This window comes from Martes martes (assembly GCF_963455335.1).
Source record: "Martes martes genome assembly, chromosome: 1".
Taxonomy (NCBI): Eukaryota; Metazoa; Chordata; class Mammalia; order Carnivora; family Mustelidae; genus Martes; species Martes martes.
Window position 1 is genome coordinate 214,355,465 of NC_137888.1, and position 65,936 is coordinate 214,421,400.

The 65,936-nt window shown below is 59.8% G+C and overlaps 5 protein-coding genes across 11 annotated transcripts in view; 3 read left to right on the forward strand and 2 right to left on the reverse strand.

Annotated features, from left to right (window-relative positions):
* Positions 1-278: 278 nt before the first annotated feature.
* SH3GL1 (SH3 domain containing GRB2 like 1, endophilin A2) lies at positions 279-30,648 on the forward strand. Its single transcript, XM_080810120.1, has 10 exons — positions 279-488; positions 24,915-24,983; positions 25,218-25,290; positions 26,214-26,357; positions 26,791-26,924; positions 27,079-27,237; positions 27,544-27,647; positions 28,290-28,414; positions 28,553-28,609; positions 29,107-30,648. Exons 1-10 carry the CDS (start codon positions 444-446, stop codon positions 29,301-29,303), a joined length of 1,107 nt encoding a protein of 368 aa, XP_080666246.1. The 5' UTR covers positions 279-443; the 3' UTR covers positions 29,304-30,648.
* Positions 30,649-30,980: 332 nt separating this feature from the next.
* Positions 30,981-39,021, reverse strand: MPND (MPN domain containing). The gene is made up of 13 exons (XM_080828458.1): positions 38,938-39,021; positions 38,525-38,844; positions 37,566-37,802; positions 35,746-35,878; positions 35,255-35,339; positions 34,858-34,954; positions 34,517-34,589; positions 34,360-34,436; positions 33,396-33,564; positions 33,194-33,264; positions 32,711-32,800; positions 32,029-32,121; positions 30,981-31,172 (listed from the first exon to the last, which is right to left on the reverse strand). The coding sequence occupies exons 1-13, from the start codon at positions 38,942-38,944 to the stop codon at positions 31,086-31,088; spliced, it is 1,539 nt and encodes a 512-aa protein (XP_080684584.1). The 5' UTR covers positions 38,945-39,021; the 3' UTR covers positions 30,981-31,085.
* A 5,605-nt stretch (positions 39,022-44,626) lies between these two features.
* On the forward strand, positions 44,627-51,920 carry STAP2 (signal transducing adaptor family member 2). Of its 2 annotated transcripts, XM_080821081.1 has the most exons (13): positions 44,627-44,809; positions 47,001-47,072; positions 47,222-47,344; positions 47,987-48,043; positions 48,477-48,577; positions 48,756-48,890; positions 49,664-49,733; positions 49,824-49,926; positions 50,054-50,128; positions 50,968-51,135; positions 51,223-51,312; positions 51,410-51,484; positions 51,754-51,920. In XM_080821081.1, exons 1-13 carry the CDS (start codon positions 44,708-44,710, stop codon positions 51,822-51,824), a joined length of 1,242 nt encoding a protein of 413 aa, XP_080677207.1. In that variant the 5' UTR covers positions 44,627-44,707; the 3' UTR covers positions 51,825-51,920. The 2 variants fall into 2 exon arrangements, with proteins under 2 accessions (XP_080677207.1, XP_080677208.1); XM_080821082.1 differs by lacking the exon at positions 50,054-50,128 and having other exon boundaries at positions 44,675-44,809.
* Positions 51,921-52,321: 401 nt separating this feature from the next.
* The window catches only part of FSD1 (fibronectin type III and SPRY domain containing 1), a gene marked incomplete at both ends in the record, with an annotated part of 516,986 nt that continues 503,371 nt past the window's right edge, over positions 52,322-65,936 (reverse strand). Inside the window, 13 exons of one of the 4 annotated variants that reach the window (XM_080823697.1) lie at positions 52,322-52,432; positions 52,539-52,627; positions 52,721-52,972; positions 53,901-53,980; positions 54,303-54,462; positions 55,279-55,377; positions 58,435-58,644; positions 58,924-59,045; positions 59,241-59,263; positions 60,213-60,314; positions 61,125-61,256; positions 61,483-61,578; positions 62,578-62,592. In XM_080823697.1, coding sequence (XP_080679823.1) covers positions 52,322-52,432; positions 52,539-52,627; positions 52,721-52,972; positions 53,901-53,980; positions 54,303-54,462; positions 55,279-55,377; positions 58,435-58,644; positions 58,924-59,045; positions 59,241-59,263; positions 60,213-60,314; positions 61,125-61,256; positions 61,483-61,578; positions 62,578-62,592 — 1,491 coding nt within the window. Of the gene's footprint in view, positions 52,433-52,538; positions 52,628-52,720; positions 52,973-53,900; positions 53,981-54,302; positions 54,463-55,278; positions 55,378-58,434; positions 58,645-58,923; positions 59,046-59,240; positions 59,264-60,180; positions 60,315-61,124; positions 61,257-61,482; positions 61,579-62,577; positions 62,593-65,936 lie in introns of those variants that run through there. The other 3 variants (XM_080823695.1, XM_080823698.1, XM_080823696.1) reach the window with 3 other exon arrangements.
* TMIGD2 (transmembrane and immunoglobulin domain containing 2) overlaps positions 64,535-65,936 on the forward strand; it is a 5,648-nt gene continuing 4,246 nt past the window's right edge. For 2 of the 3 annotated variants that reach the window (XM_080822183.1, XM_080822184.1), the window contains exon 1: positions 64,575-64,672. In XM_080822183.1, the coding sequence (XP_080678309.1) occupies positions 64,627-64,672 (46 nt within the window). In that variant the 5' untranslated portion in view covers positions 64,575-64,626. Of the gene's footprint in view, positions 64,673-65,936 lie in introns of all 3 variants that reach the window. The other variant, XM_080822185.1, reaches the window with a different exon arrangement.

Genomic DNA, 65,936 nt, shown 5'->3' on the forward strand with positions numbered 1-65,936 from the left:
GGCCTCCCAACCTCTCCAGGATTTAAGCGCCTTTCCTAAAACGTTAGGACTACCTCCGGGGCCTCCAGGGGTCGCTGTAATCTCCATGGTCTCTCTAGGCTCTCTCCTGTCGGCTCGCTGGCGGAGGCTGCCGCCGCAGGAACGACGACATGCGCGTGCGCTCGCTGGCCGGCAGGGGGCGCGCGTGCGCAGTCGGGGCCGTGGGGGCGCGCGCAGGCCGGCACCGGAAGTGTGCGGTTGCCATGTAATATCCTGGCCGCGCGGGCGCGCGAGGGGCTGAGGCGGCGCCGGGACGGGCGCGGAGCTGGCGAGAGGGCGGTGGAGGCGGCGCCGACGGGGCCCGCTGAGGCGCGCGGGGTATCGGCGGCGCCCGGGAGCCTGTCGCTTGCTCGGTCCCTCCGGTTCGCTGGGTCCGGGCGGCAGCCCCCACGGCGGGAGGCAGTATGTCGGTGGCGGGGCTGAAGAAGCAGTTCTACAAGGCGAGCCAGGTGAGCGGAGACCGAAGCGGGGGGAACGAGCCCCGGGCCCCAGGCCCCAGGCTGCCCGGAGTCGGGGACCCGGCCAGGCCCGACCCTGGCTCGGGAGGGGGCCGCGGGCACCGAGGGGGCGGCGTTGGCGCGTGTCCCCCGCTGGGTGGGGAGAACGCAGGAGGGACGGGGGTGCCCACGAAGTGGCCCAGGCCCTGCCCGCCATGTGGGCTCCGGTCTCCCCAAGATGGGTGGGCAGACCCCTGGGAGCGGCAGAGATGCGCCCGGAGGTTGACCCGGGGCAGGGCCCCCTCCCCTCCCTCCCTCCCCTGTAAAAGGGCGGGGAGTGGGGAAAGAGCAGGGGAAGAAACACTCCTGAGGCTGTCGACACGGGACTCTTGTCAGAGAGCCCAGGGGCAGGGAGATTTGGCGTCTGGAGTAGTTCTTTAAAACAAACAAACGAAAACCCCTTTTGATGGACCCGGTACAGAGTTGGGACAGGGTAGAGTGAAAAGTCCGTTTCCGCCTCCAGTGCCTCGGGCCTCCGGCCCCTCTCCCCAGCGGCAAGGACTGTCACCCACGATTCGCATCCCTTTCCAAAGATAGGTTACACTTTTTCCTTTACAAAACACACACGCGCGGTGGTAGCATAGGCTACACAGCCCTCTGTGCTTCGGGTTTTCCTTAAATGGTTTTGGAGATAACGCTAGAGCTGGAATTCTCCATCTCAGATCGCAGTTGGGGGGGGGTGGTCCTGGGCACTGTGGGGTGGTGAGCGGCATCCCTGGCCCCACCTCCTCCATCCCAGGAGCACCCCCCACCATCCCCACACCACCTATATCTCCCTGCACTACCAAGTGTCCTTGGGGTAACTCCCCTCCTCACCTTACCCCAGAGCTACTGCGCTGGAGCATACCCCCAGAGTTTCTTTGATCTTTGTAGTGGGTTGGGGTACTCCTGTCATCTCTGGGACTGGCTGAATTTTAACCAGCTTCCTGGTGGTGGATGTGTAGATTGTTTCCAACCGGTTTTTGCTACAAATGACACCGCAGTGATTAGCCACTGACCATCTTTGCTCACAGGTGGGATTGGACTTACAGGGTAAATGCCCAGAAAGGGGATGCTGAATCCAAGAGAACAGGGTTTTAGTTGTGACAGAGAAGTACAGGTTTTTTGGAATGCCCGTGTCCCATTGCTCGTGAGTCTGGTGCGAGCTGTGCGTCCGCTCTTCAGAAAACTGGGCGATGGGGGCAGTTCAGCTTAGAGTTTCAGATCCACGTCAAGTCCCAGATTCCTTGACTCCTACTGGTTCCCGCATCTTAATTAATCCCAGATTTGGAAGCTTAGGTGTGGAGTGTATGTGGATAGACTCCACGGAGGAATGAGCGGCCATCCCAGGGATGGTGTGGGCCCTGCCGGCAGACTGGGCTTTTCCCACAATTTGGAGAAGTTCAGGGGGAGGGAAGAGAAATGAGTCCACAGTAACGCAGCTGATACCTTTTGCCCTTGATGGAAAAAGTCCTGACCCCACCCTAGTGTTTTATCTAGGGCAAAGCCCAGACAGTGGCCAACCCCTGGAGGAAGAGAAACTTAATCCAGAGGGGTTCTAGGATTATTGCTGAGAGGACAGCCCTCTGCCCCAGCAGGATAGAATTAAAGGGACCTGGCGCTGGGTTAGACCTCTCTCAACAGACACCAGATCCCCAGGGCTTGACCAGAGAATCTGGGGATGGTGCTTACTGTCTTGGACCTTGATGGACCTTGATGTAGCCTCTCCTGCAGGAGAAGCCCTCTCTTCCCAACCCGCAGCTCTCAAGGCCCATGCTGGAGGCCCATGCTGTCCCAAGCAGGCACACACTGCTAGAGGCACTAGATAGGCCACTCTGGCCGGCCACCAGAGCTTTATGTCTCAGGGGGAAGCAGGGTGCCCTACATTCAGATCTGAGAAATACCTTGAAACCTGGAAAGCACCGTGCAGCGTACACTGCTGGTTCACATCGATTTGTGATCTCGCCATTCTGAGGCCCATCCCCAAACAAGGGCCGCAGTGGCCACATCCTACTCTGGGAGCAGCTGTCTTGGCCCCCTGATGGATTCTCTGCTGAGCTGTGCTCTCAGGAATCATGCTGGCCGTGCTCCGCTCTCTTCCGGGATAGTTCCCACAGGGCCCCAGCATCTCTGGTTTGTCCGAACGTGTCCATCTCCTTGTGTGTCTCTTTTCTTGTGCTCACTGCGCCTCTCTTCATCCTCTTGTCCTCAGAGTAGGGTCGGCTGTTGAGGAGGACGAGGCCGTGGTTAATGTCTGTTGAATCCTCCCTGTATGAACCGGCAGTCTGCTTTCAGCCTCTGGTCTCATTTACCTGGCATAAGAACAAATGCGCTCCCCTTTTTTACACAAAACGATGCGGGGCTGTTTATATCTTCCTGTAGGACGCTGGTTCTCAACCAGGGCCAGTTCTACTCTCTAGGAGACATTGGCAATATCTGGAGACATTTTTGGTTGTCACAAACCTAGTTCCTATTAGTGTCTAGTGGCTGGAGGCTAGGCATGCCCAGCACCCTGTAGTGCGCTGGGCAGCCCCCACAACCAAGAATTCTCTGGGCCCAGATGGCCGTAGTGCTGAGGAAGAGAAACCCTGCCCTAAGGTTTGTGAGAAGTGAGAATAAGTACAGCAAAACAAAAACAAAAACAGAAAACCAATACAACAACAACAACAACTCTCTCCTGGGCCATTCTTTGACAGCTGCCTGCATAGACGGACGTGAACATACAGTTCAGCACCCAGATCGCAGGTGGTTAGAACCCCAGGGTATCTTTTGGCCTCTGGTATTTTTAAGAAGACATAAGCATGCGCTGGGGTGACTAACCCTTCCCTTCTTCCTCCACCCTGTGCGCACTTTCAGGGACGTTTGGCAATGTCTGAGACGGTTTTTGGTTGTCACTGCTTGGGGAGAGGGCGCTACTGGTGTTGAGTGGGTAGAGACTAGGGATGATTGCTAAACATCCTATGGTACACAGGACAGCCTTCCCCACAGCAAAGAATTATCCGGCTCCACATGTCCGTGGCACCGAGGTTGAGAAACAGTGCTTTGAAACAGGTTCTTGATTTCAGAGGCTTGTAGCAGTGCTGTTTCTAAATTGAGAAAAAAAAAAGTCGGGTGGATGTGGGAGAGAGTGGGGCATGGAGAGGCTTGGTTTCCAGAAGCTGAGGCTGTGACATTAATTGAAAGTTTCTGATCTCACTGATGATACTGGTCACAAACCAGTTGTTAGTATCTGGCAGTATCCTGGCAAATCCCACCCACCCCAGCTCATCTCCGGTGCAAACGTTCAGGTCTTGTATAAGGTCAGTTCGCCGCGTGAGAAGTCTGTGAGCTTTTACTTGTGCAGAACCGGCAGCTGCCAAGGCTTGCTAAAGAGTCTGTAGAGGAAAGGGCTGGAAAGAAGAGGCGTCTGTCTGGGGCCCCAGTCCTGCTGCCCACCTGGTACTCGTGCATATCTAGAACTGGGGGAGATGCTTTAATCTGAGTATTTCTGGGGGAATAAGGAGGGTCGGGACCCAGCTAGTGAGATCCAAACTAGGAAGTTCACTTCTTGTTGTGGTTTGATGTTAATTGCCAGGCCTAAGCTGCTCGCTGGTTTCTGATCATTCTTGTGGCCAGGCCAGATTTGAGAGTGTAACTAGGGATAGATGTGGCAGCTGCCTGGAATGCTGGCTTGACTTTCTCTCTCTCTTTCTCTCTCTCTCTCTGCCTGCCCGAAAGGAGGGAGAGAGTTTGAACTGAAAGATTGTTCCGTCAGAGCTAGGAGGGAAGTTCACAACTGCCATGTCCCATAGCTTTGAAATTCATTGGATGCTTTCTAGGCTCTGGGTTTGTGCCTGGAAGGAAAGATCAGACTTCCTCTGAGAGGCCTGTGGTGGGCTGGGGCACCCAGTACCCCAGCCTGTTAGAGTAAGTAACATCTGGGGGATGTGGCTGGTGTTTGGAATGTCCCCAGTTATTACCTGTTCTGACCTTTTTTAAAACCTTATTGTGTGGAATCAGGCTTTTGATTCCCCAGCAAAGGGTTTGGCCTCTTAATTAACAAACATGGGATGGTCTTAGATGCAAAAGTCTGGAACTCGCACCTCCTTCACCTGTGCGGAATAAAAGCATGGGACCTGTGTGCTGAGAACAACAGGTGACAGGCTGAATTGGGTCCCTGCCCCAAGCCCTTGAGCTCAGCAGCGGTGGCTGACTTCCTGGAGACTCAGCAGCCCTGGGAATGGCTTTGGCTGCTGGCAACATCCATGTGTGACGCGAGCTGGGTTAAGTCCAACTTTGCCGGAAGCGACTCTCCTGACTCCGTCCGTCAGAAGACCCTTGAGCTGGCCGTGTTCCTGTGGGACCCTGGACAGAGATGCCCCCGTCCTGCTCCATTGGTGGCCAGGCCCGGCTGCTCTTCCCACTCGGCTTCAGTCACCAGCCTGGTGTTCTAGGCCGAACCGTGGAGCCGCAGAACAAGTGTGAGGCCGCTCTCCCCCAGAGGGCCCCGGGACCTCCTTGAACCCCACCACTTCCCAGGCCTGTCGGTAAAACTGGGTTCGCCCGACCGCCTTCCCAGGACCCGCCATTCACAGTCCTGGAGGCGCTCTGTAGCCAAGCAGAATCCTGCGTATTCTTGTTAACGAAGCAGGACCGGAGGGCGCCCTGCTCTGATTCGGCTTCCCGTGTCTGCCAAACGTGAGGTGGCAAGTTCCCCTCTGACTCAGAACCCTGTGTTTATTAAAGACCTGTTAGCGCGCCTGGGTGCGCTTCTCCCTGCTTATCTGGCTCAGCGTGAGGGCAGAGCCCACAGGGTGCTTAATTATAGTCCGCGTGCCGCTGAATGATGGCCTGCGAGGTTAGGGATTTCGTAGTGTCTCCCTGTTCGGTTTCAGACATTGGGGGCTGCCCCATTCCTGAGACCCCAGAACTTAGCAAGTGAACCGGGCATGTAGTGCTGTTCCTCCCTGCACCCCCCCCCCCAGCCTTCCCTTGGCGAAGCCCCCTGGACCTTAGTATGTGTGCGGGCCCGAGCTCACCGGTTGGCCCCTCAGGTGTCAATACGCGCATCTGCTCGCTTTTTTCCTCAGAGGAAACACTTGGCGCTGTATCCCGGCCTACTCAGGCCTGCCCTTTGCCTCTGGCGTGTGCGTCCCAGGGCCTTTGACCCAAGGACGTAGGCCAGTTCTGCCCTGGCCCATCTCAGCCCTTCTCCTCCTCTTCCGTTGTTGCCAGTATTTTGAAACTGATGCAGTCTGGGAAACTTCGTTTTTAATACGGGCCCTGTGGCCGGCTTCCTCCGTGGGGTTTTGGAGGCAAGCGTGCTGCACGTTTTGGCACCGTGGCAAGTTGCGGGGGGCAGGGGGCGGGGGCTGGAGGAAAGTCAAGTAGTCTTCTGTTCCTGATTTCCAAGGCAGGGTGGCGGGGGAGGGGGGTGAGAAGTGTAAGCTGTAGGACGGTTTGATGCTGAAGCTTTCCAGCAACAGACCTTCTCTACCCCGGGGGTCAGGAGCTCTGCAGGCCCATCGAGGCGTCTTTACCTTTGTACTCAAACCCCGATGGCTTTTCCTGCCTGGTGAAGTGTCAGGGGTGGCTTTTTCGGGTTCTTTTTCAAAGCTGTCCCTGGCAAGCTGGTCGGAGGAGTGTGTCAGATGAGCAGCAGCTGGTTTCTGTCTTCGCTCCTCTTTGCTCTCTCCTTTCTCCCCTCCCCGCTTCCCCCCTCCTCCCCCTTCCCCCTCTCCTTCCTCCCTGCCTTGTCCCTGTCCACCACCGCAGCCCCCCTCTGCAACCCCCCTCTCCCCAGCCGCTCACTGGACTGAATTTGGCGGCTGCTTCGACTGAGCACTGCAGTTGGGGTACATTTCCGCTCATTTCCTGTTAGGCAGTAACCAGGGTTCCACGAACCCGGATCCCAGAGGACAGCTCCATCTTCCTTTTCCGCTCAGCTCCTAGAAAAAAACCTGCTGACTGGGCCCAGAGAGCGGGTCATGTAGAGACTCCCAACCGCAGCAGGAAAACCGAAGTGCGATTTCCTCCAAAGGACCTGACTCAGCATTGGTCACTGCGCAGCTGCCCAGAGTCCACACCTGGGAATCAGGCGCCGCCGGTGGTGCCCACCAGTGGCCTCTCACCCGGTGCCCGAGGCCATCCACCCAGTGGCCCCTGTCCTAGCAGGGCTCGCAGTCGTGGGGAGTGTCGTCTTAGCCCAGCCATGCAAGGGGTCCACCGAGTGTCACGGAGGGCGCGGGCTCTTCTCCCGGGCTTGGCAGGTGAACCTCAGTTCACCTTCCACATGTCCCTTCAGCCTCTGCACGGCGTCTCCGCAGCCCCCGGGCACTCAGAGCCCCTGTCTTCCCATCTCTCCGACTCCTACATGGCCGCCTTCCCATTCGAGGACCAAGATTGGCGTCTTTGTCAGTGGATCCTAAGTTTTTTGCGGGCAAGGCCCTTGTGGTTCTGCCACTGGTGTGTGCCCTGTTGAGCCCAGTCCCTGGCCGGTCCTGGGCACTCGGTAAGTATTGGATGGGTAGATGGACAGACGGATGTTTGCACACTAGTGAGCAAATGCTTGCGTCATGGGCCGCGGGTACAGATGCCCCAGGTGTAGTGTCAGCATGCCCGGAGGAAGCAGAGCCTGGGACAGGCGGGAAGTGTGAACATCCCCAGCTGACCTGGCGGTCAGGACCTCCTGGAGCCCCGCCTGGTCCCAGTTTTAAATCCCACCTCTTCCCTTCACTGGTGGTGTACTCCGGTCTGACCGGTCCGCCTGCCGGCCGGGCCACCTTGCACTGCCTTGTTCCTCGAGCCTCACCTTCCGCATCCCAACCGGGTCTCTCTGTCCACTTCCTGTGTGCCCTGTAAAGCCCTGTTTGTGTCTCCTTTATCCTTGCCCTCGCCCGGGGCCGCCCACTGGAAAGGCTTCTCCGTGTTCTGAGCAGCTGACTACTGTCCCGCCCACATGCCGTGTGCCAGATACTTCCGTACACCAGAGTGTGCTTTTCTGCTCATCAGACCTGAGCTCCTGATGGAGCACGGCTGCCTGGTGACTTGTGACAGGCCCAGGGCCCCCTGGGCCATCGCTTGCTGACCAAGTTGTCAGAAATGGTGGGAGTGGGGCAGTCCAGTGACGTGGCCTCCCGCCACGTCCCTGGGGGTGGCTCCTGCTCAGGCCTAGGCCGAACCCCAGGGAAGCAGAGTGGCTAACAGCCCTCTATCAGGAACAGGTCTAGCTGGTTTAAAAATAAGAAATCAAAACTCAGAGATTGTACCCGTGGCTTTGGATTGGCATGAGAGTAAGTGTCTGATTCCGTCGGTACTCTTGGGGGAGTCCCCAGCCTTCACCGGGGCCCATAATTCACATCTTTTTCACCAGCGCCCCTCTACCCAGCCCTCCTTTTTCTAAAGTGCAGTAGCCGGATGATGAACTTTCTGTCATTCAGGGTCTCAGCCCCAGGATTGAGCAGCAGTCCACATTCTTAGGAAGTCCCGTGGGAAGGAAACTGGAAACTTCCTGCTCCTTTTCGCCCCCAAGTCTCCCTCTGGCCCCTGCCACTCACCTTCCCAGGACGAGGCCCCACGGCTGTCTGGGGGCCGAGGGGCAGATGGGCAGGCATCCGTCAGCCCGAAGGCCTTGGCCCATCAGAGCTGTGACTGTCCAGAAGCGGACAGCCAGCGCCGGCCCGTCAAGGCCAGCGTGTGTGGTTCACAGGAGGGCAGCTGAGGGAGCGGGGATGGGATCTCTCCATCTCTGAATCTAACCCGGCTGGTGTAGGGTTGACCTTTAGCTCCTGAGAGTGAGAACCCTCGCTGTGGGCTAGTCTCCCGCTACTTCCTGGCCTGCACAACGCAGCATTTCCCCCATCTTTGTGGAACGTAGGAGCCGCTGCAGCTCCCCACTGACTGCCAAGTGGGTGCCTGGGTCAGGGCCCTGAAACGCGTGCAAGGGATACCCCACGCTGAGCTGGGCTGTGAGGAGGTCCTGGACCCCGGAATCCAGATGGCTTTGTCCCCCAGCTTCGGCGTGGGACATCTTCACGGCAGAGGATTCTGAGCCGTTTGTCTTGGGGCCCCTGAGTGCCCTCTGTCCCGGCCTGCGCTTCCTACAGCGGGTCCCCTACTCTGCCCCCAGCACGGCTTCAGCTCGGGGGGCGGGGGGGCCCTGCTGTTGAGCGGAGCCTGTCTACCACCTCGGGACGAGTGGGCTCGGGAATCTCAGGCGGCAGACGCAGGAGGGAAGTGTGCTCGCTCAGGAGGGCCCTTGTGCCCAGTTGCCTCCGTCGTGCTTCTGGAGTCCAGGCGTCCGCTAGGCTCTCCAGCAGAGCCGCAGGGTCGACCTTGCAGAGGTCACTGGAGTAGCTTCCAGCGCGCTCAGCAGGCCCTGAGGCAGTCAGCGCCGGGGTGCCTGGGGTGCCGTCAAGGGTACATGGCTTCTCAGGCACCTTGGTAAGGCGGCGGCTGCTGGTATTAGCATTCCTTATCGTTAACCACATCCTTACGTCATAACCATTAACCTGGGTACATTGACCCCTCGGTGTGTTGTAATCGTTTGCTGATACCTGTTACCAGCTGATGTCACATGTGTCCGCATACGGTCGCGCTGCATCCCTGCTGCTGCTGTTGTGTCACGAAGTGGTTCAGACACAGAAAAAGATACAGAGAAGGGCCACCACAGTAGCCACGCGTCCATAAGAGCATCACTAAAACCCGGGCACCGAGTCCCAGGCAAAGCCCCTCCCTCATTTACGCCTTTACCACCCGGGAATTAGCACCAGCAGGTGCGCGTGCGGTCTTCGGTCCGCCCTCCTCCAGAGGGGGTCGTGTGGCCCTTCGGCGTGAGCTGCTCGCCGCACGGACACGGGTAGCTCCGGCTTCCGTGCTCGGCTGGATGGCCTTCCCTGGCCTGACCGCACCGTCCCCTGCCGGTGGACATTTATGAAGTTCCCGTGTCTTTGCTCTTTCAAACCGTGTGGCCGTGAGCGCTCTCACCGGTGTCCCCTCGGGCATGTGTCTGAGAGGTTTTCCAGACGTAGACCTCGTTTAATGTAACTGTGTAGGTTTTCTATGGTAGCAGCTTGGAAAAAATCGTATTCAGTTTGCATGACCTGAAGTCCTGGGCCCAAAGCTGATGGGAGTCACGTGTCTGAACACTCATAAGGGTGATATTTCCAGTGTGCTCTGCGGGACCGCTCAGGGGCCCCGGCCAGGACACCGAGTGGGCGGGGCGGAGGCTCCCCGGCCTGGGGTTCGCTGGGGGGGGCCTGGGGGGGCCACGAACCTCGGATAAAGCAGGGAAGCCTGCAGCCGCAGCCGGCACCCAGAGCCCTCTCTCTGTCCCGTGTCCTCCTTCCAGGATTCATTTGTTCATCAGCCTGTCAGCTCCTCAGTAGCTTAGTTTTCAGTTCTGCTCTCCGCGGGGAGGCCGAGTGTGAAGAAAGCACCTGGCATCCGGCCTTGTCGCGGAGGGCCACTCGCGCCGACATATACAGTTGAGGCTCCGTGGTGGGAGATGCTACGTCTGCACGCTCCCTGGCCACTGGGATTTCTTCGTAGCCCCCAAGTCAGCGCTTGGGGCACTTAGCAGTCCTTGCAAACCTGTCCTTGCAAACAACTCTGAGTCTCCCCGTGTGCGTGCTCCCAGCTTGGGGGGAAACAAAGTGGCTCTGCGTTTGTGTTTCAGCTCAAACTGTTAACCAGGGTCCTTGCGGTATTGTTAAGTGCCACATTTGTTTGCATTTTTGTGCTTTTTGTGAGTGACTTTGCTGTCTGAACGGCCCCAAGCCCAGAGCTGCAGGGCCAGCTTGCGTTCCCGAGTACAAGAAGACCGTGTTGTTCCATACGGAGGAAACCCATGTGTCTGATGAACTTCGTTCACAAGGGGGTTATGGCGCTGTTGGCCAAGCTCAGTGTAGATGAGTCAACAGCATGTGTTAAATACGGTGTCTTGAAACAAATGCACATGACAACAAGGTTATGTATTGATCGGCTGTGGCCAGAGGCTTACAAGAACCTAACCCCGTTGTTTCCCCTAGGAGCAGTGGTTTCATATTCAACAGCTCAGTGTTTGCGGCGACTTTCTAGAACAGGAATGCTATGGACGGGTGGCAAGGCCCTCCCGCAGTTCCTGTGGCGGGCCCGGGGCCTCGACCCACTCCATGGAACCTGTCTGTGTGCTGCCTTGGCGTGGGGGCTTGCTGATGGGAGCCAGGGTGTGGACCTGGAGGTGCAGAGATCACTCGGAACTGACCCAGCGGGCCCCGTCTTGGGATCAGGGCACTTCCAGCCAGGTTCCTGTCACCTCTGTGGTGAGAGGGAGAGGGTCGGGGAGAAGGGAGTGTGGCAGGGCTGCTTGGCTGCCTTTGAGGACAGGACGGGCCACAGCCAAGAGCCAGGGGCCGCTCTAGAAGCCAGGAGAGGCACCAAGACCCCCAGCGCCCCTAGACGGGAATGCAGCCCTGCCAACGCCTTGGGCTTGGCCCGGTGGGATCCGTGTCGGACTTCTCACCTCTTTAAGATTTGGGGTTGTATCGTTTTAGTGTCTGGTCGTTCATCGTTTTGTGCTGTTTGTCACTGAGTTTGTAGTGATTTGTGACTGCAGCCATAGGTCTGCACTGTCTGAAAGCCTTGTCCTGATAAAGGTTTTCAGCTCCTCTTCAAGCGTGGGTGTGTGCGCGCGTGCTCGTGTGTTTTATTCTCCCTTAGCTCTCGCCTCCAACTTGACGGCCACAGTCAGCCAGAAAATAGGACTGGTTCACTTGGCCAGGTCGACTTCTGGGTCACCGTGCTGAGAGCAGGCCCCCCCCAACAGCCGTCTTCAGCCAAAGGGCTCTGTGGAGCGACTCTGGAGCTCTGCGGAAGACACTCCCTGGTTCCTGGATCCCACCTTGGTGACTTAAAAGCTGACTGATAGGAAGTCTCCCGCCACCATTGTTTAACATGAATCTGAAAACCGTCGCTGTGTTCAGGTTTTATGCCAAAAACACTGTTGCGCGTCTGCCCTCAGGGCGGCACCTCGCAGGAAACACCGCAGGAGGGTCACGGGCTCCTGCTGACTGTGTGGAAGGAAGTTGGCAGGTCTGGAGTCCAAGGGCCCCTTTCTTCCCATCGCAGAGCCTGGAGCTCACACTAGATATTCTTTGCTTAATGACCAGACCACGCCGCCTCTAAGAGGGACACTTCAGGACCCCCCGAGGGCATTTGTTTCCGTTGCTCAGCTCCTCTGTCCTCGGCGTGGGTTCAGATTCCCTGTCCCCTTGTCTGTGCCTTTCTTCACATCATATCCTGTGCTCCTTTCTGCATCAGTTTATCCTTCAAAGCCAAGTTCAGGGCCGTGTCCTTTGTGAACCGTCCCTGGTTCTCTCCCCACAAGGAGGAAGTGGCTTCTCCCTGTGAGTCCCTTCTACTAATCTTTTTTGTGTGTGGTTTTATTGATCCTTTTCCCCCTATTATACTTGGCATATATAATGAATTATTGAACAGATAGGGCAACCTTTTCAAAAGGGGGAAATCTGGCCTTCCGACTTTGACCCCAAATCTTCATCCCCATCCCGACAGAGCAGATCAGCTCCGGGCAAGAGAGTGTCCCAAACACGAATGGTGACTCAGTGATTGGAACAGGGCTGATCCAGTAACACAGGGTCCTGTGACCAGTGCTGGCAGCTAGAAACCAGGGATGATTCCCGAGGTGATGACCCTGGATGCTCGCTTTGCATTTGGACGTGGGAGGAAGAAAGCAAAAGAGCACACAGGGCTTTCTAGATGGGCGGCTCGAGCGAGTGCTGGAGCCTCAGGGCTGCTGGCTTGCCTTGTTGCAATCTTTCCGCCCTCATCCAGGAACCCAGACGCCATGTGTCAGTGGGGTCTGTCCTTCCTGGGAAGTGGAGGCGGCCCTGGGTGCTGCGAGGCGGCCCTGGCTGCTAGATCGGCATCAGGAGGTGGGGAGGGATTTGAGTGCGCTTACGGCTCCTAGCTTAAGAAGCAGCCACACCAGACGTATATCATGGGGTGACAACGAGCAGGAAGGCCACTAGGTTGGGAGGCCGGGCTCCTTTTCTCCCGCAAAATACAGAAAAGCATTGCTGAGGGGTCCTGTGAGTCGAAGCAGCAGAGTCATCTTGGCAAATGCAGCAAGCGCCCCCATCCCCAAATTGTGGGGGTGAGCTCTCATTCGCAGAGCGTAAGCGCCGTAACCAGGAGCGCATGTGCATAACTAGGGGTGCCTCGCGGCTCCGTCGTTAAGCGTCTGCCTTTGGTCATGATCCCGGGTCCTGGGATGGAGTCCTGTGTGGAGCTCCCTGCTCAGCAGGGAGTCTGCTTCTCCCTCTCCCGCTCCCCCCATCCCCCAGCTCCGGCACGGGCTCTCTCTCGCTGGCTCACTCACTCTCGCTCTCAAACAAAGAATTGTGTATCGCAGCCGCCTGTCAACAGACATTCTTGGCGCTGTGAGCTTTCTGGAGTCAAGGTCCCCTTACTGATCCCTCGGAGTTTCTGTCCCAGAAGAAGAGCTAGCACATTGGCCTGCTGTGGACACCGTTTTTATCCCTGCCTGGCTCTGTGTGGTCATGCGTGTGTGGGACCACGGGTCCCTCAGGAGGGCTCCCCGGGAAGCCTTTTCACCCCATTGTATGGGCCACATGGCAGATCCTGTTTCTGGACCTTGCCCGAGCCGTGGGACGCTGCCCCGTCTGCCTGCACACAGCCCTCTGGCCGCCTTTCCTCATGTGGCCTGTCCCGCACTGAGCAGCAGGCATGCACCTATAGTCTGTGGGTTGTTTTGGCTTTTTTTTTTTTTTTTAAGATTTTATTTATTCATTTGAGGGGTGGAGGCGCCTGGGTGGCTCCATTGGTTAAGTGTCTGCCTTTGGTTCAGATCATGATCCCGGAGTCCTGGGATAGAGTCCTGCATCTGGCTCCGGGCTCAGCGGGGAATCTGCTGCTTCTTCTCTCTGCCGCTCTCTCTGCTTCTTCTCTGTCAAATAAATAAAATCTGAGAGAGAGAGAGAGAGAGAGAGAGAGCGCGCGCGCAAGGGTGTGTGTGCACACGAGCAGGGAGGAGGGGCAGCAGGAGAGGGGGAAGCAGGTTCCCCGCTGAGCTGGGAGCCCGACACAGGACTCGATCCCAGGACCCTGGGATCATGACCTGAGCTGAAGGCAGACGCTTAACGACTGAGCTCCCCAGGGGCCCCTGGTCTGTGGGTTTTAAAGCACATTCACACCCGAGCCCCGCAGCACATCGTCAACCACCTCCCATCCTACAGCTGAAGAAACAGAGGCCCAGCAAGTCCGCGTTCCTGCGAACAGTCGTGGCCTGGTAGGCAGAGGCGGTGCGTGTTTCTGCTGAGAGCGCCCGCCCAGTGGCTCCCGGAGGGCAGGGTGTGCGTGCCAACGTGTATCTATTTACTATCTCAACGGATATCAATAACCCAAGCACCTGCTGGGATCCAGGCCCACGCTGCCCTCATGGTGACTGCACTGCTGGCTGGAAGCTCGTGTCTGGGGATGGGGCGTGTCTGGGGATGGGGCACCCTGGAGCGGGGAGGTGGGACCAGGCAGTCCCAATGGCCTTGCTGGAATGAAGATCAACCCTGAGGGAAGAGAGAGGCCCCCTGGGAACCGCACTGGTGCGTCGGTGGCCTGCGGCAGGGTCCCTGGGAACCTCCAAGTCCTGGGTGCTCCCCCAGTGCTGGGGCACGAGTGCTAATGGCTCTGTGTGTGTGTGTGTGTGTGTACGCACGCGCCTGACCATGCATCCCGAGGAAGGACAGGCCCACTTGCTCTGGTCACTAAAGGGTGGGTGGCAGCTGGAGGAATGGGGCAGTTTGTCCCCGTGCCCACCGGGAACCACCTGCCTGACCCGGGCAGCTCCTTCCTCCTCAGCCCTGTTGGTGTCCTCATCTGTGTGGAGGCGCTGGACAGTGACTCTGAGACTAGACTCCTTCCAGCTCTGGCTTTCCAAGACTGGCTCTGCAGCCGACCCAGGCAGGTGTCGCTGGAGGGGGGCAGGGGAACAGTGGCCGGGTAGGGTGACAGAACATTGGCACTTAGCACCTGGCCTCACTAACAGCGCCGGTCGTTAACCCACAGCAGGGGTGGGTCTGCTGTGCCGAGGGCTGCTGCTCGCCATGTGCTGTCCCGGGGTCAGCGCCTGCCCAGGAGCGTATGTAGCCAGACCTGAAGAAACTGGTCTTGGTGGCCATGAGTCACCTATCAGCCAGGCCTGCTGTCACCGTCCTGATGGGACAGGCGAGCAGTAGCGCCAGGTGACGGCACGTTCCTCGGCACCCTCTCAGCGCTCAGAGCTGTGGCCGAGAGCTCCGCGTCGGAGCCCTGCCCGCCCGGTGATGCCCGGCGCCCTGAGTGTGCCGCCCCGGCTCCCCGCTCCAGTCTTGCGTTTCTGTTCGGCCTTCAGAGGCTGTTTGCTGTCAGCCTTCCTCTCCGGCGTCCTGTCCTCCCAAACCACAGACTTGTTGCTTTCGCAGGGGTTCCTGTCACTGAGAAGTCTCGCCTCTCCAGGAAGGGGGGTCCCCCGAATACGAAGCAGTCGGGCCTGACTGGTCCAGATTTTGGTTTTCTTTTTTTTCCTTTCCTTTCCTTTCCTGTTTGCGAGAGAGAGGGAGACAGAGACAGTGAGAGAGCGCGTGGTGAGAGCACGAGTGGGCGGCAGAGGGGGAAGCAGGCTGCCCGCTGAGCAGGGAGCCCGATGCGGGGCTTGATTTCAGGACCCTGGGATCATGACCTGGGCCGAAGGCTGTGGCTTAACCAACTGAGCCACTCAAGCGCCCAGATTTTGTTTTTCTTCACAACTTTCATCAACCCTTGGCTCTCTGGTGCGGGAGCCCGCTGTGGGCAGACCTTGGGTGGAGAGCAGGGAGTTGGACTGGCAGCCTCCCGCCAGATTGCCAGCCTAACCCGAATTTCCCATATGCGGGCAACAGAAGGATGTTGGGGATGCAGAGGCGTGCTGCCACCCAGTCAGCTCCTGAGCACGCTGCCCTCCCAGAGGCTCGCCGCCATGGAGTGGTGTATGAGGTCAGATCGAAGTGCTTCCTGTCGGTGATGGGGCCGCCCGCTTCCAGTGCACAGTCCAGTGGGAGTGAGGCGGGTGACTTTACAGAACAGAAAATACAGCCCGGGTGAGCTGGTCCCAGGTGGGGTCTGAGGGGGGCAGGGACTTGAGAGAGGAGGTGCCGGTAATGTGATGGGAGAGGTGACCACTGGCCACAGCACTCCCGTCTGGGGAAGGAGGCAGGTGATGGAGAATCAGAAGGGCTTCCTGGAAGAGGCAGCTTCTCATAAGTTAGGACTTTAGAAATGGAAGGGGTCTTAGAGACCAAAGAGAAGGCATCTGTGTTCCAAGAGGCAGGGGCCCTGGGCTTTTAGATCGATCAGGGAATCGCCTTAGCTTGTCATGTTTGGGGTACACGTGCCCCTCCTTGAGACTCCAGGCTGGCCTGGGTGCCCAGCCTCTTGGGTGGTAGGCTGTGCTCACAGTGTTTGATATGAACGTTGTGTCGGTGCCTTCCGGAGGCCAGGCAGGATTTCCACACTGCATCTCTGGTCTCTTCCTGAACGGCTCCTCTTCTGTCAGCTCTGCCATCACCACCAGACGAGTTTGCGGACCGCCCTTGTCTCTGTGCATGTGCAGACCCCCTCATGCTCTGCCGCCCTGACCGTGGCCTGGCCGCTGGCGGCTGCCACTCAGCGCACGCTCACTGATGTGAAGCCCGGCGGGCCTGGGGCTGTATTACATTTGTTTGTGGCTTGGGTGTTTCTTTTTATAAGTTTTCATCTGAAGTTGACTTCCCCAGTTGTGTGACCTGCAGTCCTCCTGCCTCATCCCCACAATGAGAAGACAGAACCCAGGAGGTCAATATATATATCCAGGCATTTTAGCCCAACCACGAGTCCCAGGGGTGATCTGTTCCTTGAGCAATTGCTAGCATCTCAGTTGTTGGTAAAAACCATCTGTGTAGCTGGGGCGCCAGCTGGGATCGGGCCCAGTTCAGAGTCCCCTGGTCCGCAGGCCTCATTCCTTCCACCCGCCCTGGGAGGAGGCAGAATGAGCTCATAGCTTGAGCCCCGCGCCCGCCCTCCCCCAACCCCCGCCAAGTCTGGTGCTGCCCAGATTCCACACTTTCCCAGGGTGTGTTCTGGGCAGAGCCACAGTCAGCGGGAGGGTGAGAGAAAACTCCCGCCCGACTCCTCCTAGGTGAGCAGTGGCATGCCGTGGGCCAGGGTCTACGCGAGGGAGACTCGTGGTCCCCCGAATGGCTCCAGTGCACTCTTGGCGTCGCACAGGGCCCTGTGGTGTTCCAGGAGCTTTGGTCTCCTGTTAGCCCTGAGCCGTCGGCGTTGTGTGGAGTTCCAGAAGGCTGAGGGCAAAGCTGGCCCTCAACTTCAGGTGTCTGGCATCAGGGCCGGCACAGTTATCTCAGAGTAGTCCTGGACGGCTCTGAACCCGGGGCCTTGCTCTGGCGTCCAGGAGCAAGTAAGGTCCTCCCGACCTGCTTACAGGGCCTGAGACGTGGCTCCACACTCGCTGGTGGGAGGGCTGCCTTGAGTGCCAGCCGCAGTCTCCCGCAGGCCCATGCTCCTTATTAATCAGCCCCTCGTCTCCCAACCCCCTGACACCCAGCTAGCCTCTGAAAACGAGGAACAAGCCGGAGGAGTGCGGGGCCAGCCTCTGGAGTTGGGCTGGACTTAATTCTCCTGGGACTCCTGCCTGCCGTGGACACACGCACACTACGCTGCCTGGCCTCGGGCAAGGCATAGCCTGGGGCCTGGTTGTCCCATTTATGAGGTAAAGAAACCTACCCAGAGGCCACAGCTGGGCCAGATGGTTGCTGGAGGTCTTGGATGCCTCTGTCCCTTCCTCTTGGGGTCTCCAGGATGACAGAAGGGCCAACAAGGCATCAAGACCACAGAAGGTCATCTGTGCTGCCTGACCCGTCCTGAGCTCCTGCTCTGCTGGCTCCCCTCGGCGCCCAGCGGGGCCCACTTCCTCCCCCAGATTCTGTGAGATCAACCAGGGAACTGGGGAACCATGGATCAAAGCAGGGACCAGTTCTGTTAAGTGGCTTCTGCTTCCTTTTGGGGAAACTTGGCATCTTCATAGAAATCCCAGGATTGCTGATCTTTACAGTTGGACTTGGGCCAACACTCCATTTCATGGACAAGGAAACTGGGAGGGTCCCCAGAGGAGCCCCGCCCAGGACCTTAGGCCACTGCCCCCCCACAGTGCGTGTGGAGGGTCCTCAGCCCCTGGCTCCTGGCCGGAGGGACCATGAGGGGAAATCCCTGCCTGCGGCCAGTGCTGGCCAGCCTGCCCTCTCCCGCACCCTCCACGTAGAGCTGGGGCCGGGCAGGAGTTCCTTGTTACCCCGTCCTGGGACTGCTGAGTCACCCTGCGGGGAGGAGCAGGGCGCTCCGCTCACGCTGAGAGGGCTGAGGCTGGCTCCATCACTTACGGGAACGGGGACCGGAGCAACAAGAAACGGCACCTCGCCGCTGCCTATGTCTGCTCTGCCCCTCACTGTTCCTCCGCAGCCTCGGGCCCTCAGATTTGTCCCCGCCTTCGGGGGACCCTGCGCCTCTGTCCGTTAGCCACACCCGGAGGGGGGAGGATTGGCCGCCTCTCGAGCCAGCCCTTTGCAGGTGGGGAGAGGGGCCAGCGAGAGTCCGCCCTTCAGTGGGCCTTGGGCCAGCCGGTCAGATGGTGTCCAGCAGACCTATGCAGCGGGCCGGGTTGGGTCAGAAAACAAGACACACAGGGTCCTGCACCCCCGGAGCTGGCTGTCAGCCCGAGATAAATGTGGGATCCAAGGCATGCTTGGCATGCGGAGTTAGGATGCGAGGTGCTCTGTAAGGCCCGGGGGACTCTCGCAGGAAGTTGCACCGGAGCTGAGGCCGCCTACTCCACACGGGGACTAGGCCGCGGTGGCGGACAGGGGAGCAGTCCTGGGGGCCGCGGTGCAAACAGGGTGGGAGCCCGGAGAGGGTGGCAGGCCCCCACGTGACACGTGGAGGGTTCTGGACAGGAGGCGGGAGCAAGGCCCAGGGAGGGAGATCTGGGGAGAGGCTACCCGGGGTCCTGGGGAGGACGGAGGAGAGTCTGAGCCAGGGTCGGAGCAGGCCTGGTCGGGGCGCGTGGGGGGCTGCAGAGGCCCGCGCGGCCCTTGCCACAGATCTCTGGGTACAGTAGGCCTCACGGGCAAGGAGTGTGACAGTGCGGAGGGGGTGGATAGACCGGGCTCTAGCAGAGTCCGTGAAGAACCTTCTTCTTAGCCTGGAGCGGGGAGGGGCAAGAGGGGCAGCTGTCCTGGTGTCTGCCCAGTGGGAGCTTGTCCCCGCCAGGACTCGGACTGGCACTGCAGAAGCAGAGGTCAGGGCCTCCATATCCGGCCTCCGCTGCGTCCCACCGCTGTGTTCCGTCTCCGGGACAGCAGCACATGGGGCCTCGTCATCTGGCTCCTCACTCGGCCGTGACAGTCACTGGGTGATGGTCCCCTGTCTGCCTCGCTACTTCCTCCAGAAGTCACTTCTTCCCAGTGGTCAGTTCCTGCTCCCAGTGGTCAGTGGCCAGCTCAGACTTTGGGGTGAAGCCAGACAGGTGACCTGGAGGCGTTTTCTTACTTGAGGGTCCCCCCCGGCATTCGGGCAGCGTGTGCCAGGCAGGGCAGCGGCCGTTGGGAGCTCGTGGGCCGTGCGGCTCATCGCCTTCCAGGCGGCGCAGCGCTTCTCTCCCCGTGCCGGCCCAGTGTCCCATCCTTCATCTCCAGGAGCCGAGAGCCAAGCTGTCCCGAGCTGCATTTGTGCCAGGTTGTGGGAGGCTCGAGCCAGCCCGGGACGCTGGCCCTATGGGTGGCAGAAGACCCCGGGGGTTTCAGCCTTCAGAAGCCTGGTCTGACCGAGGCCCTCCTGCCCGGCTCCTCGCCGCAGCTTTGCTGGCTCTGTCCCCAGATGACAGCAGCCCCGCTCTGGCAGGGAAACCAGCAGCTGGCACGGCCCTGTGGTCTGGGGCACCTCCGGCTTCTGCTTCTGCGCCAGCATCGAGGCCACCGCCGCCTTCTGCTGAGAGAACGCTCGGGTTTTCCGAGGCCGCGGTCCTTCGGCACCAGAGCTGGCGTCCCCGGGAAGCCCCGACGTGCCGCGTGCAGGGCCGTGTCTGGGTGCGGGTTGGCCCGCCGGGGCCGAGCTGGTGGCCATGGCGCCCAGCCGGCGGTCTTCCTGTGGCATCTCACCTCACAAGACTCTTCCTGGTTCATCGTTGCCGCCAAGTCCTTCCACCAACCTGCTTTTTGGAAAACACAGTCGGGATGACCCGGAGGAGAGCGGGTGCGCGCCCTGAGGCGTGAAGGGTGCCGGCGACTCCGGGGCAGTTTCAGACTCCCGGCCTGCCTCGGCAAGTTCTGACTTGTCCCAACCCTGCCTTCCGTGGGGGCGGCGACCTCTTCTCTCAGTCACCTCCCAAATATTTACGGAGGACCTGTGACAGACGTGTCGTGCTCGGGGCGGGAGCTCTCAGTCTTGCTCACACGTCTCCGTCACGTCCTCCGGCTCCTCCCAGGAGGAGTAGGGAAGGTCCGTGCAGGCACAGCTAGGGTTCCCACGGGCTCCGCTTCCCCGGCACCCCCTCGTCACCCCAGAGCCGGGGCCCAGCCCCACGTCTCATGGCCTTTGCTCTCAGCCACGGGGGAGCTCCGCCCCGGGCGGCAAGCGGCTCACGAGGGCCCAGGCTTTGGCAGTTTCCCCAAGTGTCCCGGTGACGCCAGGGGCCGCTGGGGGTTCCTGGGTGGGGACAGATGCATCAAGAGGCGGCGGCTTGGGGCAGTCAGTACACCCCACACACCACCTCCCCAGAAGCATGCTCACCTTGCCCTGCCTTTCCAGAAAGGGAGCCTGTTAGCCAAAGAGCACAGCAGCTGGTGTCTGTGCCAGCGCCCCCTCAGATGGGGGCCCGGGGCCACAGGGCGAGGAGGGAGAGCTGGGTGACAGGGTGTCACAAGACCGAAGACCGTGATGGAAGCTAGAGGGGTTTGCTCTGCAGCGTTTGGCTCCGAGCCTTCCAGATGTTAGGAGGCGGCAGGGAGGGCGGGTGGAGTTGGAAGGGATCTGGAGGGAGTGTGTCTGTCCTCGGGCTCCATCCCCTCCCCTCCCATCCCTGTGCCGTCACCCTGGCTCAGGAATGTCTCAGCTCTGCCCGGGATCATCCCTGTTGCCTCCTGGGGCCTCCCGTGTCCAGGCATTGCGTACGCGGCATTCTGACCCCTCCCCACAGCCCTCGGAGGCCCACGCGGGCCGCAGGCTTCCCCGCATCCTACCGCCGCCCTCCCCCAGCGCAGGACGCAGCACAGGTGGACTGGCAAGTCCTACAGGTCTGGGCACAGCACCCGTGTCCTCCACTTACAGTGCTACAGTCTCTTACTCCTCAGTGTCTTCATCCATGAAATGGGCCTGCTGGTCCCCCCACCCTCTTGCCTGTACTACACACCACCTGGCATGCAGTCAGCCAGGAACTGGAGCCCTTGTGCCCCAAACCTGCCTCTCACCCAGAACCCAGAACTCTGCCCACCTGGCCTGGCCCTGCCAGTTCGGGCCCTGCCCTTCAGGTCCAGCTCAGAGCCACAGCCCGCTCCTCTGTGGGCGTATTTACTCCTCCTTTGTGACTCTCACGTGTTCTCTGCACTGCACTGCTGTTAGGTCAGACTTTCTCATCTCCCTTGCCAGAGCGGTGCTCCCCAAGGCCAGGTCAGACTCTCGTGCTCCTTCTGTACCCCCTCCTGCTTCAGACACTGGGCATCACATAATGTGGTCGTTAGCTGGTGCCAGCCAGTCGACCCCCATCCTGACAGCCATCGCTAACTGGAAAAGCTTTGCTCACACCTGAGAGCCAGGAGGCCTGTTCACCGGCCCAGACCCTTGGATGGCTCATGTAGGGCCATAGCCGGAGTGGCTGGGCCCCGACCCTTGAGGCCCCCTTTGCCCCGGGGCCCTGGTCTCAGTCACCTGTTCGGTGCTGACAAGCAGCTTCCCCCGTCTGTGCTTGGCATGGCAAAGGTCATCCACAGACGGGCAGGGAGAAGTTAGCTACGTGGACGCAGGAGGGGAAGCCTGGGCCAGGAGAGGTCAGGTGACCTCTGGTGTTACCCTGGGAAATGGTCCTGGAGCACTGCAAGTGGCCCCCAGACACAAAGCGCAGGGCATGAGTAGGGACTCATGTGGCGGCCCTGCACATCTCCCCTCCGCCCAGCACCTCCGTGCCAGCTTCCTCCTCCCCCTCCTCCTCCTTTTCCTCCTCCTTCCTCTCCCTGCCTCGTTTTCTCTTAAACCCTTACGTGGTCAAAGCAAGTCTGCCCAGGTCACCGAGCCCGCAGACGGGCCTTCATTTTCCGTGTCGCTTGTGTTGATCCGGTTTTCCTGAGGAGACGATTCAGCCGGGGGCCGCTGTTGGCTTCCTCCCACCCCGCAGGATTCACACTGCTTCCCCAGCTGCCACCAAGTGGCCACCGTGGACATGCCTGCCGGTGACCAGCCCCCCATGACCCCCCCCACCCCTAAAAGCAGCTTCTCCTGCCCTTGGTGTCCTGAGGCCGGAGCGGCTGCCCCGCTGGCTTGCGCTCCTTTCGTGGGTCCTTCCGCTGCGTGTTCTCTTTCTGTCCCGACAGTCAGATTCCCTGCTTCTCTCCAGAGGTCTGGAATGATGACACGGGTCTCCAAAAGAACAGCCCCTCCCCCAGTCTGTTACTGATGCCCACAGGCCAACCCTTGTGCCTGGAAGTCATGTAGGCGTGCTAGGGTGAAGATCCGGCGCTGTTCCAGGCTCGCTCATCTCCCAGGTGCCTCGTTTGCAGGGGGTGTTGTCAGCGGACACGGCTCCACTGCTCATAGACACAGGTGACAGGCCCCCAGGAGAGACCCCCTGCTCTAGCCCTTTGTGGACACAGTCACTGAGCACTACCCTGAGGCCCACCGTGCGGGCAGCGCCAGTCCAGGGGGCGGGGAGCTCGAGCTGGTCTCAGAAGGAGCGGGGAAACGTCCGGTGGACCGTGGGGCGCTCCCCTCTCGAGGCCACCGCCAGGTCCCACTGCCGGGCAGCCTCTTCCGCAGCCCTGGGTCTCACCCCTTGGGGGCCGCTGAGGGCACAGACTGGCTCCTGAACTGGGGCAGCGTTCTGGAGAAGGTTCTGGTCCAAGCTGCGCTTCATGTTGGCTCCAGGGAGGCGCCGGCCTGGCTTTCTCAGCGGCGGCCTTTTGGGGTTGGAGCTGGTGATTCAGGCTCCGATGAAGTTGGTGGGGCCCAGGACCCTGCAGTTTCCACACACTGTCGCGGTCGTGGCCCTGCAGGAAAGTGGGCACCGGTCACCACCCTCTCTGCCTGTGCTCGGGGCGGGGGGGGGGGTGCCGTGGCCATGCGGGGCTCGGCCAGCGGGGGACCTTCCATGCTGGAAGCCCGTAGGTGTCCTTGGCCAATCTCAGGTGTGAGAGGAAGAGCGGGCCCCACCAGGCACCACGCCTGTTTCGTCCCGCCCCGAGTGGGAGCAGGATCGGGCTGTAGGGAGTCCCACCGAGGGCAGGTGGGAAGGGAGCTTTGGGTGCGGTGCAGGTTCTGCAGGGGGACAGGTTATTTCCGAGGGGGCGTCTGCTGCTCTCGTTGAATCTGAAAATGGGTGTGCATTCTGAGCAGGAGCGAAATGTAGGGATCCTGGCCTTCCCCGTGGGCAGGGCCCTTTGGGACCCTCCCACCCCCCTCCACTCGGGCAGCGTCCTAGCCACTGAGCCTCCACGGCTGGCTGCTCGGTGACAGGAGGCCCCGGTCCCTAGAAACACCTGCTCCTCCTGCCCAAAGGTGCGGGCTTGGTACCAACACCTGCGGCTCTTCCCACAGGCTGCTCGGGCCCCTCTCCGCCGGGCACGGTCTCCACCCTGGCGAGGCCCCCACTGAGAGCCGCGGCCCTCCATTGCGACAGTTGGCACATGACTTCTTTGGTTTTCCCTTTTTCCTCTTGGCCTGTCATCCTTTCATCCATTTGTGCCGGTCCAAGACTATGAGCTTCGAAGCGAAAGGACGTGCGGAATGGTCGTCTGCTCTGTGAGGGCCTTGAGCCGGGAGCTCCCAGGCGGGGTGAAGGGAGACTAGTAGGGACCTTGCATGGCCTCCTGTGTGCCCCGGTGCAGGGACAGCCTGGGAAATCCAGAGACACACTTGCTGCCTGCGGAGCTGAGGGCTCTGGGGAGATGGGGAGGCGCCCCTCATGCCCGCCCCCTCCCCAGCCTGCAGGGTCTGCCCGCGGCCCTCCGGTTAGGGGAGGGCTGTGGCTCCTGCCTGTGCGACCTTCCCTGTCTGCCCCGCGCCGTGTCCTCCTGCACCGAGCGGGCCGTCGTCCTGGGGCCCCGGAAGGTGTGGTTTTGAACGCTTACGCTTCAACTGCCTCCCAGTTCACCAGAAGAGTCCCGTCTCACGTCAGGCAGTGAACTCATTTCCCTCTCTGGCAACCACTGAATTTGAGAACGTCCTGTTTTACCGTCATCAAAAGAAGTGAAACTGTCCCATGAAATAAAGTGGAACGCCCCATGATGGCCCAGGGAGAGACCAGGGTCTTTCCTTATGGAGTGACCAGCAGGAGCCCGGAGGGCAGCCCCTGCCCGTCCTGCCGGGTCCCCTAGAGGATGGCGCATGGCCTGAGCCACTGCAGGTGGCAACAGTCACCAGGCAGACCCTGCACCAGCCTTGCTTCCTTCCTGTCCCCGAACTGCAGCGGCCTCACCGCTCGCCTGCACTGCAGGCCCCTCCTGACTCCCAGGGTCAGCCAAGTAGAAACCCCGACCCACTGGCGCACAGACCCTGTCTGCTCCGGATCCGGGGGTGGGGGCCACAAAGCGATGGCCTGCGTCGTGCGCACGTCCGTTCAGCTGCAGGACTGCCTCCCCACTGCAGACCTGCTCACTTCCCAGAAGTGTCCAGGGAGAATGTGTTTTGGGGAAGTGCTGGCCTCCGGGTTCCAGGATTCCTTCCCAAAGAGGCACGAATTCAGTGCAGAAAAGGGAGCTGTGTGATCCCTGAGCAGAGAGTTATTTTGGTGAACCTCATCCCCACACCTGGAGCCGAGCCATGGCATCACTGTCCGGGTGTGGGCATCTGAACCCTGAGAGAGAACGTCACTCAGCTGTGGTCGGCCCCATGCGGGTCTGCGGGGATGGTGGGCCCTCGAGGGGTAGGCGTGACCAGGGAAGGCTTCCAGCAGGAGGCGCCACCCCTACCCCCCCCCCCCCCCCGCCACCCACCTTGCCGTCAGCCACACCCCTGGGAAGCCATCCTGGAGGGCAGGCCCCTTCAGCAGCTGCCCTGGTGGTGGACATGGCTGGAAAGCATAATCGGGCCTTCTCCTTGTCTGAGGCTCACACTGGTTTCCCTCCTTCTGTCTCCCAGCTGGTCAGCGAGAAGGTTGGAGGGGCTGAAGGGACCAAGCTTGATGAAGACTTCAAAGAAATGGAGAAGGTACCAGGAGAGCTGGTGTGGCCCGCCTGACGCCCAGCACTGTCACCCTCCCGGGCCACAGCCACGCCACAGCTGGGCTGCGGCGGGGTGGGGGTGGGGGGCGATCCCGGATGGATGGGCCTCTGGCCCTGGGAGGCAGGGGGCGGGGCAGAGGCAGGGGCTGTCCAGGGACTCCCAGTCTGGCCTCCGGCGCCCCAGTGGTTGTGAAAGCCCACACCCCGCCTCTCTCGACAGAAGGTGGATGTCACCAGCAAGGCTGTGACGGAAGTGCTGGCCCGAACCATCGAGTACCTGCAGCCCAACCCAGGTAGGGGTGCCATCCGGCTAGAGGGGTCCGTGTCAGCCAGGAACCCGCCGGTCTCTGGAGCCGAAGGAGGAACGTGTGGGCTCAGAGAACTGAAGTGCCCGGGAGTAGGCGGCGGGTTTCATGGGGGGTTGGACCCAGGGGTGCAGAGGATGTCCTCAGAGTCCTGCGTTTCATTTCCTCTCCATCAGGCAGCTCTCGTTCTGTGTGGCAACCCTAATCCGAAGTCACCCTTACAGCTAGTAGTCCCCGCTGGAAAGGGCATTTCTCCCACCTAACCAACTCTTTGCACCAGTTTGAACTGGCTGCCCACCATTTGCCAGGCCCTAGCGGCAGGCCCAGCTTTGGAGCATGAGGTGGGAGTCTCCTAGTCTGAGAGACAGACGGGGATCTTTCCCTGAGGACAGTCCAGATCCGAGTTCCTGCAGCAGGAGGTGACGGCTGTGGGACCCGCAGCAGCTCCAACCAGGTCCGCCCGAGGCCTGCGCCGGGGACAGAGCTGAGCGGGCGAGGCTAGTGCACAGCTCCTCCCCCGTGCCAGGCGGGGGCTGTGTCGGGGGCCCCCAAACCTGTACACACCTATGCCTGCCCGCTCGCTTCTCTGGGGTGCTAGTCCCCAGGCCAGGGAGGGGAGCTTCTGGGATCGAAGCTGTGGTCCAGGATGCAGAGGCCCCGAGGGGCCCAGGGGAGCCGATCACCCGCTCACTGCCAGTGCTCCTCTGTGGCCAGGGTGGGCAGAGGTGGGAGGTCTGTGCAGGAGGTTCTCCTCGGAGCCTGGCCATTAGCAGACCCAGGAACCGAGGTTCCTTGGGCCAGGGCAGTGCTCTATAAAAGAGGGTGTTGGGGACAGGCAGCCCGCAGCGCTGGCAGAGTGCAGGCCTGTTCTGGAGAGATGACCGCAGGCCTACCCAGCCGTTCTCTTCCAGCTTCACGGGCCAAGCTGACGATGCTCAACACGGTGTCCAAGATCCGAGGGCAGGTGAAGAACCCCGGCTACCCACAGTCGGAGGGCCTGCTGGGCGAGTGCATGATCCGCCACGGGAAGGAGCTGGGCGGGGAGTCCAACTTCGGTGAGGGCTCTGGAAGGCCAGGCTGGGGGGCCAGAGCGTCTGGCACTGGAGGGTGGGATGCCACTTCCCTGCCACGCTCCAGAGTCCTCTGTGGTGCCCGTTAATTCCCACGAGGGCGACGGAAGCTCCCAGAACACCCTTCTTCCCTCTGTGGGGATGAGCGAGGAACGGAGTGTTGCCGCTGGAAAGCCTGCCCTTGAGCCACAGCTAACGTGGGGAAAGCCGCACGTGGGCGCGTTGGGGGGGTTTGACCCCGGTCATCGCCAGCTCCTCCTGGCGGCTGGGGTCAGATTCAGACTTCGGGGACCCTTGTTTGGTCCTGAATTCTGGCGTCTGGGCCCTGGGGGGTGAGGGCAGGTTCGCAGTTGTGGGTATCTTGGACCCCAGGCCCTGGCCTCCTATGACAGCTTCTCCCCTCCCCCTCCCCCCCCAGGGGACGCCCTGCTGGATGCGGGGGAGTCCATGAAGCGCCTGGCCGAGGTAAAGGACTCTCTCGACATCGAGGTCAAGCAGAACTTCATCGACCCCCTGCAGAACCTGTGTGACAAAGATCTGAAGGAGATCCAGGTGCGGCCCCACCCCTCCGCGTGCCCGCCCTCACCCAGGGCAGGCGCCTCCCAGCCCTGCCCCCCCCCCCCCCACGTGTCGGCGCCACCCAGCGTGCCCGGCTTCCTGGAGCCCCCGGCACCTGCCTCACAGCCCTGATGCCGCCCACCCCCAGCACCACCTGAAGAAGCTGGAGGGCCGCCGCCTGGACTTCGACTACAGGAAGAAGCGACAGGGCAGGATCCCCGACGAGGAGCTGCGCCAGGCCCTGGAGAAGTTTGAGGAGTCCAAGGAGGTGGCCGAGACCAGCATGCACAACCTCCTGGAGACCGATGTGCGTCTGGGCCCTCCCTGGGGGGAGACTCCCCAAAACTGGGCCCGTGGGCGGAGTCACGCATGCCTTACCCAGAGCCCGAAGGGGCAGCCGCGGGACCCGAGGGGCCTCCCCCGGCCCTGGGAAGCTTTCAGGTCTCCCCCAGCAACCGTGCGGGGCTCAGGCGGTGGGGGAGGGCCCTGGTGCCGGGAGCATTCTGGCAAGACTCCCTCTCAGGGTTAGGGTTAGGGTTAGGGTTAGGGTTAGAGGCGGCCTCGCGGGCAGGGGTCACGGGGGGCCGGCCCCTCAGCAGGCTGCTCCTCGCAGATTGAGCAGGTGAGCCAGCTCTCCGCGCTGGTGGACGCCCAGCTGGACTACCACCGGCAGGCCGTGCAGATCCTGGACGAGCTGGCCGACAAGCTCAAGCGGAGGTGAGCCCTGGCCTTCCCCGTGGGACCCCCGTCTGGCCTTGTGCTGCGTCCTGGAAGCCCAGAGCCGCTCCTGTGGGTCCCTGGGCCGGCCCTCTGGGCTTCCGAGACACCACCGCCAGCCTCCCCGATGGCCCAGCCCAGCTTGGGGCCTGTGTCGGAGCAGGGGCCCGGCTTCTCTTCATCAAGAGATGAAGGCCGCACGCGTCGGGCGGGGGCTCCAGGGGGAGCAGGACCTCCTCCCAGGGGAGGGTTGGAGTGACCTGAGGCTGGGAGGCCGGAAGAAAGAGACCTTTCAGAGCTCTGGGCCTGAGGGGGTGGATTACCCAGGGCAGGGGCAGACGGCGCTCCCCTCCTAGGGCCACGTCCCCAGGTGGGGTGGGCACGCTCTGGGGCTGCAGGGTTTGGCAGGAACTGGCCGGTTGGCAGCCTCGAGTAGGGTCTAAGCTGGGGGAGCTGACCAACTGGGAGGCCCTTTGGTTAGAGCCGTTGGGCCTCTGCGTCCAGGCCGGTCTCAGGGCTCCTCCTCCCACCCCAAGTCCTGGGCAGCGGCATCAACGGTGGGGATGGAGGTGTCCCTTCCCCTTGGCATGCACAGGACTCGGCCCCTGCTGGCTGCTCACAGCTGTCCCTCCCTGCCTGCAGGATGCGGGACGCCTCCTCTCGTCCCAAGCGGGAATACAAGCCCAAGCCTCGGGAGCCCTTCGACCTTGGGGAGCCTGAGCAGTCCAACGGGGGCTTCCCCTGTGCCACGGCCCCCAAGATCACACGTAAGCAGTGGGGAGGGGGCCACACAGAGCCTGCTGCTCCGTCCAAAGTGCGGAGCCAACCGCCATCCCTGCCCCCACCCCGGGGAAGGGGCCCAACCCAAAGTTCTCAGCCCCCCTTTCTGCTTTGTCTGCAAGCAGCTTCGTCATCTTTCCGGTCGTCGGACAAGCCCATCCGGACCCCCAGCAGGAGCATGCGTGAGTGTCCCCGCAGGCACGGGCCCTGCCCTCACAAGCTCCCCACCGCAGTGTGACAAGAGGCTTTCTGGTCTGTTTGGAAGGACCCGTCTCCTCCCCTTCTCTGGTGGAAGCAGACGCCCCTGGGATCGAGTCCTCTTGGCCCATCTTGGGCAGGGAAGGAGTTAGGCCCTGGGGCCTGCACGGCACAGCACGGCATCTCTGGGTTCCCCATCCCCAACACCGAGGGTGGCCGACAGCTTCTAGGCTCTCCGACAGGCCGCCTGAGGGCTTCTGGTCATTCTGTCCCCCTGATGCCCCTGGGCATCCCCAGCTCCTCCCAGGAGTGTTTTGGTGCCCACGGATGAAGCCCATTTCCATCCCTCTTGGCCCTTGTCCCTCCTTTCTGACAAGGCTGGGGGACATCAGAAGCAGTGGCAGCTATCCTTCAGGGGACGCAACCAGGCTGGGGCGGGGCGGGAGGGGGCCCGGGGTCTGAGCCGAGCCTCTGCCCCCAGCCCCCCTGGACCAGCCAAGCTGCAAAGCGCTGTACGACTTCGAGCCTGAGAACGCGGGGGAGCTGGGCTTCCGTGAGGGTGACGTCATCACGCTGACCAACCAGATCGATGAGAACTGGTACGAGGGCATGCTCCACGGCCAGTCGGGCTTCTTCCCCCTCAGCTACGTGGAGGTGCTGGTGCCCCTGCCGCAGTGAGGGCGTCGGCCCGTCCCCACGGCCTGCGTCCCACCTGCCTCTGCAGCCAGGGCTGTGCCGCCCGCGCTCCTGGGGCTGGGATGGGGGGAGGGTCGGCAGGCCCCGCCGGCGAGGCAGGGCCCGCTGACACTAGCGTGCGTCCGCAGCCCCCTCTCCGCGCAGCAGCCTCGGGGCCGGGCAGTACTTTCCCTCCCCGTCCCCGCTGCTCCTGGACTGCCTCTCCCCAGCCCTGTGCCCCGAGGGGGCTGACACTAAGGTGCTCTGAGAAACACTAACTTCCTCCTGCCCCTCCAGGAATGCCCCTCCAGGGACGGGCAACTCCAGGTGGGCCCCCTCACTCACACACGCACACGTGTGTGTGCACACATGCCCTGTCCTGTCCCTGCTTCGTCGTCCCCTCTATTCTGCGCTGTCCCCCACCCCCCAGGAGACCTGCCCTTAACAGGGTGAGCAGAACATCCGCTCCGAACGTGGCTGTTCTGGGCAGGACCCCTAGCCCAGGCTCACCAGCCGGCTTTTAAATGACCCCGCAGCACTCCTTCCCAGCCCCAACCCCAGGGTTCCCCAGGCCCCGGCACACCCGTGGTGCCACCTCCCTGGGGACACACAATCCTGGGGTCCTCAGGGTTCCCCTAAAGACTGGCCCTTTCCTGAGCAGCCTCGGAGCTGCTGGCGTCTCCCTCCTGCAGGGCGTTCAGCCCTGCACAGCGGCGCCCCCCCCCCGCCGCCGCCCCGTCCTGCACCCTCTCCTCAGTTCCCACGTGCAGGGTGCCCCGGCCCAGACAAGCACACAGACGTTTTTCTCTGGCACGAGCTGCCACCACCAGCTGTGCACACGGCACACACGTGTGCACCACAAACGGGACCACAGGAGTCTTCCAGCCTCTGCTCTGCTGAAGGTCAAACACAGAGGCTTTGATGAATGTTCCCAAACCCCTGGCTGCTGGGACTGTCCTCAAGAGGGTCCAGGCGCCTCCCTCCTCCTCAGCCGGCCACTGTCCCTGCTGCTGACAGTGGCCCCAGCCATCTCCCTACAGACCCAGGCAGGCAGCTGCCCTGAGCAGCAGAGCCCAGCCCCGCAGCCACTTCCTCTCTTGCCTAGTCCAAAAATCGGCTCAACTCGGGGACTTTGGGACTGGATCACATTCCCCTCCTCTGATGACTCAGCAAAGTCCTGGGAACACCAGGCTCTGCTCCTCCTTGAGCCCCCCCCCCCCATTGCCATTCGTTGGGGGGAGGCACTGACCTCCTGGCAAAGATGTCCAGCATAGCCTTGGTCACAATCGAGGGCAGATCAAAATGTAATCTGAATTTTTTTTTTAAAAGTATTAAATGTCTCTTTCTAGAGCCTCTTGCTTGATTGAGGTGCAGGGTGGGTCATCCCCCAACTCCTCGAGACCCTCATAGCTCCCCTGAGGGGACCTCTGTCAGGGGAGGGCCCACCCCCGGGGTGGGTACCCGCCCCCCAGGAGCCGGGGAGGGACAGCTGGCCTCTGCCCAGCTGCCAGCACTGGCCGCGGATGCCCCCCACCACAGCTGCACGACAAGTGTCCCCTCCTGCACCGACCAAGGGGCCATGCCACCCAGACAGCCGCCCACGTGCCTGGTGACCAGTGCGGGGAGGGAGCGCCCCCCAGGTGAGAGACGCGCCCCCCCAGGTGAGAGACACGCCCAGGCTCTTTGCTTCTCCCCTTTATTGCTGCACCACAACAAAGCCCCCCGGCCCATTCCCCCTCAGCCGGAACCACTGGGGGTTCGGAGGACGACCTCGGAGGCGGTGCCTCAGCTCCCTTGTTTAAGAAGACTGTAGACCTGCTCCAGTACATGGCACAGGCCCTGGTCCTTGGGCGTCCTGCTGGCCAGGGACATCTGAAACGAGCAAGGCTGGCACCTCAGGGCTGGGCCCCACGGTCCTGGCGTCCCCCCGCCCCCCATCCCGGCAGAGGAGCTCTACTAACAGAGGTACACAGTAGTGTCCTGAGAACGAGGTTTTATTTTTAGAGGCGGTGGCCCACTCGTGCGTGTTCTGGGTTTGGGCCAAGGAAAGGGGTGCTTTCTGCACATTCCACATCCTGCTCTCTCCCCAGCTGCCTCCCTGCCAGGATTTCACAACCCCTGCCTGGGGAGCCGCCCCCCCCACCCCCACTCCACCAGCCCAGTGACAGGGTGGAGGGGACCAGTGGCAGCTCGAAGCTCTGGTCACTCTTAAGTTTGAACAAAACAAGCAAGCATGCAAAACTGTGTTTCTCTACCCAGTGGAGTTGAAAATGCCATCTGAGAAGGACTTCCATGCTGGAAGTCAGTCAGACACACACACCCTGCCCCCTCCCCAAGGCCACCAAGCCCTTAGGAGTCCCCCTAAATGACTAGGGCCAGAGAGCTGGAGAAACCCTTCAGGGCACCAGCCACTCTCTGGTGGCTGCGGCTCTGGCTCGGACGGCAGCCCCCTCTGCGCTCCCCGCGGGAGCCCAGGCTGGGAGACACCCCGTGTACTTCTCTCCAGCCTGTGCTCCCCAGGCCTTTATGCCATCATCTGCCTCCAGCAGGGGTCCCTGTCCCCATCACCACCCACCTGTGGCCAAACTAGACTCCTCTTCGTCAGCTTTCGTGTCCAGAACAACTTAGGACACCCCATGTGTTAGGCTGCCCATGGATAGATCTTGAGGGCCCTCCAGGAACTTTCTTCCTCAAGGGGCTCGCAGGAGGCTGGGGGCATGAGTCTTACCTTCAGCTTGTCCAGGTACGTGTGCTCCTGGTTCCAGGGCTCCTGGAACCTCACGAGGTCCGGGGCGCCCTTGTAGAACTCCACCAGCAGCATCTAGAGGACAGGGGGCCAGTGGGACCCCTCACCCCGCCTTCCCGCACCAGGCCCTCGGGATACAGCAGTGAGCCACCCCTCGTGGGGCTCCTGGTCTTATACAGCACACCGGAGCCACCCAGGACCCCAAGACAGACCACGGAGGAGCGCCCCCAGAGGGAAATGAGGGAGGCACCCGTGATTCTGAATTCCTACCCACGCCCCCTTATATAGCCTCCCAAGCAACAGTAGTACCACGGGGGTGACCTACTAGCTGTTTTTAAAATGGCTGTTGGAACATGGGCCCTAAAAACATTCATCTGGGCACCACCTGAAGTCCCTCACTTGTCTTCATTTGGACAATCGGGGCACATGCAGAGGCACCAGGCAGGAGCACCTCCAGCAAGTTCCAGAACAGCAAGGAGGCTGGGGGGCGGGGGGGCAGGTGGGCAAGAACCTGGGACCTGAGTTTCAGGCACAGTAGAGGAGTCTAACCCCTGCCCTGATGGAGGGCATTCAGCCACCCTGAGTCCTGCACCATCACCACCGTCCCCCTGGGGCCCTAAAGCCCCCCCCCGGGCCCCGCCCACCCCCCTGAGAGTGAGCTCACCATCTCATGCAGGATGTCATTAGTCAGAAAGTTGTCCTGGACGTAGGCCATCTCCACGTCCATGGGGATGCCGTAGTCACTGGGCCTTTGCTGGCAGGGATACAAGCCAGTCACCCCCAGCTACCTCCGGCCCTCTGCATCCCATGAAGGATGTGCCCAGGGCCAGCAATCTGCGAATCAAGACCCCAGGCCCGGCTCCGCACCGCGACCAGGTTCAGGGCCACACGGCCCTGCCCCCAGCACAAGAGGCCAGGAATAGCTCTCCAAACCCCATTCGGACCCCAGGACAGGTTCGGGAAGGGGGCCGTCTCAGGAACGCGGGCGGCATGCTCCCCGTGGGGGCCACACCTCTTCGACATCCCTCAGCGCCCCGGGCCGTCGCCCGGATCTCAGATAGGGCACCGGTTATGCTCCCATTTCACGGGGGACGCTGAGGCCCCGCCCCCGCGGTGCCGGCCCCGCCTCCCCCAGCGGCCCGGCTACCTCAGGGGGCGGCATCACCCAGAACGGCGAGATCTTGGACTCAGGGCCGGGATTGCCAGAGTAGTAAGGGGCTGCAGGAGGAGAGAGAGAGTGGGGGCTGGGCCGGGGGGGTGGGGTCGGCGGCCCCGGGCGCCACGCACGCACGCGCCACGCACGCACGCACGCACGCACGCACGCACGCACTCGGGGCAGCCGCACTTACAGCAGAGCAGGGCGAGGCAGGGCTGGAAGCCGTTGCTGGAGCCCTGCAGGCGCAGCTGGTAGTCCATCTGCGAGTCTATGTCCTGCAGCGACGGCAGCGCAGGGCTGTGCGGGTGGCTGTGGTACCAGCCCACCAGGGACAGGCCCCGCAGGAGCAGGCTCTGGTAGATCTGGGGACACAGGCGAGGCTGGGGCGGGCGGGGCGCGCGCCGGGGGGGGGGGGGCTCTACCAGCCGGTGTGTGCACCCACCTGCGGCGCTCCATCCCCCACGGGAGGCCAGCACTACCTATGCGCCCGGTGTGTACCAGGCCCGGGGACACCGCGGTGACCAAGCCAGACCCTGCCCCCACCACCCTCAGTGAGGCCAAGGGAGGGGGCACAGTCAACAAATCCGTTTAAAAAAAAAATGCACCTGTCACCAAGCAAAGGCGAAAGTTTACTGGGGGCACTGCAGTATCCCCTAGTTCAGGGAACAACTCCTGGCACACAGTAGGCGCCCAAATAGTTAAACAAGCAGCGAGGTGGGGGTGTGTGCACTGGAGCGGGACAGGCGTCTCCAGAGGCCTGAGGCGAGTAGAGGCAAGCGCTAGCCTAAGGACCAAGAAAGGCAGGGGCCGGGAGACGCGCGCACCAAATGCATGCCTGTTCGCGTGCCCCCGAGAGCCCCTGGCAGAGCAGGGAGAAGGCGGGCTGGAGTGCTTGGCCCAGCGCCAGGCACGTGCAAAGCCGGACCGTGCAAGCACTATCAGAACGGCTCCTGATACACATCTGGAGACGGGGGTTCAGAGGGAAGGGGGGCTGGCCACCTGTGCCCAGAGAAAGGATGACCATGGGGGTCACACACACACATATTTGCACACTTGTTGAACTAGGACACTGTGCTAGCCACCAGGACACGGTAGCCAGGACAGCTGCGTCCACCCTCGCCCTCCCCAGAGCACCCTGGCTCCAGGTGTCCCCTCACCTCCTCTTCCATGGTGGCGGCCATATCCGCGTCCCCCAGGCGGCTCCGACAGGGGAAGGCTCTCAGCACCGTGAGCACTGCGCAGAGGCGGGGGGAAGGTGTAGACATCAACCCTGGCCCCAAGCACCCCCCTGCCCACCTGGCCCCGAATACCCACTCTGGCTGTTGATGTCCCAGCGGCCCCCCAGGTACCCCACGACCTCGCTGCGAGTCAGGTGGCTGTGGAAGTCCTGGGGAGGGGACGGACATCGGGAGAGTGGCTCAGGCTGCAGCCCCACCCCAAAGTCTATCCTCAGGCCCCGAGCCCTGGCGAGGCACAGGGCCCACCCCACCCGCCTCCTTCGTTGGGATCTTGGGTGCCTACGGTTTCTCAGCAGTGACAAAGCACTTCCTGCCCTCACAGAGCTAACATTCCAGGGACCCCTCCCAGGTGCCCCAGCCACCTGCCCAGGCCTGGCCCTTGGCCCGCAAGGGACAAGGGGGCATCGGGGCACGCACCAGCAGGAACAGCACGTTGCTGGAGACGGCCACGTTGAACGGCTGGAACTTGTTGATGGCAGCGAAGGATGTGACTTCCACCAGGGTGTGGGGGTTCCTGTCGGAGCCAGAGGGTCCCGTAGCGCCATAGCTTCAGGAGGTCCCCAGGCCTCCGGAGCCAGCTCTGAGCACGGAAGCCTTGTGCCCACCTGCTTGGGGTCCCCCCACTCCCGCAAAGCATGTGAACACGGTGGGGGGGCACGGGTTGTATCTGACTGGGGTGCTCCCCCCACTCCTGCAGAGCACGAGTACACGGGGGGGGGGCGGGCACAGGGTGTGTCTGACCAGGGTGCTCCCCCCACTCCCGCAGAGCGCGTGTACGCCAGGGGATGAGGGGGCGGGCACAGGGGGGTCTGACCTGGCAGAGTCGCGGCTGCCCAACATACAGTAACGCACGGGCACCCGGATCTTGTTTTCCACCCGCTTCCCGGGGGGCGCGGCCTCTGCACAGTGCGGGGTAACGGAAGGAAGGCGGCATCAATCCCTTCCAGCCCAGAACCGGAAAACACAAGCCCAGGCAGCCCAAGAAAGAAAAACCTCCAGAGGGAGCTTGAAAAATGAGGCCGCAGAACGGAGAGAGTGGGCGGCAGGTTAACAAATCGGGAAAAGGAGATTAAAATGTCCCCATGAAGGGCTTAGGAAATCAGGTGAGGACGTCAGAAAACCAGGCTAGGGGCCAAAGGAATCAGGCAACAAGGCAAAGAAGTCCTATAGGGGTCATGGAAATCAGGCAGCGGGGCCAGGAAGTCAGCCAGGCAGAAGAAAGACCAGATCTGTCTGCAGCCACCTCTCTCACCTGAGTTGTGCCTGTCTCCTGTGCCACCCCCTCCCCTCCCCTAAGCCTCTCACCTGGGTGGGGAGGCTCCAAGGGTCCCTTCGCAGGTGGTCTCCGACTCTTGTCCTCCGTCGAGACCCCCGCCAGAACCTCCTCCTCGTCTTCCTCCATCAACAGCTCCTCCTCCTCCCCTTCACTGGCCGGGCTCTGGGGGAGTGGGGGTGGGGGACGGCCGTAGGACCCTCAGCTGGGTGCTGCCCACCCTCCTCACCGCGGTCTACCCAGAGGTCCACTCAGACCATCGGGGGACCTGAGCCTCAGGTTCCTGCCATTGCCCTAGATGTCCACTAGAGGGAGTGAGCAGAGGCAGCCTATGGTTCCGCGGCAACTCAGACTTGAGAGCCTGGCAGAAGCAGCAAACTGTGCCTCTCCTTTTTACAAGCTGTGTGGCCTCCCACAAGCACCCTGACCTCCCTGAGCTCTAGCCTCCTCATCTGTAAAAGCACACAATGACCTCCAGCTGCACAGGGACAGCATCCAGGTGAAATAAGATAATGCCTCTTGTCAATCCACTCACAGGGCAAGCGAGGGCTTACAGGGATTACTTTATCAGATTCTCTCAGTAACCCCTCCTCCTGGTCTCCCTTTAACTGCCACTGCTGGGGTGACTTCCCAGTGTCCAAACCCAACAGTCACATAGTCTCTGTCCTTGTCCCCTCGCCACGATGTCTCACTGACCCTCCTCTTGGGAGCTTTTCAGGGACCCGGCTCCCCTCCCACCTCTCCAGCCCCCTCGGTCTCCCACCCCTCCCACGATGCCCGGACTGGGTCCTCGGGCCTCTTCCCTCCCCACCTGCTCCCGTCCCAGGCAGCCTCATCCACCACCTGCCGCCCCCCCAACTGGTCTATGGTGAGATGATGTCCACAGTTCTGTCTCCAGCCTGGCCCTCCCCTGAGCTCAACTTGGGGGTCCAGCTAATCCTGGAGGTCTCTTTGCGGGGGGCTCTGAGGCATCTCACGCTCAGCTCAGCCACACTGCACCCGACTGTCCCCCCACACCTGCTCCTCCCCAATCCCCATTACCTCTGACAATGGCAACTCCGGCCACTTGCTCAGAGCAAAATTTCCCTTAACACCAACATCTCATGCAGCAGCGAATCCCATGAGACCCACTTTCAAAATTAGCCAAAACCTGCCCACTTCTCCCCCCGTCCATTGTTGGGCTGGTCCACCCCATCATCTCCCCACCTGGACCAGTTCAGTCTCCCGCACACTGGTCCCCGGCTCCCACCTTCGCCCCGCCCCCTAGGCTGTACTGCATACAGCGGCCACCAGAGGGCGCCATGGGCACCTGAGTCAGGTCTGTCCATCCTCTGCCCCGAGCCTTCCGGGGCTCCCACCCACCCCAGGGCAAAAGCGCAAGTCCTCCCTGCCTGTTTCCAGCCTGCCAGCGGCCCTACAGATCCCAGCCCTGCCAGCTAGATATACATATATGATACATACGGGTACTGTGATCATCTCTAAAATAGAGATGTACGTAAAATACGTACCAAGATTTAGGACCCGGAGAGGTCCTTGGCTAAGTCCACCCAGATGGTGAATATACAAAGATGTATTATTATCATAGCATTGGAAATTCTCCGAGATCTGGTCCCTGCCAATGTCCCCAGTCCCCTCAGCTCCCTAAGACACGTGAGCCTCCAGCTCAATGAGCTAATCAGGGCTCCCCAAGTGATGTGTTGCTTTCTAACCAACGTGGCTTGGCTGTGCCATTCCCTTGGCAAACTCTCTTCACCTTGCTCTCACGAACTCCTACTCATCCCACGGGGCCCCAGCTCCAGTGCCCTCCCTCTGGGGAACCCTTATCCTTGCTCCAGGAGGCTGAGCGACGCACCTCATCGGCAGCAGCTGTGGGAATGTGGAGCTGGTGTCGCCGGAGCCAGGCTGCCTTGTACTTGTCCAGTTTCTGGCCCTTGTACTTGACAGAAGCCCAGCCGCACCCGGACTTCTTGGCCGGGTTCACCAGCTTTTTGCAGTGGGTTGCCCAGGCACTGGGAGAGTTGAACACCTGCCCAGTTTCCTGCCACACAATCCTCCCGTCGGGCTGCAGGTCTCCCAGGAACTTCTTCCCCTGCAGTAACAGTGGCCTGGCTGGTCCCAGAGCTGGACCCACCAAGACACCTCCAGGAAGCCCTCCCTGACCCCCTGCTGCTCCCCAGGGCTTGGCACCCACTTCCACTTACAGCGTCCCTCCCGGGAAGCCTTCTGGCTTAGGGACCTCCCAGCACCTGTGCGTCCATTGTCACAGTGCTCATCAGCCTGGACTGAAAGTGTCCAGCTGCGTCTCCACCCCCTCACTGGACCACGAACCCCCCAAAGGGCAGGGACAGGGTGTGCCGAGTCCCCGACACGCAGCGCACAGCCAGGCGCGCCAGGCGCTCCATTCATAAACTGCTCCCACGCACAGACCCACAGCAACAGCAGCAAACCAGAAAAGCACTCCTGGGATACCAGGCGCCCGGCTGGGCGCTGTATGCGTTTAATCCTCATACAACTCCGTGAGGGGGAAAAAAAATCCCAGTTTATATACGAGGACACTAGGATATGCAGAGGCTGAGCAAGGTGCCACAGCCAGGAAAGCGGCGGTGTCCCCTCCTGAGCTGTTTCTCCTTTGTGCAACGGGGTATTGGGGAAACGAGGTCCTCCAGGCCAGAGGGGCTCCTGCTGGGTCTGCAGGCTCCGTGTTTCGCCTTTCCCTCCCCACACCCGGGCTCGACCGGCGGTCAGGGAGCTCTGGGCCTCAGTTTCCCCTTCTTGCCCCAGCCGGGATGGGATGGGGGTAGGGGCGCTCACCAGGTAGTAGATGGACAGCACCCCGGCGCCCGGCTCCAGCAGCGCATCTTTGAGGAGCACCCTCAGCGTGACCGCGCGCCTGGTGAGCGCACCCCCCGGCCCGCCGCAGCCCCCCGCCCCGGCCCCGACCCCGCAGCCGCCGCCTCCTCCTCCTCCTCCTCCGCCGCCGCCGCCGCCGCCGCCGCCGACACCGCTGCCGCCTCCGCTGCGCGCGCCGCCCGCTCCAGCCGGGCGCTCGGGGTCCTCGGCCTCCGCCTCGTCCTCATCCTCGTCGGGCGCCTCCTCGCCCGCGCCGCCCGCCGGGGACAGCGGCTCCGGAGCTGCGGGCAGCGACCGGCTGCATGGGCCCGCGCGCCCCCGGCCGCCCAGCCCCCGCGCCGGGGGCCCCCCGACCCCCGCCAGCCCCGCCGTACCTGCCATGGCCGCTCCGCCCCGCCCCGCGCCCCGAGCGCCCCGTGCGCCCCGCGCGCCGCGGGCCCTTTCTTCCCGGCACGTGACACGGCTCCGCCCCGAAGGGGAGGTGCCCCGGCCCGGGGGCGGGCGGGGAGCCGGGGCTCAGCCCTCCCGGACCCTTCGGAAGACGGAGGCCCGAGGCTGCCTCCCGCGGGAGGCGCGTGGCAGCCCACAAGTGGGGAAACTGAGGCTCCGGGACTTGCGCTTTCGGGGAACGAGTGCCTGCCCTGGAGGAGGCCTGGAGCCGCCGGCCGTTCAGCTCAGGGGGACGAGACGGGAAACGAGGGGCCGGAGAGCTCGGTCGTTGAGACCAGGGGAGAAACTGAGGCCCGATGAACGAGCCAGAGTGCCCTGGGGCTGCGAGCAGAACGGGGAAGGGGCCGCGCGCCGCGGTTCTGAAGCGTCCCGGCCGGACCTCAGTCGCTAGAGGGTTAACTTCCAGTCGCTGAACTGATTCCACGGTCGGACCGAGCCCAACAGCCAATTATAGGAGGGTCACTTACACTTTAACCAATAGGCAGCAGTCGCTGGATTTCCCCGCCCCCCAGCCAATCAGTGTTAAGCTGCTGCTTCCGCCGAGCCCGTCCCCCTCGGCCAATCAACAGGAGCTCCTGAGGTTCACGAATCCATTCAGTGGTAGACGTTGGTCTCCCGCCAGCCAATCAGGTCCCGGGCCGGACACGCGCCCGCGGTCGACGCGCCCCCCCGTTTCCCACGCCCCCTTGCGCGGAGTGTTAGGAGGCGGGGCCGGGCTGCGCGTCCGCGGGGCGGGTGCGTCCCTGTCCTTTGTCCCCGGTCCCTGTCCCGGGACCTTTGCTCCGAGGCGCAGCAGCGCTTCCCAGAACGGGGAGTCCGCAGCCCCGGGCAGGGCTGGAGTCCGGGGGTGGGGGGTGGCCCGAGCCTGCGGGGAGCCGTGGGCTGGGCCCGGCGCGGCTCTGGAAGGGGACAGGGCATGGGGGTGAGGGCCCGATGTCCGGGACGGCGGTCTGGGGTCCGACCGGGCTGGCTCCCGGTCCTGCTCCGCGCTTCCCAGCCACGTGGGTCCTCGCCGGTGTTTCTCCGGGGGACAGTGGTAACGCCTGCTACAGGGTGTTGCAGATCCGGGCTGGACGTCCAGGAAGAGCCGGATAAACTCACGCCCCCCACCCCGGCCCAGCCACCGGGGGGCATCCCCAGCACCTCCAGACTCTGACCTCCGTTCCTACCCCATACCTTGCCCAAGTTGTCTTTGACTCTGTTCCCAAGACCCTGCCCCAGACCTCCAGCCTCTCCATCTGCCTCATCCAGCTTCTACCCTGGCCCCAGAGGGATCTCACTAAAGGCAACCATGACCCCCCCCCTCCCCTGCTCTAAATCCTTCCATGGCTCCCCATTGCCTTTGATAAAATTAAACGGCTGTGACCTCACTAACCATTTACGACTCCCCTTTATGGCAGGTATGGTTAGTCAGCTTTAGAAGACAGTTCATCAGAAGAAGAGATGACCAAGTCAGACAGCTCTCGAATGGATTCCAAAGGCTATTTTTTGCCGTGTGTATAAAGTCCAGGCAGCCCTTTAACGATGAAGGAAATTGAATTTACATCTGCCTTGGGCTCAGGTCATGATCCCAAGAGTCGTGGGATAGAGCCCTGAGTTGAGCTCCGTGTTTAGTGGGAAGTCTGCTTCTCCCTCTCCCTCTGCCCCTCCCCACCCCTTGAGCTTTCTCTCTCTCTCTCTCTGTCTCAGATAAATAAAATCTCTTAAAAATTTATATCAAGGGGCGCCTGGGTGGCTCAGTGGGTTAAAGCCTCTGCCTTCAGCTCAAGTCATGATCTCAGGGTCCTGGATCGAGCCCCGCATCGGGCTCTCTTCTCAGCAGGGAGCCTGCTTCCCCCTCTCTCTCTGCCTGCCTCTCTGCCCACTTGTGATCACTCTCTGTCAAATAAATAAATAAAATCTTTTTAAAAAAATGTATATCAAGGGGCGCCTGGGTAGCTCAGTGGGTTAAGGCCTCTGCCTTCGGCTCAGGTCATGGTCTCAGGGTCCTGGGATCAGGCCCGGCATCTGGCTCTCTGCTCAGCAGGGAGCCTGCTTCCCCCTCTCTGTCTGCCTGCCTCTCTGCCTACTTGTGATCTCTCTCTGTCAAAATAAATAAATAAAATTTAAAAAAAATTATATCAAGAGGGGCGCCTGGGTGACTTAGTCGTTAATCATCTGCCTTTGGCTCAGATCATGATCCCACAGTCCTGGGATCAAGCCCCGTGTCAGGCTCCCTGCTCAGCGGGAAGCCTGCTTCTCCCTTTCCCACTCCCCCTGCTTGTGATCACTCTCTCACTGTGTCTCTCTCTGTCAAATAAATAACTAAAATCTTAATTAAAAGAAAAGAATCAATGTTATCCACCATATTTATTTATTTAACAGGCTGTGGTAGGCAGAGTAATTGTTCCCTAAAGATGTTCACATCCTAATCCCCAGGACCTGTGAATATGTTAGATTACATGGCAAAGGGGATTTAAGGTGAAGATAGAATTTAAGTTGCTGATCAACTGACTTTGAAGAAATTATCCTGGATTATCTGGGTGAACCCAAAGTCATCACAGGGTTTCCTAAAAGCAGAAGAGAGAAGTGACAATGGAAGAAATTGAGAGTGATACGATGTAAGGATTGTACCTGCATCGCTGGATTTGTAGATGGAGAAAGGGGACATGAACCAAGGAATGCAAGAAGCTTCTAGAAGCTGGAAGGGAAATGGGTTCATCTTCTGAGCCTCCGGAAAGGAATGCAGCCCTGCCAACACCTTGATTTCAGCTTTCTGAGATCCATGTAGGACTTGTACAGAGCTGGTGGGTAACACATCTGTGTTGTTTTAAGCCCCTACATTTACAATAATCTGTCAAAGCAGTCACAGAAAACCAACACACAAACTAAGGAAGAAAGGTTGGAAAGGCATTTCAACTGATGCAGGAAGAACACTTGACAAAATTCAACACCCGTGCATGATACAAACTCGCCTAGGAACTCACCCATGCATGACACAAACTCAGCTAGGAACAGACAGAAACCACCTCCTCGTGCTGCAGAATGTCCGCAAATCTTCAGGTAACATTTTACTTGATGGTGAAAGACTACATGTTTTCCCCATAACAGAAGGAACAGGGCACCCATATCCAACACAGTCCTGGAAATTCTAGCCAGTGCAATAAGACAAGAAAAGGAAATGAAAGGCATACAAATCGGAAAGGAAAAAATACAACTAGCCCCATTTGCAGGTGACGTGATGGTCTTCACGGAAAATGCCAAGAAGCATACAGGACCACCTCAGGAAAATGTGTTTCACTTTATTGCACTTCACTGATAATTGCATTTTTTAATAAATTAAAGGTTTGCGGCAACCCTGCGTCAAACAGCACCATTTCTCCGACACCATTAGCTCACTCCGTCACATTTTGGTAATTCTCATCATATTCTAATCTTTTCCATCATTATTAGGTACTTATGGTGGCTTATGGGACGGGGGCAAAATAGTAACAGTACCAGGAGTTTGGGAAGAGTTGATTCACAGAAGACATTGAGAGAGAGACAAACCCAGAAAGAGAGTCTTGACCACAGAGAACTCACTGATGATTACCAGAGGGGAGGGGAGAAGGGATTAGGGAGGGCCCTTGGGATGAGCACTGGGTGGTGTATGGTATTGCTGAATCATTATATTGTACACCTGAAACTAATATAATGTGTATATTAACTAGCTGAAATTTAAATAAAACTTTAAAGATTTTTTTTTTTAGTACAATTTACTTCCCCAAGGTGGGGCTCAAACTCATGACCCCAAGATCAAGAATCACATCTTCTACTGACTGAGCCAGCCAGGTGCCCCTTAAATAAGACTTTTTAAAAAGAGTCACCTGAAAAAAAATTTTTTTAAAGGGGGCATGTGGCTGGCTCAGTTGGTGGAGCCTCTGCCTTCAGCTTCGGTCATGACCCCAGGGTCCTGGGATCCAGTCCCGAATCTGGGCTCCCTGCTCAGCGGGGAGTCTGCTTCTCCCTCTGCCTCTCCCCCCTGCTCATGCCTGCTCGCTCACTCTCAATCTCAAATAAATAAATAAAATTTAAAAAAAAAAATAAAAATCTATACCTTAAAAAAAAAAAATCAATGCACATCTGTCTACTAGCAGTGAAATCTGGAATAAAAGATATGATGCCGGGGTACCTGGGTGGCTCAGTGGGTTAAAGCCTCTGCCTTCGGCTCAGGTCATGATTCCTGGGGTCCTGGGATCAAGCCCCACGGTGGGCTCTCTGCTCCTTGGGGAGCCTGTGGATTCTCCGTCTTCCTCTGCCTGTCACTCTCTTTGTGCTCTCGAGCTCTCTCTTCTTTCTGTCAAATAAATAAATACAATCTTTTTTTAAAAAGATTTTTATTTATTTATTTGACAGAGATCACAAGCAGGGAGAGAGGCAAGTAGGGAGAGAAGGAGGGGAAGCAGGCTCTCTGCTGAGCAGAGAACCCGATGTGGGGCTCGATCCCAGGACCCTGGGATCATGACCTGAGCCGAAGGCAGAGGCTTTAACCCACTGAGCCACCCAGGCACCCCCAATCTTATTTTTTTTTTTAAGAAAAATACAATGCCATTTATAACTGCTCAAAAAAAAAAAAAAGAAAAAAGAAAAAAGATGCTTGGATATAAGTCTAACAAAACACACACAGGACTTGTATGAGAAAACTATACCTTGCTGATAAACAAAATCAACGATTTAAATAAGTGAAGAGACAGACCATGTCCATGGATAAGACTCAACACAACAGGGACGGGTCAGTAGAGCTCGTGACTCTTGACCTCCGAGTTGTAAATTCCAGCCCCACCTCGGGTGTAGAGATTCCTTTAAAAAAAAAAAAAAAAAAAAAAACTCAACATAGTAAAGATGTCAGGTCTTCCCCAGTTGATATACAGGTGCAATTCCTATCAAAATCCCAGCAAGAGGTGCGCCCGGGTGGCTCAGTGGGTTAAGCCTCTGCCTCCGGCTCAGGTCATGATCCCAGGGTCCTGATTGGGCTCTCTGCTCGGTAGGGAGCCTGCTTCCTCCTCTCTCTCTGCCTGCCTCTCCGCCTACTTGTGATCTCTCTCTCTGTCAAATAAATAAATAAATCTTAAAAAAAAAATCCCAGCAAGATTTATTTTAAAGATCTTATTTATTGATTTGACAGACAGAGATTACAAGTAGGCAGAGAGGCAGGCAGAGAGAGAGGGAAGCAGGCTCCTTGGGGCTCAATCCCAGGACACTGAGATCATGACCTGAGCTGAAGGCAGAGGCTTAACCCACTGAGCCACCCAGGTGCCCCTAACCCAGCAAGATTTTTTGGTAGGTTTAGGCAAGGTTGGGCTAAAGGGGCACTCAGACCTTCATGCTCTGTCCTGCTGTGACAGGGCGCTTGCCACTCCGACACGTTGCTCCTCCCTTTCTCACATCCAGACCTTGGCTTAGGCAGGTCCCTCCTCCCAGTGAACCCTCTGTCCAGTCTCTGCCCTGCACTGAAAGCCTCCCGGCGGCTCCCTCCTCCGTGACTCCTGCAGACCTCCCAGACCTGCTGGGGAGACCAGAGAGGCTGGGATTTCCCTGGGACGAGCCTGGCCCAGCACCCGCCCAGAGCTGGCAGGGGAGGGAGCGGGGGAGCTGACAGAAGAGGAAATTCCCCGGGAACCTGTTTCTCTGCTTCCTGGCCCAGCTGGGGCACCCACTGGAGGGAGAGGCCAGGCCATGGCCTCAGCCCTAAGCCCACCCCGGGTCCCCAAACACAAGGGTGCTCTACCCTCACATTACTATGAGAGCTTTCTGGAGAAGAAGGGACCCCACGACCAGGTAAGGTGGGGGCAGGGAGCTGGCACAGCTGGGCTCCTGGGTGGCCTAGAACTCTGCATCTGGCCAAGGGGGACGGGTGGTACTGAATGGAGCAGGGTGTGTGCTGGGGGCTGGAAAAAGTTCTGCCCACCATCTAGCTTCTTTCTCTCTCTCTCTGTGACTCTCCTGCCTGTCTCCATGGGTCTCCCTCCCAGTCTCTCTGTCTCTTTGGATATGGGAAGGATCAGGGACTTCCACCAGGAAATGAGAAGCCTTCGGACTCCCATGCCCCATCCGTAGCCCCTAAGTAACCGTGAACCTCAGCTGCAGGGGTCAAGGCCAGGACAGGTGGCATGTGGGGACAGTGAAAGCTGAGGGGGCCACATCTGGCAGGACCAGATACTCCTTCCCCGAAGCCCCAGCCCTCCCTCCCCACTGCTCACACTCATCTCCTGCTACAACCCCAAATACCCACCCGCTGCTTTCCCTGCCCACCCCCAGAGCCACCGTCATTGCCGTTCCCTCTTCCCTTCCTTGTACCTCCAAGTGCCCACATTCTCCCCAGCCTAGACAGCATCGAGACCCCAGGGGCTCAGAAAGACCTGGCCCCAGAGTGAAGAATGAGCCTCACATCCCTGCTGTAAGCCTCCCCGACTCCCAGGCCTTGGACAAGTGACTCTCTGTCTCTGTGCCTCATTTTTCTCTAGTACAAAATGGGTATGCTAGGGCCCTAGTCAAGGTTACAGGAGAGGGGTAGCCCTCAGTGGCCTGCAGATTTGACACCACCATCGCTGGTGCTTTACTGGGATTCACGTACCCAATTCTCACAACAACCCTCGAGGTGGGTACATCTCTATGGTGATTTTATAGGCGGGGAAACTGAGGCACAGAGCAGTTAAATACCGTGTGCTGTGGTGTATAATGGGTCCACGAGGAAGCAGGTCTGACCATGCTGAGTTTAATCACTTATTGCTCTGTTCCTAGTGCCTGACACACAGTAGGTCCTCGGTAAATGTTAAATATATGTCTACACGGACAGATGGGTGGGTGGGTGGATATGCGGATGAATAGATAGATGGACAGATGGACAGGGAGGCAGACAGTTGCAGTGAGAAGTGGTTGATGAATGGATGCTAGCGGTCAATATGAGAACTATCCTCGCTATCATTATGGACTAATTAGAGTACCTTCTCCTCCAGGAAGTCTTCCCAGATTCCCACTTGGAGGGCCTTTCTTGTCCTCTGTGACCTCAAGGCTCAGGGTCTGTCCCTCCTGGGGTACTAATTTCTCCTCCCTAGAGGATTTTGGTGTCTATGTTTTCTTTTTTCCTTTTAAGTTCTTATTTATTTATTTGAGAGAGGGCATGAGGGAAGGGGGAGCAGAGGCAGAGGGAGAGACAGAATCCTCAAGCAGACTCCCTGCTAAGAGCAGAGCCCTCCGCAGGGTCCCATCTCAGGACCCCGAGATCGCGACCTGAGCCAAAACCAAGAGTCGGGCGCTTCACCGACTGAGCCACCCAGGCACCCCACATTTTAGTATCTATGCTTTCTGTATTCTCCCAGAAGATAATTTATTTTTGAAACAGGAGCCATGTCTCATTTATTATTTTGACTGCAACACAATAACAAAATTGGGTGAGGAGTAGGTGTTCGGGGAATATTTCCTGGGAAAAAACCTAGAAGCTTACAGTCCTGGCTGTGTCAGCCCCTTAGACCTTCTGAGAGTTGGGACATTTATAAATCAGAATCCTGGGGGGACATCCTGAATCTACAGTCCTTCTAGAGTCCAGAACTGTGTGAAATCGGGAGATGGCAGTACATATCTACGGGTTGGACACGGAGGAGGGGGATGTATGTAGGTGCGGATGAGTAAACGGATGGATGGCAGATGGTTAGTTCGGTTCTCTCCTAGAGCTCCTACCTCTGTACACTGGGAGCCTGCTCTGGATCTCCCATCTCATCCAAGTTCTCTTCAATCCTTTCCCAAAGAATAATGGGTCCCAGAAGCTGGGCTGTGGATGGGGAGGGCTTCCCAGAGAAAGCAACATTTGTTCAAAGACCAAAGCAGGCGATGAAGGAAACTGTGAAGATCTCGGGAAAGAGTATCCAGGCAGCGAGAACAGCCAGTGCAAAGGTCCTGAGACAGGAGTGGGTGTCCTGGAGGCAGCCAGAATTTGCCTTCTCATCTTCTGCTCTCCACCTTTGGTCCCCAGGATTACAAGAAGTTCTGGGCAGGCCTCCACGGTTGCACTCTCTATTTCTATAACAGCAATCGGGACTCCCAGGTAAGGACGGGCAGGAGGGCTCGAGAGCTGATCTCCCAGCCCCAGGCTTGACCTTGAGGACCAAGCAGAGAGCCCGGGTGGTGTGGCCAAGCCAGAGGGCCTGGTGCGCCACAAGGCTGGTGCTCAGACCCCTGCTTCTGGATCCCCAGCATGTGGAGAAGTTAGTCCTAGGAGCATTTGTGAAGCTCACGGATGAGGTGCCCCGGGAAAGCTCAGGAGACCCTGGTATCTATTTCAGCCTGGTCCTCCGGAACCAAGAGATCAAGTTCAAGGTAGGCCCGACCCTTCCTGCCACACCCACCATTCACACACACTAGCATGGAGTCACCCAGGGTCTGCCACTGGGGTGGCAGACCCTGGGCGACTCACTTCGCTTTTCTACACTTTGGTTTCTATGACTGCAAAACGGGATAATATGGCTGAAGTAGTCGGAACAGGACGGGAGCTATGTGGAGTGTCGCTGCCCGCCTGCAATCTTTCAGCCAACCTTACTGAGCCCCTACTATGTGCCTGACACCCTCCCCGTGCCTGCCTTCCGCTCAGGCTCAGGTCATGATCCCTGGGTCCTGGGATCAGCCCTGGATTGGGCTCCCTGCTGGGGGCGGGGGGAGCCTGCTTCTCCCTCTCCCTCTGCCCCTTCCCCTGCTCATGCTCTCTCCCTCACTCTCTCTCTCTCAAAATAAAATAAATAAAATCTTTTTAAAAAGTCGATGTAGAAAAAACAAATAAATAAATGCTGATTCAGTGACATTAGGGGATAGCATCCCATTTTACTAAGGACTTCGGTTCAGACATCCTAAATCAACCCGTCCTTCCTCATTTATCCCTGAAAACAGCTACCATTCCTCATTCGCATTCCGCGGGTGAATGGGCCGAGGCTCACCGACGCGGCCTCCTTCTCTTTCCCTCCCCAGGTAGAGAGCCTGGAGTCTCGGGAGATGTGGAAAGGCTTCATCCTGACGGTGGTCGAGGTGAGAGCGGTCGCCCGCTCAGAGCCCTCTTTGCGCTTTCCACCCTGCATCCCCCAAACCAGCCCCTCCCACACGGTGGCCCGTGGGCCAGGCGGAGCCCCCAGACATCAGACATGCGAACGTCGCCTGGAGTTTTTGCCAACATTCCTGATTGCTCTTTTGGTCACTGGTGCCCTGCGTGGGCCCTGCAGGCGCTGGGCTCGACCCCCTGCCTTCGTTCTAGCATCTGCGCTGTCCTCCCCATCAGCGAAGCGTCTTCACGTCCCCTGCAAAGCCTCTTGACCCCTGCCCTGGGGGGCTGCGGAGCCCCCAGACCCGGGTTCCCATCCTGGCTCGGCCCGCACCCCGGCCTCAGGGAGCCCATCGGTGACACGGGCACAGGCCGCTGGAGCCCTGACGGCCGGGCGTCCTCGGGCGCCCCATCGCCCCTCAGCTGCGTGTCCCGTCCAACCTGACCCTGCTGCCCGGACACCTGTACATGATGGCCGAGGCTCTGGCCAAAGAGGAGGCGCGCCGCGCGCTCGAGCTGCCCTCGTGAGTGGCCCGCCGGGCCGAGGGGCCCCGGGACGGCGGCGGACGGAGGCGCGGGGCGGGACAGCGGGGGAGGACGGCCCGGTGCGCAGCTAGGCCCCGGGGTCCGGGGGCGGGGCTCCGCGGGGGGGCGGGGCCGGGGGCGGGGCCTGCCCTGAGCGAGGGACGCGGCCCGCCCCAGCTGCTTCCTGAAGGTGAGCCGGCTGGACGCGCAGCTGCTCCTGGAGCGCTACCCCGACTGCGGAAACCTGCTGCTGCGACCCAGCGGGGACGGCGGGGACGACGTGTCGGTCACCACGCGCCAGACGTTCAACGGGTGCGCCTGCGCGGCGTCGGGCCGGGAGGCGGGGCGAGCGCGGGGGCGGAGCCAGAGCTGGGACGCGGGGAGGGGGAAGGCCCTGGGGGCGGGGCCAGAGCTCCCGGAGCCTGGGGTCTTGGGGCCGGCCCGGCTCTGGGATGGGGAGGGAGTCCGCGCCTGGGGGCGGGGCCAGAGACCAAACGGCGTTGGATCCCCTCGGGGGAGGAGCTAGATCCTGGAGCGGGGACGGACTCCAGGTGAGGCCAGACCTTTGCATTAGGATCGGCTGGGTCTGGGCCTCTGGAGCAGGGAAGAAATCAAATCCAGGGGTGCTGACCGGCCCCTTGCGCGGGGTCAGGACCCGTGGGTGGAGTCACGCCCCGGCCCTCCCCGGTGGTGGTTGACTCGGGCTTCGGAGGTGAAGACACTCTGGGGGCAGATCGGAGCCCGACAGTAAAGCTTCCTCTGGGATAGTCCGGCGAGGGGTCGGGTCGGTTGAAGGTGGAGTCAGCACCCCGGGGGCGGGGCCGTCAGGGAGGCGGGGCCTCCGGGGGTGGAGCCTTCAGGACTAGGTCCTCCCTGGGGGCAGTGCCAGGACCTGTGGCTTGGTCTTCGCGGAGGCTGCAGTGCGTTGAGGGTCTGGTTCTCCGCAGAGGGGCACGCCGGGCCGGGGCGTGGTCGGCGTGCGGGGGAGCTGGAAGAGTTCAGGCCCCCCCGTGGGGCGGACCCAGGACGAGGGTCGGGTCTTCCCTGGTCGGAGCCCGTCCACCCACTCACCACTGCCCGTGCAGGACGTCGGTGGTCCGTCACTACAAGGTGAAGCGTGAGGGCCCCAAGTATGTGATCGACGTGGAGGAGCCGGTGAGCGTGGGGCCGGGGCCGGCGATGCGCAGCGGTGGGCTGTGCGCCCCTTCCACAACAGCCTTGACTGAGACCCCTATCCGCCTCCAGTTCTCCTGTGCCTCACTCGACTCAGTAGTCAACTATTTCGTGTCACACACCAATAACGCGCTGGTGCCCTTCCTGCTGGACGAAGACTACGAGAAGGTTCTAGGTGGGTGCGGCCTCAGGGAGCTCGGCCGGGGGGGCCGGTACGTGCTTCTCCGTCCCCTTCCCCCGTCGGCCACCTGGGGGTCAGTGCCCAGCCGCCGCCTCTCCTCTAGGACCGCTCTCTGTTCTAGGCCACGTGGAGGCGGATAAAGAGAACGGCGAGAGTGTATGGGTGGCAAGCTCGACCCCCGCGGCCCCCAGCCCAGGTGATGCCCTGCCCTGCGGCCGCCGCTGGGCCAGACTGAGGAGAGACCTGGGACCCTCATGGCACCGCCAGTGTCCAATCTTGTACCCAGAGTTGCAAGGACCCAGAAATTACCCAGACCCTGCCCGCCGGGTTGTGGAGCTGGATGGCTCCCAGCCCCGTGAGGTAGAACCTGGGGCTGGAGGCAGCAGCACCTAGACTTGGGGAGAGAAAGGGGGCAGTGTAGGGGGAAGGCTTCCTGTAGGAGGGCGTGTTTGCTTAAGGTCTCAAAGGATTTCGGTAGCTAGAGATGGGCTTCACCGGGAGCAAGAAATTACCCAGAGGCGGCATCCGGATTGGCTGTTGGGGTGGGAGGTGGTCCCGTTTACGGAGCAGGAAGAAGAGGCTGGAAAGGTCTGCGGGGTGAGCAGTCTGGTTCTCCTGGGACTGGGCAGATGCGTGGGGGGGGGAGGGTTGGGGGGGAACTCTTGTGCACACACCTAAGCCACAACCACGTGTGTGCACACAAATGCTCACTCGTGGGCGCAAATTCAGACATTTCTAGGTACGTGGGTGTGCACACTGGTATAGACGAGCCGGGGGCACACACTTCAGTGTCCACGCAGTGCCGTGCACGTACACATGTTTAGGTGTGCTGTGCGAACCCTTCACATATAGTCAACTATGCGGATTCACTCAGTGTACATGTTTCCGCGATGAGGGACGGACACGCACACACACAGAGTCACATGCTTGAATCCCTGCGTGTATACATACGTCCACATTCGGGCGCACCCAGACACATGCCAAGGTGTCCCTGCACCACGTGGGCCCAGATGGGGAACTGCTGTTTCCCACCAGGGCCCACACTGGCCTCGGGTAGCCCCAAGAAGCTTCCCCCCCTGCCCATCACGCCTGTGGCAAGCCAGGACAGGTCACCCCCACTCCAGGACCAGGACCAGAACCAGGACGAGAACTATGTGATCCCCATCGGAGACGACCCAGCTGCCAACTACGTGAATGGGGATGGTAGGTGGGAAGGGTGTGGAGGGGAGATGGGGACAGGGGGAGGGGGCTAAAAGCTGGAGGTGACACACCACACCTTTGTCCACGCAGTGCCTGCCCCCAGTCAGCGGGTCTCGAAGTCCAGGAAGTTGGCAAAGTTTCAGGCCAAGCCTCTAAAGCCACCTGTTGCCCCCAAGCCAGGTAGGGGGGTTCCCTCTACCTGCCTCCCCCGGGGCCTTCCCTCACCCAGCCGAGAGCCAGCCTGGGCCTTCCTCTGTCCGTCTGCCTTCTCCTCCAGAGCCCAAAGTCCTCAACAGCGGCCTGGCCAAGAAGCTAGCGGTCGGCTCAATGCAGACTCTCTTCCCCACAACAGGTGAGGCATGTGGGGGGTCTGCGCTCCCCGGGGGGCGGCCTGTGCAGCCACATGGGACCCCCGCTCCGAAGTGCCCCATGCTCGGTCTGATGCCGGGCAGTCTTGAAACTCCTCGGGGCTTTTGGGTACATTTTCACTTTTCACAGGGCCCTGCAGATTCTGCAGGGAGTCGTGGGTGGATGTGGGGTGGGGGAACGGCATGGACGGGGGACAACACCCCCCGCATGCCCCGTGCACCTGAGGCCTCAGTCACCTCCCACCCTCCCCAGCCCCAAAGCTGGCAGATTTGACAGCGGAGCTGGAAGAGAAACTGCAGAGGAGACGAGCGCTGGAGCACTGAGGCGTAGGCGCCGGGGATCCGTGAGCCGCTCTCGGCTGCGGAAGTCAGCCAGGCCACCGCTCCCCCCAGAATAAAAGCTCAAGTGATCCCCCGGGGGCTGATGTGTCTGGCCTGGCTTGCGGGGGGGGGGGGGGGGGGCTGGGCAGTGAAGGTCAGATGCCCGCCCACAGCGGGCCCCACACACTCGGCCAAACCTGCCACCTGACCCTACAGGAAAGACCCATTTCACAGTCAGGAAAGCTGAGGTCCAGAGAGGTTGGGGGCACGCTCAGTGCCAGCCAGCCCCAAAGAACCATCGGCACGGCCTGGCCAGTGATTGACTTTTATTAGGAGGTGAGGTAGGGACGAGGGCCCGCCCTGGTGCCCCCTCCCCCCCATCAGGAGTTAAGGCTCCAAGCAGCAAGTGAGACGAGGGTGGCGGCTGCAACAACCAAGGCCTGGGCGGCTGGGCGGGGGGTTCCCCAAACTCAGCCGGGCTGGGCGGGCCGTCCCGTGGCCTAGGTGAGGCTGGTGTTGGAGCTGCTGGTGGCACTGCCCCGCTTCTGTAAGCAGCGCACGGAGCTGGGGACCTGTAGGCCTGTGGTCACCTGGAAGCTGCCGCACCACACCTGGGGACCGGGGACCGGGGACCGGTGAGCCGCAGGGGGCAGGCTCAGGCGCAGAACCGGCCCCGGCCCCTCCCCCGCCCCCCCCCAGCCGCTGAACCGTTCTCACTGTGAAAGCGGGCAGCAGGGGCTGCGTGAACTTGGCCTTGAAGGTGTGCAGCAGCTGTTTGGTACGGGCGTTGTAGAAGGACAGGAGGCCTGGGGTGGAGGGAGAGCAACGGGGTTGGGGTGGGGGCGCGGGGAGAGGGGCTCGCGGCCGAGGGCGGGCAGGGAGAAGGGGCTCGGGGTCACCTTGGTGGAAGTCGCAGTGCACACCCAGGCAGTCGGGCACGGGGGGCTCCAGCACCTTGGCCTTGTTGGCGTGCTTGGCGGTGAAGCTGACCTGTAGCCAGTTGTTGACGTGGAGGCACCAGGACGCGGCCGTCTTGCCCAGCTGCTCGAAGCGGCCCAGGCTGCGGTACGCCACCCCCACGCCGAACGCCTTGCTGTCCGGCTCATAGCGCACCTCCCAGTAATGCTCCCCGCCGTCGATCAGCGTGTCCCCTGGGGCAGCAGGGGCCGGTGGAGTCGGGTGCCGGAGGCCCTTCCACAGAGGGGGGGTCACCCAGGTACTCCCCAGGCCCCAGCGCTTCCCTGCAGCTACTCCTCAGTTCCTGGCTGTTCCTCCAGGCGAGTCCCCAGGCTGCATCCACTCCCTCTAGACACTCGGAAAGCCCAGATACTCTCCAAGCCTCAACTAATCCTTTCAGATTCTCTGCAGACCCAAGCTACTCCTTCCAGATGCTTCCTCCAGTTCCTCCCCCATGTTCAGCTACTCCTCAGTCCTTCCAGCGATGAGATGGGCCCCAGATTCCAAGTACTCCCAAAGGCCTTGCGTCCTCCCGGAGTGTGATGCTCCCCAGCACTCTGGGACGCTTTCCTAACGCTTTCCAGATCCCGCCCGGGCCCCCAGCTCCTGTCCGTCTCCCAGCTCAGCTCCTCCACAGACGCGGGGCTCGCCCCCACGTTTCTGCTCCGGGCCTGCTCCTCCCTGACCTCAGCTACTCTCCCAACCACAACTAGGCGAGGCTCTCCCCTCTGAAGTCTCAGCCGCCCTGCACACCGCCCCCCTCCGTCCCTTCCCCTGCTTCTTCCTCTAGCCCCACCTCTAGCCAAGAATGGCAACCATGCCTTCCAGCTATTTCGCAAATCTCAGGCACTCCACAAACCCCAGGACCCACTCCCTCCTTACCCTGGGGCCGATCTCTAGGCCAGAGCCTACATAAGCTCAACTCCCCACCCCCGGAAACCCCACACCCCCCAATCCCCGCACTCCTCCAGCACCACAAGCAACACATTATCGGAACCATTCCCAGAAGGCTTTGGGGCGGCTACCTCAGTTTCCCCACCCAAAGGAGTTCTCTCCCACCACCCACCGTCAGGGCCCCGTCCAGAGTGTCCCATCTGTCCTCCTGTCTCCGCCCCTCCTTACCCAGCACCGTGTAGGACTCGGCAGTGAAGCGGTCCCGACCCCCACGACCCGAAGGCATCCTCTTGGGGGATGGCACACCTCTGTGAGGGGCGGGGAGGGGAAGGCTCAGTTCGGGCCTCACTGCTCCCCAGGAGGGTTTCCCTGACCCGCCCAGCCACCAGGGTCTTCTCAGTCCTCCAGAGGGCTTGGTTCTCTCGCCCTGGGTCCCGCATGTCGTGTGGAAAACCTTTCAGGTGTCAAAACCCAATTAAAAGCCTCTTCTCCCTTCATTTACTCTTGGGGCTCCTCTAGCTCCGTGTCCCTCCTTCCACCCCAGCCTCGACCACGCTGGAGCCTGGGTGTCCGTGTCCAGCTCGCTGTCCTCCCCCAGACACTCAGGGAGGGCGGGAGGGGGCAGGCTACCTGGCAGGGGAGTTGACGGGAGATGCCGTCCGCCCCTTGCCATCTTTCTCGCGAGCCTTGATGTCCTGGACCTTCCCGCCCATGGCGTCCCACTCCACGGAGAGGTCCTCCACTCGCAGGTTCTGGTGAGATGTGGACGCATCCAGGCGGAACATGAACGCTGGGGCCGGGCAGACGCGGGAGTCACAGAGATGGGGAAACCCGGAGAGACACAGAGAGAGACAGAGAGACAGACAGTGACCAAGACAGACCGTGACAGGGACAGAGAACAGAAAAAGACAATGGTGACAGACAAAGACAGAGGGAGGGTGACGGATGGACCCAGGGGCAGACAGACACAGACAGGACAGGCAGCGAGACACCGAAACAGACAGATGGGGAAGGGCGGAAGGGGCAGAGAGCGCAGCCAGGGGAGGCAAGGCTGAGAGCATATTGCCTAAAGGTCCCTTAGGTCTGAAGGTGTTCCCAAAGGGCTTGTGCGCTTTGCTTCTCTTGGGGATTAATCGCAGGAGAAGGGGCCGGGTCATGCATAAGACGGTCATTTAGGTGGACTGCAGAAGGACTGCCTATGAGGGCACGCAAAGGTGTTGCTGCAGGAAAGTAAGATCGGGCTTCACGACATATATCCCATCCCCTTCTCTAAGAGCCCTTGTCTTTTTTTCTTGTCTTTTCTTTCTTTTTTTTTTTTTTTAAGAAGAGAGAATGAGTGTGTGTGTTGAGGTGTGTGTGAGAGAGAGAAAGAGTATCAAAACCATCCAGGCACCATGGGATCGACTGCAAAAGCAGAAAACAATAGCAGGTTCATAGTAGATACTTGGGCTGAGGAACCTACTGTGGACTACGCGCTGAGCTTCCTGGCAGCCAGAGGAAAAAGGGCCACAGAACCCTGATTAGAAGATTATCATTATACACCAGAACCTGGGGCCCTGGGGTGAGGGGTTATGGAGTCACAGACAAGGTGGGGAGGGGCAGTCACCTGGTGTCTCCAGGGTCACCGGCTCGGAGAACTCGCCTGCCACGGCCTTATTACAGGCCTTCACACGAAAATTCATGTATTTCATGTCAAACTTGAGACCTAAGACAAAGAGAGAGATCTCAACATTGTGTGTGCTTTGAGCAATTGGTTACAGGTCCCTGCGTCCCCCAGTAATGCCACCACTTCTCCATCTAAGGACCACGTTGAAAGGACATTTTATCCCTGAGAAACCCCCCTTGCCCTCATTCACCTGCAGGGCTACGGATGACTTGGCTCTGCCTCCAACCCAGACTGGCCAATCAGAATGCTTTAGGAAGCAGTAATAGCAATTGGTTCAGGAATAGCACATGACCCGAACTGGCCAATGAGAACCTTCCCTGGGGCATTGGGCTGGTATTCTAGGGAGCAGAGTCACTGTCTTGTCTGGGCTGGCCGGAGGAGGCTCCTCTTGGGAAAATTTCTCAGTGCGTTTGCAGGCCTCCTTCAGAATGCAGTCCCCAGATCCAACAAGTGCAGGGAACAACGGTGAGCAAGTCATTTGCTGGAACCCCTGGATCTAGCCATGCCGGGTTAAAAATTTCCCCTACTTCTAGGATATGTGCCACACTCCCATCCGTCCTTTTTGTATTCGTTTCTTCCAGTCTTAAAAACCAAAAAGCAACTACCTAGTTGTCTTTAGTTATGTTTCCCCTCAAGTTAAACCTCTTTCGAGAGCTCTCTTCATCCCTACCCCCTCTCTGCTGCCTCGCTCCCTCTCCCTTCTCTGGCTTGGTCAGTCCCCACCTTGTAGGATCTCCTGGCTGACCATTCCTTCCCTCCTGGAACATTCTCTTTCCTTGGCACCCAAGACATTGTGTTGTCCTGGCTAGTGTCTCCATTTGTTCTCCTCAGGTCTCCTTTGTAGGCTCCTCCCTCCTTGACCCCCTTAAATATCAGGGTGACTCGGTCTGGGGCCCTTACTCATCTCACTCTGCTCCCTGACACCTCCTTGCCCTTCAGATACCATCCATCCACCACAACACCCACAGCCCAACCTGTAGCGCAAACCACATGTCCAGTTGCCTCCTGAGTGTTCCCCATGGGATGTTCATTCTCTGATCATCCCAAACAGCACTCAGCAACCCCCGCTATTAAACCTCCCATAGCTTCCCTCGCCCTCCAGGTAAAGACCCCGTTCCTCCTCTCACTTCTCTAGTTAAGTGGCAAACTTAACTAGTTCCAGACACAAAGTCTCAGTGCTCTCTGGCCTCTGAGTCCTCGATCTGGTTGTCCTGCTTGGAAGGCCATTCTCCAGCCACCCCTTCTCTTTCCAGCTGCAGGCTGGCTGCCACCTCCTCCAGGTGCCCAGGACTATCTACCCCCTCTTGGATCCCCTTCTCTGAGAGTTCAGCGCTTGGCTCAGCGACACCGTCTACTGCTCCCCACTCCCCCGACCCCGAGCAAAGATTACTGACCAGAAGGCTCAGTTTTAGGAACCTGGAACCCATCTGACTGAGGTTGGTCTGGGCTCACAGCGGGCCTCGGTCTCCTATCTTGCAAACCAACCATCACGTTCCCCATCCTAAGTAGGGCTCACATGAGGATGGGATGAGCACAGGCGTGTAAGTTACAGACACTAAACCAAAACCCTCTCGACTGTCCAAGCGATCAAGATGGCAGCTGGGGTTCATATAACCTCGTGGGTTAGTTAACTAGATGAGTGTCTTCGTCTGTACCCTCAGGACCACACGCTTTTTGATGAATTCAACTTCCCGCCCTGGGGAATTTGCTTGCTAGGAATTTTCTAGAAGGCAAGAGGGTATGGCGAGGGGGCGATGCATCAGGAAGCCTGTGACACAACAGCCCCCCGCCTTGATCATGGTGGCAGTTATGGGAATTTGCACACGGGAGAAAACCACATAGGGGAGAGATTACACACGCACGCATGGATGATGGCGACTGTATCACCAGGGAAATGTGGATCGACACCGCGGAACGTGCTCGTGTGGGTTCCTGGGTTTTGACACTGAACTACAGTTACATGAGCCGCTATTAGGGGTGAAAACCAGGTTCTCCACACACTATTCAGCCTGAAAAAGGAAGGAAATCCTGATCTGCCCTACAACACAGATGATCCCTGGGCACACCGTGCTCAGTGAAATAAGCCAGACACAAAAGAACAAATCCTGTTGGATTCTGCTCACATTAGGTACTAAAAGTAGTAAAAATCACGGGGACAGGAAGTAGATGGTGGGAGCCAGGGGCTGGAGAGTCAATGTTCCACGGGGACAGAATTTCAGTTTTGCAAATTTTGCAAAAGTATGACGGCTTTGCAACGTCATGCATGTACTTACTACTACCGAACTGGACACTTAAAAACGGTTAAGATGTAAATTTTACGTTATATGTATTTTGCCGTAATAAAAAATATATATATCAGAAAAAAGTGGTGTATGTTTATTTTGATTCCAACGCAAAGGACAGCCCCTCTTGCTGGCTGGTAGCTTTTCTTTCTTGCAATTAGCATGCTCATTATTAACCATGTATGCTAATTACAGATAAAGAATGGGCTGATTACAGCCCGAGAGCTATGGTGATAGTTATCTTGTCAGCAAGGCTCTCCCCGCCCCCTGAGGATTTCCCTTGGCTCAGGACGGCTTCTGAAACTCATTAGGGGTCCCTGATTCTACCCTTCTTCAGACCCTCCCCTCCAGCCTGGGGGATTCCCCACGTGTTCTCCTCTCTTGCACCTGCCAAGGAAATCCCCAAACGCTGGGAGGATGCCAGCCCCAGGAGAGGAGGGATTTTCGTCCGCTTCGCTTCCGAACGCAAGGGCAGCACCTGGTACACCACTGGCGCTCAGTTCACGGAAATGAACAAATGCTGGGTCATAGCTGGGCATGACCCATGCCTTCTCCCTCTGGGCCTCAGTTGCCTCGTCTGTAAAATGCTGATGAGAACCATGTCCATTACACGTGGGTAAAACCTTCAACAAGCCCTTCGCGAACAGTGCGGGGTGAGCATCAATATCGGTTTCATTATAATTTCATCGTAATTGCTCCTGATCAGCCCATCCAGGCCCCCAGTTGAAAGCGGAAAGGGGATCCTGGAATTCCTGAGCCACTCCGGGATGGGGAGTGTGGGGGGCTGTCAGCAGCAGCCCAGAGCTGCCCTTACCGGTCAGGGTGTACTCCGTCTGCCGGATGCCCTCGATGACCATCCAGGGCTGCTCCTCCTTGAGGCGGGGCGGGCCCTCGAAGTTGGTCCGCCGGTATTCCAGCACGTAGTGGTCAATCTTGCTGTCCTCGTCCGGCATGCGCCACACCAAGGTCACACAGTTGTCTGCCACCAGGGACTCGGCCAGGTCAATCACAGGGGCGCTGGGCACTGTCCAGGACAGAGGGAAGGCAGGGTGGTGGAGGGGCCGGGAGGCTCACGGTTGGGGTGGCTCACGGTCAGGGTAGGGGTGTGGCCTTCGTGGGGCCCCAGGGCTCGGCCACTGGGGGCGGGCTTCCTCGTGGCTCCACCCACAGGGGGGCAGGGGATCCTCAGGGCTCCACCCCCAGGGCCAGTGCCTCCGAGGTTCCAAACCCAGGCTTACTCCCGCCTTTCTCAGTGTACCACCATTGCCCCGAAATCCAGGGCCCGAGAAAGTTCCCTTCTCACCAGGTAGGAACTTGAGTGCCTGTAGCATCCTCCGCTCCTGCGCGAAGTCCACCATGAGGTGACTCATGTTGTCGCTGACCTTGGCTTTCAACGACAGCCGGAAGGCAGGGGCCATTGTCACACTGCAGGGAAGAAGGTGAAGGCAGTCTGCTGGCAGGCATCTCAAGGGGGTCTAGGCCCGGTTCTCGGAAGTGCGTGGGAGACCCACTCCCCTTGTTCTGGTCCAGTGCTCTGGGCCCAGAGACCCTCACCTGGGCGTCCCCACCTTCACACCAGGGGCGGGGCACTGGGGTGGGAACCACATCCCAGCATCTTACCCATCTTTGATTTGCTTGGCAGCCTAGAAAAAGCGAAAGAATAAAATTCAAAGAGTTTTCTTGAGTGAATCAAGAAGCTGCTACACAGACAGGAAGACGGAGGCCCAGAGAGGAAGCCACTGGCCAAAGTCCCCTATCACGGGGGTAGAAACGCTTGGCCATAGCCCAAAGGGGGTTAAAGACAGGCTCCTACCCCCACCCACCCCTCCCCAGTGCCTGGTGCCCATTTTATCCTGCTGGCCAACTTGGCAATTCACAACACAGGATGCCCAGTGAAATCTTCCTTTCAGATAAACAGAATGATTTTTTAGTGTAAATATGTCCCATTCATGTGCTAACACTGCATGGGACATATACTAAAAAACTATTCATTGTTGGGGGCGCCTGGGTGGCTCAGTTGGTGGGTCTTCCGACTCTCGGTTTCCGCTCAGGTCATGATCTCAGGGTTGTGTCCAGCCCCACGTTGGGCCCCACGCTCAGTGTGGAGTCTGCTGGTCCCTCTCCCCCTCCGGCCCTCCCCCTGCCCTCTCTCCCTCTCAAAATAAATAAATAAATAAATAAATAAATAAATAAATAAATAAATAAAATCTTTGTAAAAATTTGCTAAATTTGAATTTCAGATGCACAACAAGTTTTTTAGTATCAATAGGTTCCATGCAACGTCTGGAAATACTTACACTCAACGTTTGCATGGGATCTGCTTACACTAAACGAATTATTCCTCGTTAAATCTAGATTTCAGATCAACCACAAATCGTCTTTTGGCATAAGGATGCCCCATGGTCTCCTTGGGACATACATACACCAAATGTTGTAGGGGTCATACTTACACTAAAATAAATATATATATATATATATATATATATATATATATATATATATCACTTGGGGTTGATCTGAAATGAAAAAATGTAACTGGGTGTCCTGTATTTTAGGGCACAGCCCTACCAGTCTGGCTCCTGAGGGGCCCACCTGAGGGAAGTCGTTGCTGTCCGTGGCCTGCAGGGTCTGGTTGGCCGTCTCCAGAAGCTCCTCTGAGCTCTCCAGGGCCCGAGTGCAGGCGGCCAGCTGGTTCTGGGAGTGGCGTGTCACGGAGGGAAGAGACACCTCACTGCACGGCATCAGACCCTTTGGGGCTCCCCACTGCCTTTGGGATTCAGAGACCCTTGCCTTTCTCCCATTCCGGGTGGGGGAAGGTGGGGGGAGGGAAATGGGGCGTCCCTCCTGGTAGCACTCCAGAATCACCTGGGGATCCCTTTCTTTAACTGGGAATCCCTCTTGTTAAAACTCACATGTCCGGGCCACACCTGAGCCCTGGGGCCCCCCGTTCTCCTGGGATTGAGGATCTGATGTTAGGAAGTTGTCCAGGACGTTCTGAGGCAGCCCCAGTGCCTGGGGTCTAGAGTCCAAGACCCCCTAGGAGCTGCGGGGTTGTGGGGGGGGCAGCATTTGGCAAGAGGGGCTGTTGCCAGATCTGGGGGACCCATGGGAAGGGTTGAGAAATTGGAGGTGCTGGGTGAGGACTAGAGAGAGGGAGCAGCCAGACATGGGGGTGGGGCTCTGGTGACAGAGAGGCGGTGGGGGCAGGAGGTGGGAGGAACAGAGATCAAGGGGAGCAGGTGGGGGCGGGGGACTGATGGGTCAAGGCCAGGGAGGGGGCTGAGAAGAGACCAAGAAAAAGAGGAGGTGAGGCCAATACCCCTGGGGTGTCTGGTTCTGGACGCTGGAGACCCTTGGGGGGGGGGTCTCTCCAAGACGCGGGTCGGGAGGACGGACAGGTTTGGTGGCAGACACGGAGGCCATATGGGCTCTACTGAGTCTGAGGGGTGCCGTGGGGAATCGGGTCTGGGTGGGGTCTGGGGGGCGCCTCCCTCCCCCACACACCTGCAGTTCGTAGGTGCGGCTGGCGCGGTCCTGCTTTATCTTCATGAGCATGCCCTCCTTCAGCTCCTCCAGGAGGGAGAAGAGGGACTGGAACTCGGCCTCCAGGTCCTCCTGCACCTTGGTGGAGTTGGCCTTGGAGAGACGTTGCGGGGTCAGCCGGCCCAGAGGTGGCCAAAGCCCATGGTCGGATGGGGAAACTGAGGCCTGGACACCGAAGCCGGGCCACGTCGGACGGGCAACAGCAGGAACAGGCCAACTCCTCCGGCTGCCCCTCCCCCCCATCCCTTCCCCCCCCCCCCCGCCTGGCCAAGAGGTCCCCACTTCCTTCCATCCCTCCCCCCACAGGTGTCAGCCTCACCTCCACGTTCAGCAGCATCTGCTTGAGGGAGTAGATGAAGCTCTGAATCTCTTCATTCTTCACAGCCAGGGTAGTAATGATCTTCCGCAGGGCCTCCTGCCGCCACAGGAAGCACGCACACAGGCAGGGCTGGTAAGCCCCCCGGGGCCAGGCCGGGCTCCCCCACCAGGGGCTCCCCACCCTGCCTTCCCAGGATCCAGGAGATGCGGGAGCCACTGTGCGGGTGAGCTCAGGCACCCGCCACGAGGCAGGCCCTGGGCAAAGTTCTGGCCGCGTGTTCCCTCCCCTAGCAGATGGGCACACTGCAAGCGCGCCCGTTTTACAGCGCAGGAAACTGAGGCTCAAAAGGAACCTCTGGGAAAGGGGCAGACCCTGGCCCTGAGTCAGGTCCACCTCCGCACAAAGCCTTCAACCTCGCACCTATCCGAGGGCGGGGCGTGGGGTGAGGGGCTCCGTGGGGAAAGAAAACCCCAGAGGAAAATCATGCCTGTAGAAAATGGGCTAACCTGGGGAAGGCGATACCTGGGGGACGGGGATTAGCAAGAAGAAAAGAGGAACCTGGAGAACGGGGCGCCTGAGAGCCCAGGTAGCCGGGCAGTGGGAGAACGAGGTCTGGGTGAGGGGACGCCTGGAGAGAGGGGAGCCGCGTGGGAGGATCCTGCTGGGGCCTGGAGCCCTGACCCAGGCCTCGGAGGGGTCGCATTCCTGGGGCTGCAGGATCGGTGGGACCACCGGTGCTGAGCTAGAGGGGTGTCCACCCGGGCGGGGCGGGGCAGAGACCGGACACCTGGTCCGCAGTCCGGATGGCAGGCGTGGGGGATGGGTCAAGGCTGGGGCCGGGATTCTGGGCGCGGGTGCCGGGCAAGGAAGGGATCCCGTCTGGATCCCGGCCAAGATGAGGAGAGGTCGGGGTGACGGCTAGGGGGGTGCTGCGTTCCGAATTAGGGGGCTAGATCCGGGCGGGGTTGGGGCGGGGGTGGGGCCTCCGCCGCAAAGCGGCTGCGGGGGTTGGGGGGGGGCGCTGCGGCATCACCTGGTCCCCTCCCCCTTGTCCACCCCCACCGGGGACCCCGCCCCGCCCCGCCCCGGTCCTACCCTCTGGTCCTCCATGGCTTCAGCCCAGGTCGTCCCCGGCCCGGCCCGCGGGCCCCTCTCGCTCTTCTAGTCCTCAAGCTGCCTTTGCCGCGACCACGAGCCAATGGCCCGCCGAGCCCTGCCCGCCGCCGCCGCCGCCGCCGCCGCGCCCCCCGTCAGCGCTCCATCACTGGCCGCAGTGCGCACGCGCGACCCCCGCGGCAGGCTGGGAAACGTAGTCCGGCGCTGGGGTCGCTGAGAGCCTGGACCCCCAGAGCCTAGGGCCTGCCAGGCGGCTTTGGTAGTGATGACTGAGCGGCGGAGAGCCGGGAGCTGGGAAGCAGGTTGCCTGCGTTCGACCCCCGGCCCTGCTGTGTGACCTCAAGCCCATCCCCGGTCCTCCTGATGCCCAAGCCTACCCACTCTCGCAGCCGTGCCATTTCGTGCCCGCTCCTCTAGCCGGAATTCCATACACCCTCTCCACCGCCTCACCCACCCGACCCCCGCCAGGAGATCTGGCCCCTAACCGCTCATACTCCTTGCGTTCTCTCCGAGCATTTACATTTTGCCGGAGCAGATGTTCAGCCTCCAATGACTTCTCTCTCTCCCCAAGGCACAGCTGAACTCCTGTACATCCCACAAAGCCCCAGGCTCTCATAGCTCCTCCAGAAGCTTCTCTGTCTGTCCGGAGGCCACAGGTCTCTGAATGTCTGTGTCCGGCTTGGTCTTCCCGGTCAGCCTGGGGTCAGATCTATCCAGGATCTCCAGCATTGCCTCTCCGCAAAAGGTGGGGGAATGATGGAGTTTGAGAGGAAAGTCAGTCGGAGGGAGGAGGTGGCCTGGGCAGGGGAGGCTGGGAAGCTGTGTGTGTCTGCTGGGGCTGTGTGGGCAGAGTGTCACGGCAGGCAGAGGTCATCCTGTGGTTGATAGGAACGACACTGTCCCCAAGCACATGCGCCCTCTTCTTTTTGGGTGAGAAAAGAGGTCATCACGTGATCGCGGTGACACACTGAGGCCTGAAGCCACGTCCTTCCAGCCACTGGGTGACTGATGCAGGGTTGGCCTACGAACCCCCCCAACTGGGCCCCCAAACCTCTCTGCAGTCTGTGGGGACAGGGGAAGCTCCCATACCTGTTGTGGGACCTGAAGCCATCAGCGCAAATCTACCCTGAACCTTAAAGGAAGGTGTTTTGGGGGCCAAATACTGGAAGCCAGGATTCTGATCTTTGATCCGAGCTCAGGCCTCTGCTCCCAGCTCCCTGTCCCCGCACCTGCATTCCCCAAACTTCCGACGTGCACCCCATCCCCAGCTCAGGTGTATTTATTTTTTATTTTTATTTTTGAAAAGATTTTATTTATTGGGGCACCTGGGTGGCTCAGTGGGTTAAAGCCTCTGCCTTCGGCTCAGGTCACGATCTCAGGGTCCTGGGATCGAGCCCCACATGGGACTCTCTGCTCAGCAGGGAGCCTGCTTCCTCCTCTCTCTGCCTGCCTCTCTGCCTACTTGTGATCTGTCTCTGTCAAATAAATAAATAAATAAAATATTTTTTTAAAAAAAGATTATTTATTTATTTATATGACAGAGAGAGAGAGAGAGAAAGAGCGCGCACAAGCAGAGGGAGCAGCAGGCAGAGGGAGAGGGAGAAGCAGACTCCGTGCTGAGGGAGGAGCCTGATGCAGGACTTGATCCCAGCACCTGGGATCGTGACCTGAGGGGAAGGCAGCCGCTTAACTGACTGAGCCACCCAGGGGCCCTCAGGTGTGTTTGAATAGCATCTCCCGGAAAGATTTGCTCTCACCGGGATGCATTATCCCATTTACATACACATACTGCCTTTCAGATTAAAAAAAAAACAAAAATGAAAAATCTTTAAGGAAACCCAGGCACCTGAGGAGAGGAAGTGGGGCTCTAAATAGCTTTAGTTACTAGACCTCTGGCCTGGGTGTTACATCTGCCTCCGTGACGGGGGCGGAGCTTGTGGCAGGAAGTCTGTCACTTAGGATGGGGGTTTGGGGGGATGGGGTGGGGGTGGGACGCTAGCCAGGAGAGGGGCGCCTGGTGGGCCAGGAATGGAGTCCCTGGGCACAGCGCTGTTCCTCCTGGTGCAGTTCTGGGGTGAGTACTTGGCCTCCCCCGTCCTCCCTCTTGTTGCCCATCACCTCAGCAGCCCGCCCTCTGGTTCTGAGCCCCTGGAAATGAAACTCTGTGCTTTGCTAAACAGGGCCTGCTTCTCTCTGATACTCAGAAGCTTGCAAGGGCTGAAGGGTTGTAGCCGGATACTCGGAGTGGGTCCGTAGAGTAGAACTCACACCAGCACCTACACACCCGGCTTGCGTGAGCTGGTGCCCCTGGCGTCTTTTTTCTCCCTCCACGGCATTCCCCTTCTCACCCTTGTCCGGCCTGCTCGCTTTCCTTTCTTGCTTCCTTCCTTCCTTCCTTCCTTTTTTTTTTTTTTAATATTTTATTTATTTATTTATTTGACAGAGAGCACGAGTGGAGTGGTAGGCAGAGGGAGAGGGAGAAGTAGGCTTCCTGCTGAGCAGGGAGCCCGATGCGGGGCTCGATCCCAGGACCTTAGGATCATGACGCAAGCCGAAGGCAGAGGCTTAAGTGACTGAGCCACCCAGGCGCCCTCTCTTCCTTCCTTCTCTCTTTCTCTCTCTGTCTCTGTCTCTCTCTTTCCTTTTTTTCTTCTGACACACCAAGCTCGATCCCACCTCTGGGCCCTCGCACCTGCTGTTCCCTCCGCCTGGATCTCACCTCTCCAGCATCAGGAGCGATCGCATCTCAGATGCCAGCATCTTGAGCCAAATGCACCCCTTCTGGGGGCTCCGACAGACACCTCAGACATCTCGGGGGGGGGGGGCCCAGAGCCAACTTTTCTTCTACTCCAGCCCTGATCTTCTGTCAGGGTCCTCCATATGGGCCCAAAGCCACCGCCATTCACATGGTCCCTGAGGCTAAAACCTTGGGAATCTGCTACTGTCCCTCTTTCCCTCTCGCAGTCCATTCCGCTGCTGATTGCTTTTTTCCAGAGTTCAGTCTGTTCTTATGCTCCTGGCCCTCAACCCCCAGCCACCCTGACCCCCACCCCCACCCCACAGTCCGTTCTTACCATAGCAGGGGGATCTTTTCAAAACTTAAATCAGGCGCCGGCTGGCTGGCTCAGCTGGTTGAGGGTCCGACTCCTAATCTCTGCTCTGGTCATGATCTCAGGGTCATGGGATCCTGACATGGGGATTTGAGTTCAGTGTGTGTGTGTGCGGGGGTGTCTGCTCGAAATTCCCTCTCCCCCTGGCCTTCCCCCTGCTTGCCTGCTCGCGCGCGCGCGCTCTCTCTCTCTCTCTGAAATAAATAAAACATCTAAAACATCAGGCTC

What these genes read in the sequence shown, in the direction of transcription:
- SH3GL1 (XM_080810120.1), top strand. Translation starts at nt 444, where the DNA reads ATGTCGGTGGCGGGGCTGAAGAAGCAGTTCTACAAGGCGAGCCAG. An exon ending in AAGATCTGAAGGAGATCCAG is followed by an intron (nt 26,925 to 27,078) that starts GTGCGGCCCCAC and finishes GCCCACCCCCAG; the next exon opens with CACCACCTGAAGAAGCTGGA. An exon ending in GCCGACAAGCTCAAGCGGAG is followed by an intron (nt 27,648 to 28,289) that starts GTGAGCCCTGGC and finishes CCCTGCCTGCAG; the next exon opens with GATGCGGGACGCCTCCTCTC.
- MPND (XM_080828458.1), bottom strand. An exon ending in GCAACGTGCTGTTCCTGCTG is followed by an intron (nt 34,590 to 34,857) that starts GTGCGTGCCCCG and finishes TCCCCTCCCCAG; the next exon opens with GACTTCCACAGCCACCTGAC. An exon ending in CTGCCTCGCCCTGCTCTGCT is followed by an intron (nt 33,265 to 33,395) that starts GTAAGTGCGGCT and finishes CTCCTCCTGCAG; the next exon opens with CCCCTTACTACTCTGGCAAT.
- STAP2 (XM_080821081.1), top strand. Translation starts at nt 44,708, where the DNA reads ATGGCCTCAGCCCTAAGCCCACCCCGGGTCCCCAAACACAAGGGTGCT. An exon ending in ACCAAGAGATCAAGTTCAAG is followed by an intron (nt 47,345 to 47,986) that starts GTAGGCCCGACC and finishes TTCCCTCCCCAG; the next exon opens with GTAGAGAGCCTGGAGTCTCG. An exon ending in CGCGCGCTCGAGCTGCCCTC is followed by an intron (nt 48,578 to 48,755) that starts GTGAGTGGCCCG and finishes GGCCCGCCCCAG; the next exon opens with CTGCTTCCTGAAGGTGAGCC.